Below are 72,089 nucleotides of genomic sequence, written 5' to 3'. Positions count from 1 at the left end.
ATATATTTGTAATACAAAGTTGTGGCATGCAGAACATAACAGATAATAATGGAGGTAGAAGGGAAAATCATATTTTATTTGTGAAGTGTTTCTAGGGTGCTTTGTGATTTGTTGATACCAGACGGGTGAAGAGCGTTGAACTTGTATATGAGATAAGACTCCCTATTACGTCTGTCACGTGTGGATCTAAACCCGGTTTCTAGAATACACAGTTTAATGTTGTCAAAACTGTGACCAGGAACGTTAAAGTGTTCGGCGACTGCTTTGGGGAGTTTGTTGGACGTGTCGGTTCTGTGTCCGGTAAGGCGGTTGTTCATTTGTTGGCCGGTTTCACCAATGTATTGAACCGACACGTCCAACAAACTCCCCAAAGCAGTCGCCGAACACTTTAACGTTCCTGGTCACAATTTTGACAACATTAAACTTATATATTCTAGAAACCGGGTTTAGATCCACACGTGACAGACGTGATAGGGAGTCTTATCTCATATACAAGTTCATATCTCTTCGCCCGTCTGGTATCAACAAATCACAAGGAACCCTAGAAACACTTCACAAATAAAATATGCTTTTCCCTTCTACCTCCATTATCACCTGTTATGTTCTGCATGACCACTGCTTTCTGCTTTCTTTATTGCATGCCACAACTTTGTATTACAAATATATATATATATATATATATATATATATATATATATTTGTGCTTTTTTTGTCCTGACGAAGACAGTGCCACTGTCGAAACGTCGACCCCTTGCCCATTTTACTTTTTAACGTCTCCCCATGTAATAAACTAGTGTTTTTAACTTCCCTAAAATCTGTTTCCGCGTCTTTTTTTGAACTTCTATATATATATATATATATATAAAACTTTGCTCGTTCTGGAATTTTCCCCACGTAACCACTAGCCTCCTTATCTTTCACTATGCTTCCCAATTCTTGTCTGTTGTCCCGTTTCGTCCACGTGTTCTTGAACCTTCCATTTTTCTGTAACCGGTCTGTAGCCTAGATCACTACGTTCACATAATCCCCTCCATACTCTAACAAAGCAGCCATTTACTCCGGCCGTAGAAGCCCGTACGGAACCTTTCTTCCCTCCGGGCTGTTGACCCACAGTTCGCATGAACCTTTAAACACGTTACACCTAACCCTTTAAATACCATGCCAATGATGAGGACGGTGCCCAGAAGAAGAACAGTCTCTGTTCGAAATATCGGCGGCTTCTGTCCTGAGGCAACTCCCTTCCTACTGGAGAGGCGTGTTAGCTTAGCTCGGTTGGTAAGAGTCCTGGATCAGTAATACAGAAGATGTGGGTTCAAGTCTTACTACTGGCTAACCTTTCCAGTAACTGTCTTCTTTCATCATTCATTTCTTACGCACTTGATGCTTTGTATGTATCTGTCCTTTTTATGTGTTCCAGTCTCAGAACATCAACTGCCATGTTCGAAAGAACTGGGATATGCCTCTGCAATCTGGAACGCATCCCAACATCTCTTAATCGACAAAGTAGAATTTGTACAGAACCGCACGGTTTGTTGCTCGTGATTATCATACTTTTTCCAGCGTGTTAGCCATTAAATCCCCAACCCTTTCTTACTCCTTTGATTACCAGATCAGGTATCGGGCCCTGCATTCTTTCGTAAGTTATATTACGGTCACCCTCCTCCCCACCCCACTTACTGTCAATCACCTCACAAGTTACTTCCAAGACTTGATGGCCCGCACAAAGTACTTGCTCCACCTACACAAACAAAAAAATTCCTCTTCTCTCCGCACCAGCTGATGGTGTCAAACTGGAATGACCCTCCTGTCCACATAGCATCAGAACAAAATATATTGTCATTTATTTCCAAGTACTATGATCATTTGCAGGTCGAATGAATTTCTTTGTGGTGAGTGAACGAATTTTGTGTATTTTTGTGTTCATTTTGGTATTTGTCTTTTTTGGATACAAACCTCCCCCCTTTATTTAAATCCCTTCACAAGAGTCTTAAAGTAAACAAATGAAATGAAGAACTTCGTGATACTTTCATAGTTGGAGCATTTTTAATGCATATTTTGAAACAGTGGCTTCACAAAATGTGTCAGACAGCGTTACAAAGGCTGCCGTCTGTATCAGGTGAATCATGATTTTTTCCAGAAGCCCAATAATGTATGACGCTGCATCACATATGCTATTTTGGAACAATCTCTGCAGATATATTATGAAGATATTATCTGAGTGCCACAATAAACTATATGAATCACATTTCATGTTACATCATCTTTGACTGCAACATGCCAATTTGAGCAGCCCAAGATACAAAGCTTGGTTCCTCAAGGTCTACATCCTACTCTAACTGGGTGCGCACTTTGCACACAAAAGGAAGACTGAGGTTTTCGATAGTTAACTTGTGTAGTGAGCACTTCTGGAGGACTGAGAGCAGGAAGCGGATGTCACACACAGGTTAACCTGCATAACAGTCTGATTTGCTTCCACATAACGATCATTAAAATACCTGAGTACCGACGTACTGACTGAACGGGTGGACAAAAGGACGCGTCAGAACAGGATTGGATTTGTGTCTGGTGGAATTAAGAGCCCAATGTAATTCTTACCAGGCGGAGCAGGCTGATGAGATGGTGCTTCGTGCCAGGGATCAGCACAATGGTTTATCCAGAATCCCAAGCATGGAGGGGTGTTGAAAAAAGTTGGGGGAGGGGGGGTCATTATTATAGTTACATCATTACCGACATGTGTCTACAGCTGAAATTGCAAGGGCACCCCCTGCAGGGGGTACTTCCACTTAGTATCTGGGGTATTTAAAGCATGTAGCAGTTAGTATGGGAAAGGCTTTGCGTATCCTGTTCACCGCGCAGACTGGTATAACGATTCTCTTGTTTGTGCAACACCCATCTCACGAACTGTTGGTATGTAGTGTATCTATTTCCTGTATGAGACACGCAAGCTTTGAACAAATCTAAAGCTAGTAGGACGCCGACTATTAATTCAGCTGCACTCTTTCTGAATAATTGACAAACAATAACGAAAAGTTCAGAATAACTATTTTGTATTGAAATCAACCAGCATGATTGTGCGTGAGACACGCTTCTTACTTGTGAAGATGATCGCTAGGTTCGTGCTGCCCTCGAAGTTCTAAATATGCTACTCTAAGAGCAGCTCCTTGCAACATAAGCACTCGACTTCTTTCGGCATTATTATGCATGAACCACTCCTGCCCCTTTACACGGCGCCGTCAAACACGAAATTTACACAAACTGTGCATGGGCTTCATCATGATGGATGCTAAAAGCTCATCTAGCAGTCTGTCGTTGGAACTTCCTCTTCATGGTGAAGTCAATTCGCGGCTCAACGTTTCAAAAGCAAGGCCTCCAAACTGTGCTGCACGTAGCAGGTCCCTCTCAGCTGCTGAAAGGCAGCTGAAAAGCTGACTTGTCGACTCGGCTGTGCTTCCACGTCCATATTGAAAAAGCGCCCAGCAATACGGAAGTTGCGGAAACCACCCGAACTTCCGGTGTGGACTTTCCACCAATAAACGTTGCGGGCGTTTGACGTCATACACATGGAAAAACCACTGCATAATAGCTAGAGCTTTGCGCTGATCGCACGAGTTGAGGGCGGAAATCGAGACGGCTTTTCGGCTCCTTGTTTGGAATAGTTCGTGGTTCCGCAGAGACGAAACGTTTCAGTTGTAACTTGGAGGCACCATGTAGGTTCGTTATCCATACAAACAACGACATTGACCAGGTTCTGGTCAGAGACCCTTTAAGATCGTGCCTCCGAGTCCGCACGTGGTCTCAGAGTTTGCTTGAAGAATTATATATTTTTGTCCGATATCTCTAGGTGACGAAGCCGTTTCTTTCAATTCTCTATGTCCATTCTTTACTGAGATAGACATTCCTTTGCGCTGACACGACGTCAGGAAGAAACCTTTGTGATCTTTCGCTTGTTTTTTTTTTTTTTTCACATAGACGACAGTGGACGGGACTGTAGAAAAATGATTTAGTAAGTCCCACCTGTATGTAAAAATATTGTCACACGTGGCTGGTCGTTCACTTTATTATTGCATTCAGGGCCCTCCCGCGTAGCCTCTGCCAAGTACTTTATGATGGGCAATATATCATTTCGTTCATCGTGAAATGTGGTTTCCGGTGATATATTCTTAGTACCTGTTGTTGCCGTGTGCACGCATTGCGTCCTCGCAAAATTTGAGTAAAAAAATTGGAAAGCAAGTCATGCATTCGAACCAACTTCCAAAAGGCACATCATTTATCGCCTTAAAGCTTTTCTCGTGAAAGGCTAAAGATTTGCTGTTGCCGAACATACAAAAACGCGTTTAATGATTTGCGTCATGTCGGCACTGCAAGGCTCTAAGGTGACCCCTCCGTGTAACATCCAGGTTAAAACCAGTCTCTTGATCACCACTTAACAGAGATCCGTGCACGTTTGACCAGAAGTGATAATGATGTTGAAAGCTCCACGCCACCAGGGTGGCATCCAAAGTATTGCTCCGTAGACGAAAGCGTGCTCGGCGAACGCAATGCATCCTGGACAGTCCTGGTCGCACGTCACAGCAAACGTCAAGGCACACGTGTCCTTAAAGATAGCGACGCCCCTGATTGGCGGCTAAACCGTTTGTAAACAACTAGGTTGTTGTTCTTGCGCGACGTTTCGGATGTCTTTTGATCACTGTAATTATTTCTGTTCAATAATCCCGCAGTAAGACGCGCAGTTGTGAACATAAGGCCTCGTATTGTCACTGCGAACGAGGCTAAGGAGCGCACGGAGAGTAGTGGTTTGAGAGTAACGTGACAAGGTCTGTAGTTATCAGGTATGAGACTACTAGTTGAAGGACGCGTCCGATCCATTTTTACAATGACACAAGCACCCATAACATGCAGTTTATCGCAGACCAGGAGCGAACTGTGCTGCGTCATTAATTATTCACTTTCCCATTCTCCACAATGTTAATCCTGCGTCAGAACCCCTTGGACATCGCAAATGTTATTTACGGGTAGACAAATACATGAAAGAAACAAAATTAATCACGGGGTATCAGAACAAACCACGATAAACAAACCACAATCCGATACAATTCATTACAGTTTCTTACATGCCTGTTTAATCCTTACTACCTATATTTAAGCAATCTATTTCATATTTTTATGTACAGATATTCTGAGGCATGTTTTCTATACATATATATGCTGACCACAACGATGAACATTTGAAGGGTTCCCATTTCCCAATATGGCTAACATCTTTCATGATGGCCAGACCGGCTCTGTACCAGTTTGCACTACCTACACGGTAATACACCTGTGTCGCCTCCGATCTCATCGGCTTCTATGGCCTGCCGTACCATTCTCCACAGTGCTGTGTTCTGTTGGATATTGGATAGATTGATCTTGACTGGAAGGGTGTGCGTTTACCTGTGACAACACGAGGATCTGTGTACATGTGTAGTGTTAGGCAATGCAGGTATTTTGTGAAAGCGCTTTGTCTGTGACTGGACAGAGGTCTCGTAGCGTTCCTGCATCTTCTAATGGTTCCCAGATCAAGCGTCATCGGTGTGAGATCGTGCACTACGTGACACTTAGCGTAGCGTAGAAAAGTATTTGACGTTTTCAGAGATAGCGGCCGAACAATGTGCTTCCACTGTGACTAGAAACTTTGTAACTGAGAAGCGACTGACGACCCATGCAGAGAGCAGAAGAAGAGATGATATCCAAGCTGCAAATACACCTAGTGGGAATTAAATAAGGACACAGCGTCCTCTTTCTGCTGTCTTTAACTAGTTCTCTATAAGAAATTGTGCGAGTAAAATATATTATGTAAGAAAAAAATAGTGCCATATCCATTACAAACCCCTGTCCTCTCTCTCATACGGCCCTGGACGTCAATGCACTCAGGAACCATTTGGTAGGCGTGTCTCTGCCTGCTGTTGTTTTGCACGGCCTTCCACCCCTAGTGATCGGTTTATGGCAACGGATGTCAGATGTCTGGAAGTGATATGGTCAGCATTGTGCCCTAGAATACTGCACGCAGAAGTTTATAGTGGTCGTATCGTGTCCACAATATGACAATGTTGACGATAGGACGATGTTGGAGTCGGCCCGGATTGGCGGACAAACATCACGTGATATCGAAGTATAACGTAACGCACTTGAGACAGGCTACTAATTACCATTAGACGGTTTCTGAAGAATAAGAGCAGTTATTGAGAAGAAAAAAATCGCTTTAAACTGTTAACGGTTGTAATGTCCGAGTTTGGTGCCTGTGTGGTGGTCCGCGCCATGTGTTGGCTTTTCTCTTTCTCCGTGCCTCTGTCGTCTGCTTGCTGTATTCCTGCTGTTCAACCTAGCATCCAGGTGGTTTAAACAAACGTGCGTTTTCCGTTCTTGTTGTGCAGAATACACAAACCGTGCACCTTCGCAATGAAATGCTTGCGACACTTGCGAGAAGCGCACGATCTCGTCTGATGTATCTTATAGTTTGCGTTCTCAATAGATGACACGCGAGTCGCCTCAGCGTTGGGGCGATTTTGGGGTCGCCATGCTTACTTATAAGCGTGTCAATCTTTGATATTCGATTGCTGAAAAAAAAGCTCAATATACAGCAGACGCGTCCAAATTATAGGCTTTCAGAAACCTGTACGATTTCTACAGATTTGCCATTCACCTTACAGTTCCTTTAAGGAATGAAGAGACACATAAGTTACGGCCAACACAGGAAAATCAAAGTTTTTAGTTGGATCGAGCGGGCCCAAGAGAAAATTTGAGCGGCAAAGTGATATTCACACTAGGTATATTACTTGACTGCACCTAGTTTGAACTAAAAATCTTAAAAGTACAGTCTAAGAAACCATACAGTATACCCAGCTCTTATGCAGTGTAAAATCGTTTTCACTGAGAGTGCTCCTTTTTAATGTAAGGTTCATTTCTTTTTTTCGAAAGCGTGTTACACTGTCGCCCAGGAGTGTAACTTAACAGTACTAGGGGTTAAAACTATTGTGCATGGTTGTGGGGTAAAATTATGTTACTGCCCTTCACTTACGTTACTCTCTTGCTGCATTTTCTTTATTGATGAACAGTACCCCTTTAACGTTCAGGCCATGTATCGAACGTCGCCCTTGGCGTATACACACGGTGAGGGGTTATATGGACTGACGTATAGTCGTCTAGCCTTGGACTGACAAAGGATGGCTCACTAACACGCACATAATTTTGTCGATCACTCACAAGTCGTGATTTCTGTGTACACGTAGTCAGCTGACGAAAATATGCGTGTTCAGCGTGGTATGGCAACGTCATAGTCGTCATAGCAGGGCAAAGAGAGTGTCGAAAGCGTAAGGCGGGGTGATCACAGTAAAGATGGCAAAAAAGTATATACAAAGATAATAAAAGTGATAGTTCCACTCCGTTTCCTCTTCTTTACTGTTTTTTTTTTCTTAAAGTGTACAATAGAGCAGTGGTCGTGGAACAACAGTCTATTCGTCTATTCCATAGCCTAAGCTCTGATTACCCTTACGTCACAATTTGATCACAATGGCACTCCTGAGTTTTTAGAAAATTAAAATAGAAAATTACGTGCAGCACTGTGTTGAACTGGTCAATAACTGTGCATTGCTCGTCAAGTGCTGCCACAAACTTGCATTCCATATGAACAGCATTGGCTCCAAAACGAAATAAGTTGGATACGTGGTCGGCTGCCTAACCATCACAAGCAAGAAGGCAGTCGAATACATAAATCACCGTTGCTTGACGAATTGTGGATTATTTGCCGCGCGATATCGCACCAAGCCATTTTCCATAAATTTTGCTGTTAAATTAACAATGTTAACAACTGACACACTTGCTGCTCGTTGCGTTGGCTCTGCGGGTAAAAGCCTTTTAAACGACGCCTGTCCACGCAACGTGTCTCTCAGCGGTTTTACAGCGCATTTAAATTCTGTACTTCTACAAATTTCAATACTTGACTGCTAAAGAACTACAGAGTTGTAGATTTTCGTACGACTTGATCGAACAGCTCATTTCACCCTTAAAGGCGGAAGACTGATTGCCCGCTTTTCATCAGCTCATGCTATGGATAGAAGCGAGCCCATGGAGGAAGCGTCTCAAGGTACGTGGTATCTTCTTAATCCCTACGATGTAGGCCAACCATGGATCTTAATTAGCTGTGTGTCCAGATAATGCGCATAACAAGATCCCTTACATAAACATTTTTTTTAACTTTCGTGTTAGCGCCGCGAAGCAACTGTATCTATGAGCGGCGTACAGATGAGGACAGATGGAGAGAGGACAGCAGGAAGGAGTGGGGGAGAGGGGGGTTAGAATGCGTCCTGGGCCGACATAAACAAAAAAGACAGAGAAAAAACATGTACGATGGCGATGAGATGCTGGTCCGCCGCCAGTTATTTACGTTCGCCTTTGTTTATTGCGCGAAGCTCTTACTACACCACGCCTTATGACGTAGTGATATGATTTTTACTACGTATTTTAATTACCTAAGGATGTGCTTTCTTGTAGGTAAGACTCTGCTATGCTAGAACTGTAACATTCAACATCGAAATATTGTTCCCCATAGCCTGTAAACACAAGATACCATTGACAAAGTTTAAAGGGACTACCGCGTACGAAAACGTGTGTACGTGAACTATACGGTAATCTTCTACGGCATATCAGAAGAAGGAATGCCGACTTCCAGAAGACTGAGTTACATAAACCTGTAAAATATACCTGTACATAAACCTGAGTTATATATACCTGCAGCCTGGCAAGGAATTTCTTGCGGTGTCCCCCGCCTTTCCATTGTTGCAATGGCCAGCTGGATCAGCCATTCTGTGCTCACATTGGCCGTTCATTGTAGTTCATCACAGTCTGAAGGCTGACTCACGTTACGTGTCTTACGTGTACATTCGTTCCATCGGGAACTATGTTCCACTGCCACGATTCGCTGACAGCGGACGTAACAGGCAACCACAACCGTTTCCGCAGGATTGTGAATCAGCCTTAAATAGGAAACATGCATAGCCATCCAGAGTACTCGCTAGTGTCTGCGAGGGCAACGGTTGGAGACGACACAAGCAAAGGCAAGGAGGCGCGTACATGCGCGACTGGAGACGTCTCTCAGCAATGAAATGAGTCTCACCCAATCAGCGCGTTTTCTGAACAAAAATCGGTTCGATGGATTGTGCGCAAAAATCCGTGAAGGTGCTCCTTTTCTTCCTTATTTTGATCATGGTGCATCTTCGCAGACGCGTGTTTCTTCACCCCCAATGTGATGTGATCTGAGAAGTCTGAAGAAAGGCGAAACAGCATATTGTCGCCTCTTGCGTCCAAAAGATGAAAACAGAAAAAGGCAAAAGATGAAAACACAGCAGAAAACGCAACCCAAGATAAGAGCAGTTTCGATAGCATCGCCCGATACATTTGTGACGCATGAGGGGCACTGTGCTCCACCACCTTCTGACACTGGGAGGGAAGGGAAGGGTATGGCTGTAAACGCGCACTGAACAAAATAAAGAAAAAAAAGTGCTCCTTCACGAATTTTCGCGGACGATCTCTCGAACGGATTTTTATTGTGAAAATGGCTACGGTACCAAGTGACCGAAAGGCACCAGATGTTCTCATTGGGACAACTTCGTAGCTTTTATAATTAAAACACACATTAAAACACACAATTAAAAATCACAGGTGTCCTAAGACACCTGTGAAAGCCCAGTGCAAAGCCAGTCAAGTGTATAACAAAAAAAATTAGCAGGAGCTCTTTGGCTGCATATATGGCTGCGTATAGCATATGTTTGTAACTCAAACGACGCCATTCCAGTACTGGACAGCTGTTTCGGCCTTCTTGGGCCTCATCAGCAGTACGCAGTCGGGCAACGTTTGAGCGGATGGCATCAGAAGGTCACGTGGCACGTGATGGCTCCCGTCAGGGTGTCCCAAGACACCTCTGAAAACCAAAACATATATATATATATATATATATATATATATATGGACCATTAGCATCAATGGACCATTAGCAACAACGCTCCTGCAACATCACCAACTTCGCTCCACGTGCACTGTTCCCCTCTCATTCTCCCCCTTTCCCTTGTATATAAGCCCTTGTCACCTATTTCCAAGTTTAGTTCTGTTGAAGGCAGCGCTGACTGCCGAAACGTCGACCCCTAACTGTAAATCTATTCCTAGCGCCCCCTTAATTATTAATGTAATAAAAGTAGCAAGTGTTTTTAACCCTTATACGGCCTCCCAAGTCTCTTCATTACTTGTAGTCTATATATATATATATATATATAAAGGAAACATAGCTAATCCTCTATGGCTGCACGTCGAGCACATGTTTACATTTTGATCGTGCACTCCCGGCCGGGTACAGCTGTTTCGTCCTACTTGGGACTCGTCAGACTGGCGTAGGGAAGTGACACGATCTTGGGTCGGCTCTGACAGTGCGTCTCGGCGAGACGTCAATGTTCCACGGTGACGGCGTCACCTGTGGAGGCCGCAGTGCAAGCCAGCAAGTACATATACAAAGGAAACATAGCTAATGCTCTATGACTGCACGTCGAGCACATGTATACAATTTGATCGTGCACTCCCAGCCGAGTACAGCTGTTTCGTCCTACTTGGGACTCGTCAGTCCGGCGTAGGGAGGTGACAGGATCTTGGGTCGGCTCTGACAGTGCGTCTCGACGAGACGTCAATGTTCCACGGTGACGGCGCCACCTGTGGAGGCCGCAGTGCAAGCCAGCAAGTACACATACAGAGGAAACATAGTTAATGCTCTGTGACTGCACGTCGAGCACATGTTTACAATTTGATCATGCACTCCCAGCCGAGTATAGCTGTTTCGTCCTACTTGGGACTCGTCAGCCCGGCGTAGGGAAGTGACACGATCTTGGGTCGGCTCTGACAGTGCGTCTCGGCGAGACGTCAATGTTCCACGGTGACGGCGCCATCTGTGGAGGCCGCAGTGCAAGCCAGCAAGTACATATACAAAGGAAACATAGCTAATGCTCTATCGGTGCACGTCGAGCACATGTTTACAATTTGATCGTGCACTCCCAGTCGAGTACAGTTGTTTCGTCCTACTTCGGACTCGTCAGTCCGGCGTAGGGAGGTGACACGATCTTGGGTCGGCTCTGACAGTGCGTCTCGGCGAGACGTCAATGTTCCACGGTGACGGCGCCACCTGTGGAGGCCGCAGTGCAAGCCAGCAAGTACACATACAAAGGAAACATAGCTAATGTTCTATGGCTGCACGTCGAGCACATGTTTACAATTTGATCGTGCACTCCCAGCCGAGTACAGCTGTTTCGTCCTACTTGGGACTCGTCAGCCCGGCGTAGGGAGGTGACACGATCTTGGGTCGGCTCTGGCAGTGCGTCTAGGCGAGACGTCAATGTTCCACGGTGACGGCGCCACCTGTGGAGGCCGCAGTGCAAGCCAGCAAGTACACATACAAAGGAAACATAGCTAATGCTCTATGGCTGCACGTCGAGCACATGTTTACAATTTGATCATGCACTCCCAGCCGAGTACAGGTGTTTCGTCCTACTTGGGACTCGTCAGCCCGGCGTAGGGAGGTGACACGATCTTGGGTCGGCTCTGACAGTGCGTCTCGGCGAGACGTCAATGTTCCACGGTGACGGCGCCACCTATGGAGGCCGCAGTGCAAGCCAGCAAGTACACATACAAAGGAAACATAGCTAATGCTCTATGGCTGCACGTCGAGCACATGTTTACAATTTGATCGTGCACTCCCAGCCGAGTACAGCTGTTTCGTCCTACTTGGGACTCGTCAGTCCGGCGTAGGGAGGTGACAGGATCTTGGGTCGGCTCTGACAGTGCGTCTCGACGAGACGTCAATGTTCCACGGTGACGGCGCCACCTGTGGAGGCCGCAGTGCAAGCCAGCAAGTACACATACAAAGGAAACATAGTTAATGCTCTATGACTGCACGTCGAGCACATGTTTACAATTTGATCGTGCACTCCCAGCCGAGTTTAGCTGTTTCGTCCTACTTGGGACTTCTCAGCCCGGCGTAGGGAAGTGACACGATCTTGGGTCGGCTCTGACACTGCGTCTAGGCGAGACGTCAATGTTCCACGGTGACGGCGCCACCTGTGGAGGCCGCAGTGCAAGCCAATATGTACATATACAAAGGAAACATAGCTAGTGCTCTATGGCTGCACGTCGAGCACATGTTTACATTTTGATCGTGCACTCCCGGCCGGGTACAGCTGTTTCGTCCTACTTGGGACTCGTCAGACTGGCGTAGGGAAGTGACACGATCTTGGGTCGGCTCTGACAGTGCGTCTCGGCGAGACGTCAATGTTCCACGGTGACGGCGTCACCTGTGGAGGCCGCAGTGCAAGCCAGCAAGTACATATACAAAGGAAACATAGCTAATGCTCTATGGCTGCACATCGAGCACATGTTTACAATTTGGTCGTGCACTCCCAGCCGAGTACAGCTGTTTCGTCCTACTCGGGATTCGTCAGCCCGGCGTAGGGAAGTGACACGATCTTGGGTCGGCTCTGACAGTGCGTCTCGGCGAGACGTCAATGTTCCACGGTGACGGCGCCACCTGTGGAGGCCGCAGTGCAAGCCAGCAAGTACATATACAAAGGAAACATAGTGAATGCTCTATGACTGCACGTCGAGCACATGTATACAATTTGATCGTGCACTCCCAGCCAAGTACAGCTGTTTCGTCCTACTTGGGACTCGTCAGTCCGGCGTAGGGAGGTGACAGGATCTTGGGTCGGCTCTGACAGTGCGTCTCGACGAGACGTCAATGTTCCACGGTGACGGCGCCACCTGTGGAGGCCGCAGTGCAAGCCAGCAAGTACACATACAAAGGAAACATAGTTAATGCTCTATGACTGCACGTCGAGCACATGTTTACAATTTGATCGTGCACTCCCAGCCGAGTTTAGCTGTTTCGTCCTACTTGGGACTTCTCAGCCCGGCGTAGGGAAGTGACACGATCTTGGGTCGGCTCTGACACTGCGTCTAGGCGAGACGTCAATGTTCCACGGTGACGGCGCCACCTGTGGAGGCCGCAGTGCAAGCCAATATGTACATATACAAAGGAAACATAGCTAGTGCTCTATGGCTGCACGTCGAGCACATGTTTACATTTTGATCGTGCACTCCCGGCCGGGTACAGCTGTTTCGTCCTACTTGGGACTCGTCAGACTGGCGTAGGGAAGTGACACGATCTTGGGTCGGCTCTGACAGTGCGTCTCGGCGAGACGTCAATGTTCCACGGTGACGGCGTCACCTGTGGAGGCCGCAGTGCAAGCCAGCAAGTACATATACAAAGGAAACATAGCTAATGCTCTATGGCTGCACATCGAGCACATGTTTACAATTTGGTCGTGCACTCCCAGCCGAGTACAGCTGTTTCGTCCTACTCGGGATTCGTCAGCCCGGCGTAGGGAAGTGACATGATCTTGGGTCGGCTCTGACAGTGCGTCTCGGCGAGACGTCAATGTTCCACGGTGACGGCGCCACCTGTGGAGGCCGCAGTGCAAGCCAGCAAGTACATATACAAAGGAAACATAGTGAATGCTCTATGACTGCACGTCGAGCACATGTATACAATTTGATCGTGCACTCCCAGCCGAGTACAGCTGTTTCGTCCTACTTGGGACTCGTCAGTCCGGCGTAGGGAGGTGACAGGATCTTGGGTCGGCTCTGACAGTGCGTCTCGACGAGACGTCAATGTTCCACGGTGACGGCGCCACCTGTGGAGGCCGCAGTGCAAGCCAGCAAGTACACATACAAAGGAAACATAGTTAATGCTCTATGACTGCACGTCGAGCACATGTTTACAATTTGGTCGTGCACTCCCAGCCGAGTATAGCTGTTTCGTCCTACTTGGGACTCGTCAGCCCGGCGTAGGGAAGTGACACGATCTTGGGTCGGCTCTGACAGTGCGTCTCGGGGAGACGTCAATGTTCCACGGTGACGGCGCCACCTGTGGAGGCCGCGGTGCAAGCCAGCAAGTACATATACAAAGGAAACATAGCTAATGCTCTATGGCTGCACGTCGAGCACATGTTTACAATTTGATCGTGCACTCCCAGCCGAGTTTAGCTGTTTCGTTCTACTTGGGACTCATCAGCCAGGCGTAGGGAAGCGACACGATCTTGGGTAGGCTCTGACAGTGCGTCTCGGGGAGACGTCAATGTTCCACGGTGACGGCGCCACCTGTGGAGGCCGCAGTGCAAGCCTGCAAGTACATATACAAAGGAAACATAGCTAATGCTCTATGGCTGCACGTCGAGCACATGTTGATCGTGCACTCCCAGCCGAGTACAGGTGTTTCGTCCTACTTGGGACTCGTCAGCCCGACGTAGGGAAGTGACACGATCTTGGGTCGGCTCTGACAGTGCGTCTCGGCGAGACGTCAATGTTCCACGGTGACGGCGCCACCTGTGGAGCCCGCAGTGCAAGCCAGCAAGTACATACACAAAGGAAACATAGCTAATGCTCTATGGCTGCACGTCCAGCACATGTTTACAATTTGATCGTGCACTCCCGGCCGAGTACAGCTGTTTCGTCCTACTTGGGACTCGTCAGCACGGCGTAGGGAAGTGACACGATCTTGGGTCGGCTCTGACAGTGCGTCTTGGCCACACGTCAATGTTCCGCGGTGACGGCGCCACCTGTGGAGGCCGCACTGCAAGCCAGCAAGTACATATACAAAGGAAACATAGCTAATGCTCTATGGCTGCACGTCGAGCACATGTTTACAATTTGATCGTGCACTCCCAGTCGAGTGCAGTTGTTTCGTCCTACTTCGGACTCGTCAGTCCGGCGTAGGGAGGTGACACGATCTTGGGTCGGCTCTGACAGTGCGTCTCGGCGAGACGTCAATGTTCCACGATGACGGCGCCACCTGTGGAGGCCGCAGTGCAAGCCAGCAAGTACACATACAAAGGAAACATAGCTAATGCTCTATGGCTGCACGTCGAGCACATGTTTACAATTTGATCGTGCACTCCCAGCCGAGTTTAGCTGTTTCGTCCTACTTGGGACTTGTCAGCCCGGCGTAGGGAAGTGACACGATCTTGGGTCGGCTCTGACAGTGCGTCTAGGCGAGACGTCAATGTTCCACGGTGACGGCGCCACCTGTGGAGGCCGCAGTGCAAGCCAATATGTACATATACAAAGGAAACATAGCTAGTGCTCTATGGCTGCACATCGAGCACATGTTTACATTTTGATCGTGCACTCCCAGCCGAGTACAGCTGTTTCGTCCGTCTTGGGACTCGTCAGCCCGGCGTAGGGAAGTGACACGATCTTGGGTCGGCTCTGACAGTGCGTCTCGGCGAGACGTCAATGTTCCACGGTGACGGCGCCACCTGTGGAGGCCGCAGTGCAAGCCAGCAAGTACACATACAAAGGAAACATAGCTAATGCTCTATGGCTGCACGTCGAGCACATGTTTACAATTTGATCGTGCACTCCCAGCCGAGTACAGCTCTTTCGTCCTACTTGGGACTCGTCAGCCCGGCGTAGGGAGGTGACACGATCTTGGGTCGGCTCTGGCAGTGCGTCTAGGCGAGACGTCAATGTTCCACGGTGACGGCGCCACCTGTGGAGGCCGCAGTGCAAGCCAGCAAGTACACATACAAAGGAAACATAGCTAATGCTCTATGGCTGCACGTCGAGCACATGTTTACAATTTGATCGTGCACTCCCAGCCGAGTACAGCTGTTTCGTCCTACTTGGGACTCGTCAGCCCGGCGTAGGGAGGTGACACGATCTTGGGTCGGCTCTGACAGTGCGTCTCGGCGAGACGTCAATGTTCCACGGTGACGGCGCCACCTGTGGAGGGCGCAGTGCAAGCCAGCAAGTACATATGCAAAAGAAACATAGGTAATGCTCTATGGCTACACATCGAGCACATGTTTACAATTTGGTCGTGCACTCCCAGTCGAGTACAGCTGTTTCGTCCTACTCGGGACTCCTCAGCCCGGCGTAGGGAAGTGACACGATCTTGGGTTGCCTCTGACAGTGCGTCTAGGCGAGACGTCAATGTTCCACGGTGACGGCGCCATCTGTGGAGGCCGCAGTGCAAGCCAGCAACTACACATACAAAGGAAACATAGTTAATGCTCTATGACTGCACGTCGAGCACATGTTTACAATTTGATCGCGCACTCCCAGCCGAGTTTAGCTGTTTCGTTCTACTTGGGACTCGTCAGCCAGGCGTAGGGAAGCGACACGATCTTGGGTAGGCTCTGACAGTGCGTCTCGGCGAGACGTCAATGTTCCACGGTGACGGCGCCACCTGTGGAGGCCGCAGTGCAAGCCTGCAAGTACATATACAAAGGAAACAGTTAATGCTCTATGACTGCACGTCGAGCACATGTTTACAGTTTGATCGTGCACTCCCTGCCGAGTATAGCTGTTTTGTCCTACTTGGGACTCGTCAGCCCGGCGTAGGGAAGTGACACGATCTTGGGTCGGCTCTGACAGTGTGTTTTGGCGAGACGTCAATGTTCCACGGTGACGGCGCCACCTGTGGAGGCCGCAGTGCAAGCCAGCAAGTACATATACAAAGGAAACATAGCTAATGCTCTATGGCTGTATGTCGAGCGCATGTTTACAATTTGATCGTGCACTACCAGCCGACTACAGCTGTTTCGTCCTACTTGGGACTCGTCAGCCCGGCGTAGGGAAGTGACACGATCTTCGGTCGGGTCTGACAGTGCCTCTCGGCGAGACGTCAATGTTCCACGATGACGGCGTCACCTGTGGAGGCCGCAGTGCAAGCCAGCAAGTACATATACAAAGGAAACATAGCTAATGCTCTATGGCTGCACATCGAGCACATGTTTACAATTTCGTCGTGCACTCCCAGCCGAGTACAGCTGTTTCGTCCTACTTGGGACTCGTCAGCCCGGCGTAGGGAAGTGACACGATCTTGGGTCGGCTCTGACAGTGCGTCTCGGGGAGACGTCAATGTTCCACGGTGACGGCGCCACCTGTGGAGGCCGCGGTGCAAGCCAGCAAGTACATATACAAAGGAAACATAGCTAATGCTCTATGGCTGCACGTCGAGCACATGTTTACAATTTGATCGTGCACTCCCAGCCGAGTTTAGCTGTTTCGTTCTACTTGGGACTCATCAGCCAGGCGTAGGGAAGCGACACGATCTTGGGTAGGCTCTGACAGTGCGTCTCGGCGAGACGTCAATGTTCCACGGTGACGGCGCCACCTGTGGAGGCCGCAGTGCAAGCCTGCAAGTACATATACAAAGGAAACATAGCTAATGCTCTATGGCTGCACGTCGAGCACATGTTGATCGTGCACTCCCAGCCGAGTACAGGTGTTTCGTCCTACTTGGGACTCGTCAGCCCGACGTAGGGAAGTGACACGATCTTGGGTCGGCTCTGACAGTGCGTCTCGGCGAGACGTCAATGTTCCACGGTGACGGCGCCACCTGTGGAGCCCGCAGTGCAAGCCAGCAAGTACATACACAAAGGAAACATAGCTAATGCTCTATGGCTGCACGTCCAGCACATGTTTACAATTTGATCGTGCACTCCCAGCCGAGTACAGCTGTTTCGTCCTACTTGGGACTCGTCAGCACGGCGTAGGGAAGTGACACGATCTTGAGTCGGCTCTGACAGTGCGTCTTGGCCACACGTCAATGTTCCGCGGTGACGGCGCCACCTGTGGAGGCCGCAATGCAAGCCAGCAGGTACATATACAAAGGAAACATAGCCAATGCTCTATGGCTGCACGTCGAGCACATGTTTACAATTTGATCGTGCACTCCCAGCCGAGTACAGCTGTTTCGTCGTACTTGGGACTCGTCAGCCCGGTGTAGGGAAGTGACACGATCTTGGGTCGGCTCTGACAGTGCGTCTCGGCGAGATGTCAATGTTCCACGGTGACGGCGCCACCTGTGGAGGGCGCAGTGCAAGCCAGCAAGTACACATACAAAGGAAACATAGCTAATGCTCTATGGCTGCACGTCGAGCACATGTTTACAATTTGATCGTGCACTCCCAGCCGAGTACAGCTGTTTCGTCCTACTTGGGACTCGTCAGTCCGGCGTAGGGAGGTGACAGGATCTTGGGTCGGCTCTGACAGTGCGTCTCGACGAGACGTCAATGTTCCACGGTGACGGCGCCACCTGTGGAGGCCGCAGTGCAAGCCAGCAAGTACACATACAAAGGAAACATAGTTAATGCTCTATGACTGCACGTCGAGCACATGTTTACAATTTGGTCGTGCACTGCCAGTCGAGTACAGCTGTTTCGTCCTACTCGGGACTCCTCAGCCCGGCGTAGGGAAGTGACACGATCTTGGGTTGCCTCTGACAGTGCGTCTAGGCGAGACGTCAATGTTCCACGGTGACGGCGCCATCTGTGGAGGCCGCAGTGCAAGCCAGCAACTACACATACAAAGGAAACATAGTTAATGCTCTATGACTGCACGTCGAGCACATGTTTACAATTTGATCGTGCACTCCCAGCCGAGTTTAGCTGTTTCGTTCTACTTGGGACTCGTCAGCCAGGCGTAGGGAAGCGACACGATCTTGGGTAGGCTCTGACAGTGCGTCTCGGCGAGACGTCAATGTTCCACGGTGACGGCGCCACCTGTGGAGGCCGCAGTGCAAGCCTGCAAGTACATATACAAAGGAAACATAGCCAATGCTCTATGGCTGCACGTCGAGCACATGTTGATCGTGCACTCCCAGCCGAGTACAGGTGTTTCGTCCTACTTGGGACTCGTCAGCCCGACGTAGGGAAGTGACACGCTCTTGGGTCGGCTCTGACAGTGCGTCTCGGCGAGACGTCAATGTTCCACGGTGAGGGCGCCATCTGTGGAGGCCGCAGTGCAAGCCAGCAACTACACATACAAAGGAAACGGTTAATGCTCTATGACTGCACGTCGAGCACATGTTTACAGTTTGATCGTGCACTCCCTGCCGAGTATAGCTGTTTTGTCCTACTTGGGACTCGTCAGCCCGGCGTAGGGAAGTGACACGATCTTGGGTCGGCTCTGACAGTGTGTTTTGGCGAGACGTCAATGTTCCACGGTGACGGCGCCACCTGTGGAGGCCGCAGTGCAAGCGAGCAAGTACATATACAAAGGAAACATAGCTAATGCTCTATGGCTGTACGTCGAGCGCATGTTTACAATTTGATCGTGCACTACCAGCCGACTACAGCTGTTTCGTCCTACTTGGGACTCGTCAGCCCGGCGTACGGAAGTGACACGATCTTCGGTCGGGTCTGACAGTGCCTCTCGGCGAGACGTCAATGTTCCACGATGACGGCGTCACCTGTGGAGGCCGCAGTGCAAGCCAGCAAGTACATATACAAAGGAAACATAGCTAATGTTCTATGGCTGCACATCGAGCACATGTTTACAATTTCGTCGTGCACTCCCAGCCGAGTACAGCTGTTTCGTCCTACTTGGGACTCGTCAGCCCGGCGTAGGGAAGTGACACGATCTTGGGTCGGCTCTGACAGTGCGTCTCGGGGAGACGTCAATGTTCCACGGTGACGGCGCCACCTGTGGAGGCCGCGGTGCAAGCCAGCAAGTACATATACAAAGGAAACATAGCTAATGCTCTATGGCTGCACGTCGAGCACATGTTTACAATTTGATCGTGCACTCCCAGCCGAGTTTAGCTGTTTCGTTCTACTTGGGACTCATCAGCCAGGCGTAGGGAAGCGACACGATCTTGGGTAGGCTCTGACAGTGCCTCTCGGCGAGACGTCAATGTTCCACGGTGACGGCGCCACCTGTGGAGGCCGCAGTGCAAGCCTGCAAGTACATATACAAAGGAAACATAGCTAATGCTCTATGGCTGCACGTCGAGCACATGTTGATCGTGCACTCCCAGCCGAGTACAGGTGTTTCGTCCTACTTGGGACTCGTCAGCCCGACGTAGGGAAGTGACACGATCTTGGGTCGGCTCTGACAGTGCGTCTCGGCGAGACGTCAATGTTCCACGGTGACGACGCCACCTGTGGAGCCCGCAGTGCAAGCCAGCAAGTACATACACAAAGGAAACATAGCTAATGCTCTATGGCTGCACGTCCAGCACATGTTTACAATTTGATCGTGCACTCCCAGCCGAGTACAGCTGTTTCGTCCTACTTGGGACTCGTCAGCACGGCGTAGGGAAGTGACACGATCTTGGGTCGGCTCTGACAGTGCGTCTTGGCCACACGTCAATGTTCCGCGGTGACGGCGCCACCTGTGGAGGCCGCAATGCAAGCCAGCAGGTACATATACAAAGGAAACATAGCCAATGCTCTATGGCTGCACGTCGAGCACATGTTTACAATTTGATCGTGCACTCCCAGCCGAGTACAGCTGTTTCGTCGTACTTGGGACTCGTCAGCCCGGTGTAGGGAAGTGACACGATCTTGGGTCGGCTCTGACAGTGCGTCTCGGCGAGACGTCACTGTTCCACGGTGACGGCGCCACCTGTGGAGGCCGCAGTGCAAGCTAGCAAGTACGTATACAAAGTGTAAATAGCCGAAGCTCTGTAGCTGCACGTTGAGCATATGTTTACAATTTGATCGTGCACTCCCAGCCAAGTACAGCTGTTTCGTCCTACTTGGGACTCGTCAGCATGGCGTAGGGAGGTGACACGATATTTGATCGGCTCTGATAGTGCGTCTCGCCGAGACATCAATGTTCCACGGTGACGGCGCCCCCTGTGGAGGCCGCAGTGCAAGCCAGCAAGTACATATACAAAGGAAACATAGCTAATGCTCTATGGCTGCACGTCGAGCACATGTTTACAATTTGATCGTGCACTCCCAGCCGAGTACAGCTGTTTCGTCCTACTTGGGATTCGTCAGCCCGGCGTAGGGAAGTGACACGATCTTGGGTCGGCTCTGACAGTGCGTCTCGGCGAGACGTCAATGTTCCACGGTGAGGGCGCCATCTGTGGAGGCCGCAGTGCAAGCCAGCAACTACACATACAAAGGAAACATAGTTAATGCTCTATGACTGCACGTCGAGCACATGTTTACAGTTTGATCGTGCACTCCCTGCCGAGTATAGCTGTTTCGTCCTACTTGGGACTCGTCAGCCCGGCGTAGGGAAGTGACACGATCTTGGGTCGGCTCTGACAGTGTGTTTTGGCGAGACGTCAATGTTCCACGGTGACGGCGCCACCTGTGGAGGCCGCAGTGCAAGCCAGCAAGTACATACACAAAGGAAACATAGCTAATGCTCTATGGCTGCACGTCCAGCACATGTTTACAATTTGATCGTGCACTCCCAGCCGAGTACAGCTGTTTCGTCCTACTTGGGACTCGTCAGGCCGGCGTAGGGAGGTGACACGATCTTTGGTCGGCTCTGACAGTGTGTCTCGGCGAGACGTCAATGTTCCACGGTGACGGCGCCACCTGTGGAGGCCGCAGTGCAAGCCAGCAAGTACATACACAAAGGAAACATAGCTAATGCTCTATGGCTGCACGTCCAGCACATGTTTACAATTTGATCGTGCACTCCCAGCCGAGTACAGCTGTTTCGTCCTACTTGGGACTCGTCAGCCCGGCCTAGGGAAGTGACACGATCTTGGGTCGGCTCTGACAGTGCGTCTCGGGGAGACGTCAATGTTCCACGGTGACGGCGCCACCTGTGGAGGCCGCGGTGCAAGCCAGCAGGTACATATACAAAGGAAACATAGCTAATGCTCTATGGCTGCACGTCGAGCACATGTTTACAATTTGATCGTGCACTCCCAGCCGAGTTTGGGTGTTTCGTTCTACTTGGGACTCGTCAGCCAGGCGTAGGCAAGCGACACGATCTTGCGTAGGCTCTGACTGTGCGTCTAGGCGGCACGTCAATGTTCCACGGTGACGGCGCCATCTGTGAAGGCCGCAGTGCAAGCCAGCAACTACACATACAAAGGAAACGTAGTTAATGCTCTATGACTGCACGTCGAGCACATGTTTACAGTTTGATCGTGCACTCCCAGCCGAGTATAGCTGTTTCGTCCTACTTGGGACTCGTCAGCCCGGCGTTGGGAGGTGACACGATCTTGGGTCGGCCCTGACAGTGCGTCTCGGCGAGACGTCAATGTTCCACGGTGACGGCGCCACCTTAGGAGGCCGCAGTGCAAGCCAGCAAGTACATATACAAAGGAAACATAGCTAATGCTCTATGGCTGCACGTCGAGCGCATGTTTACAATTTGATCGTGCACTACCAGCCGACTACAGCTGTTTCGTCCTACTTGGGACTCGTCAGCCCGGCGTTGGGAGGTGACACGATCTTGGGTCGGCTCTGACAGTGCGTCTAGGCGAGACGTCAATATTCCACGGTGACGGCGCCACCTGTGGAGGCCGCAGTGCAAGCCAGCAAGTACATATACAAAGGAAACATAGCTAATGCTCTATGGCTGCACGTCGAGCGCATGTTTACAATTTGATCGTGCATTACCAGCCGACTACAGCTGTTTCGTCCTACTTGGGACTCGTCAGCCCGGCGTTGGGAGGGGACACGATCTTGGATCGGCTATGACAGTGCGTCTAGGCGAGACGTCAATGTTCCACGGTGACGGCGCCATCTGTGGAGGCCGCAGTGCAAGCCAGCAAGTACATATACAAAGGAAACATAGCTAATGCTCTATGGCTGCACGTCGAGCACATGTTTACAATTTGATCGTGCACTCCCAGCCGAGTACAGCTGTTTCGTCCTACTTGGGACTCGTCAGCCCGGCGTAGGGAAGTGACACGATCTTGGGTCGGCTCTGACAGTGCGTCTCGTCGAGACGTCAATGTTCCACGGTGACGGCGCCACCTGTGGAGGCAGCAGTGCAAGCTAGCAAGTACGTATACAAAGTGTAAATAGCCGAAGCTCTGTAGCTGCACGTTGAGCATATGTTTACAATTTGATCGTGCACTCCCAGCCAAGTACAGCTGTTTCGTCCTACTTGGGACTCGTCAGCATGGCGTAGGGAAGTGACACGAGCTGGGGTCGGCGCAAACAGTGCGTCTCGGCGAGACGTCAATGCAAGGTATATCTAAACTCGTAGCGAAAACTAGCGAAAATACCAAATCAGACCCATCGGCAAGGCCACCAGCAAGAGGTGCGGGCGATATATATATATATATATATATATAAAATCTGTTCGCATTTGGCTGGGACACCTTGTATATCGTGTATACGAGGGTTTCACAATTGTTCATCATCATTAAAAAGTTCATCGCCCACCAAAAGATGAGCTGCATAGTGTTACCAGTGAAGTGATGATATTTAAGGTATTTTTGTTTTGTAATTATATAAGTGAAAATTTTGAGGAAGTTTTTAATGACAAGGACTAGAGCCAAAATATAAATGAGAAATTCGTGCTACAACGACACGAAACCCGTTGACTGAAAATTGTAGCTTCCCCTAACGGATCCTTTTTTCCCGGCTTGAAAGGCTAACTTTAAGGTTTGCAAAAACAACGCGGGACCTGTCGTAAACGCTCGAGGAGCGCTGGATCACAGCAGTCTCGAGCGTTCTGTTATCAAACGAAGGCTAGTCACCGTTCTCATCGCCGTACCAACATTTTGACTTGATATTGATCGCTCGCGCGTCTGCGACAGGCCTCGCGTCGGTTTATTGCAAATTCGAAAGTTAGACTTTGGAACCAGAACCATACAAACAAAAAAAGGGTATCCGGTAGAGGTGCAATGTTGCAATCAACGGGTTCCATATCGTTTTATCGCCCTCTACAACTTTCTCATTGACACTTTGGCTCTAGTCATTATGACTAAAAAATGGCTAATAAATTTTACTTAATTAATTCTGTACAAAACAGAAATGGTTTGAGTATCCTCACACCGATGGTAACACCATGCAGTCCGTCTTTTTGACGTGCGATGTGCCGACTTTGGTTCATTTTCCCTGATAGAGCCTGTATATTATGTGTAATCGACAATCTATGTTGTCCATGATATGTTGCTCTTGCGAATATTTGGGAGTACGATATACTAACTGGCCCTTCATTCTTTCTCAAGAAGACAGTTGTGACTCTGTGTCATCGAGCAATTCTGCCGGAAGCTCCACATTCAGTAAGATATCTTTTCTACTCCGACAAACATAACACGAGCATTCTGGCGTTGTTGGTAAGGAGTTGCCTCAGGGCAGGAGCCGCCGATATTTCGAAGAGAGGGTGTTCTTCTGGGCACCGTCCTCATCATTGGCATGGTATTTAAAGAGTTATGTGTGACGCGTTAAAGGTTCATGCGAACTGTGGGTCAGCCCGGAGGGAAGAAAGGGTCCGTATGGGCCTCTACGGCCGGAGTGAATGGCCGCTTTGTTAGACTGTGGAGGGGATTATGTGAACGGAGTGATCTTGGGTCCAGACCGGTTACAGAAGCAAGGGGGTGTTCACGAACACGTGGACGAAACGGGACAACAGGGAAGAATTGGCAAACATAGCGAAATATAAGGAGGTTAGTGGTTACGTGAGGAAAATTTCAGAGTATTTTTTTTAATATTTGTAATACAAAGTTGTGGCATGCAATGAAGAAAGCAAAAAGCAGTGGCCATGCAGAGCATAACAGATGATAAGGGGGATAGAAGGGAAAATCATATTCTATTTGTTAAGTTCTAGGGTGCCTTGTGATTTATTGATACTCGGCGGGTGAAGAGCGTTGAACTTGTATATGAGATAAGACCCCCTATCAAGTCTGTCACGTGTAGATCTAAACGCGGTTTCTAGAATATATAGTTTAATGTTCTCAAAATTCTGACCAGGAACGTTAAAGTGTTCGACGACTGGTTCGGGGAGTTTGTTGGACGTGTCGGTTCTGTGTCCGGTAAGGCGGTTGTTCATTTGCTGGCTGGTTTCACCAACGTATTGCATAGAGCAGTTGCCGCATCCAATGCAGTACATGACATTGGAGCTTGTGCATGTAAATGCGTGATTAACGGGGTGGGTGTAATTGCTCGTAGTGCTTTGGATGGAGTTAGCGTGTTGAACGAGATTGCATGTGTTGCAGCGCTGGAGGTTGCAGGGTCGTGCTCCAGTGTACTGGGTGCTCGTTTTGCTGACTTTGGCATTGACCAAGGGGTCTCCTAGGTTTTTTTGCGCGTCGGTATGTCACCTGTATTGGATGGGTGAATATACTTCTAAGTCGGTCACTGCTTTGGAGGAGGGGCTCGTGCTTCTGTATAGAATGGCTTTGATGTTTGGAAGTGCGTTGGAATATCTTGTGATGAAGCTTATTTGGCACGCCTCAGGACCTTTTCGATTTTTCCAGAACCTCATTTCGACAGAGTGTGAGTGCCTTGCGACGGAATTCGGTTAGGAGGGAGTCTGGATAGAGCCTTTCGGCAAGCGTACTGTAGAGTTATTCAAGCTTCTCAGCGTAATATGTGTCGTTTGAACAAATTCTGCGCAGTCTTACACTCTGCGTAGACTCTTCAAGTGAAGGTATTGTTGTTTGTCAGTTGGCTTCTTGTACACGGTTGTGGTGAGGTTGCTGTTGTCTAGTGATATTGTGGTGTCGAGAAAGTTGATTAGTCAGTTGAGTGGTGCGATGTGAACTTTATTTTGCTATGCGCGGTGTTCAGTAGTTGTACGAACTTTTGAAATTCATCTTCCCCGTGTTCCCATATTATCAGTATATCATCGATGTATCCAACGTACACAGTGCATTTAATGAGAGGGCGCTAAGAACGCTCTTTTCTAGGAACTCCATGAAGATGTTTGCGCACGTGGGTGCACCAGGTGTGCCTGTACTTGTACCGTGTACTTGTAAGTACCGCACTCGCCATTGTACTAAAAGTATTTCAGTTTAAGGACCAAGTCCATTAGAGCGAGTATGGTTTCCGTGTCCTTTCTGGTGTTTGTTGTAGAAAGGGTATTGCAGGGTGCTGTGATTCCGTCGTTGTGTGGGATGTTAGTATACAGTGATGTCACATCTAGAATGGCTAGTATTGTGTCCCTACCAAATGTACGAGTGTTGTTTATATCTGATTATTTATTTATTTGAGTACCCTCAGGGCTTTACAGCATTAAAGAGGGGAGCAGGATAATACAAAGCTGGTAAACACTAGTGGAACAGAAACAAGTTCAATAAAAGAAAAAAAGGAGAAAAAATAATTAACAATAATACTGAATGAACAAATATCACCACTACTCTACTGGAAACCCGGTATGCAGGTTATGTTACATTAAAGTGATCAAACAGCGATTTTCTAAACTGTGCGCTATCAGTGATGGAGGTGATATGACTAGGAAGATGGTTCCATTGTTGTGATGTCTTTGGTACAAATGAGTCAAAATAGGTTTTCTTAGCGCAAAAGGGGACGCCGACCTTTTGTCGATGATCCACTCTCGATGATGTGTACGATGGACTTGTAAGTAATAAACGTTTTAAAGCTTGATTGTGGTAATATATTTTGTGGAACAAGCACAGACGCGCTGTTTGACGGCGATGTGATAAGGGGGATAGATTAAGAGTTGACTTCATCAGGGTCACACTGGCTGTGCGAGTATAGTTACCGAGAATAAAACGAGCAGCACGGCTTTGCAGTCTTTCCAGTTGATCAATGAGCTATGATTGTCCAGGGTCCGACACAGTGGCGGCATATTCCAGTTTCGGAAGTACTAATGTTCGATAAAGTGTGAGTTTTATATTAATTGGTGCGAGGCTGAAATTACGTCTAATGTAGCCCAAAGTGCGTGTGGCATTATTAGTAATGTATTCGATGTAGTGGCCCCATGACAGGTTAGTTGTTACATACACACCTAGGTATTTGTAAGAGGAAACCCTTTCTACTTCGATGTTATCGATTGTGTACGACGGACAAGTGTTGTTACTACGAGCCACCCTGAGGTGCTTACATTTTTCTAAATTTATTTCCATGTGCCAAGTAGAACACCAGCTTGATAATTTATGAAGATCGGATTGTAGGCAGAGAGAGTCAGAGGCGCTAGTTATTTCCTGGTATATTACACAGTCATCGGCGTAGAGGCGAACGGAGCAGGAAAACGATTTAGGAAGGTCGTTAATGTAGATAAGAAAGAGCAAAGGACCAAGTACAGACCCTTGTGGTACACCAGATAAAACAGGAACGTGGTTAGATGTGGCATTGTTAGCGATAACGTACTGGTGGCGGTTCGTTAGGAAACCCCGAATCCAGGCCAGGACATTGCTATCAATGTTGAGTGTGCTTAGCTTGTGGAGGAGATGCAAGTGGTTGACCTTGTCGAAGGCTTTCGACATATCGATGAATATGCAGTCTGTTATAGACCCACGGTCCAAGACAAAATGAAGGTCGTTGAGAAAAGAAACCAGTTGCGTTTCGCATGAATAATGCTTTCTAAATCCGTGTTGCCCTTGGTGGAAAAAACAATTGGATTCGAGGTGCTGAGCAACGTGGGAGTAAATTATGTGCTCCATGACCTTGCATGGAATACTTGTTAATGAGATAGGACGGTAATTTATAGGACAGTGTCTATCACCAGACTTGAACAAAGGGACGATTTTTCCAATTTTCCAATCGCCAGGAAGGGAACCCGTCTCTAATGATTGCATGAAAATACGAGTAAGAAATAGTGAGGAGTAAGTTGCTGTGTTTTTTAAGAACTTCGAGTTAATGTTGTCTTGGCCACAACTTCATTACACCACAAGCGTCGATGGTTATGGGATCCATGACAACGTAGTTTAGTGAATTTAGCCGTGGCAAAACTCCGGATGGTATAGATGAGAATGTGTTTAAGAACACATGATTCAATGTGTCAGCACACATTATTCTGAGGAGGTGTGGTGTGTCTTGTACATGAAATGGCAGTGTTGTCGGAATATGGTTTAAATAGTGATTCAGGAATTTCGAGAGTCTTTCTGTTGGTGTGTTGTTAGTGAGTTTTAGTATACCGTTGATACGGTTATCGTGCCTATCGGAACCAATCGCACTGGTGCGTGACTCAGAATCTTATCCACTGATTGGTTCCGGTTGATACCGGACGCAAGCCACGTTATCAACGGTCTGCTAAAACTCTCTATTAGTAGATACAATTGGCCTGCCGGGGATGTCAGCCGTATAGACCTCGTTGGCGTGTACTTATCTTGGGGAGTAAATAGAAACGGCCTGCGCCTGTGTTTGATGGGGTGAGATATCTGAGGTCATCACATGTGATGAGCTTTCGTTCGTGGAGGTTCCGTATGGATATGGGTTATTAGCGCAGTGTACTCCTTTGTTGGGTCATGGTCCAGTTTGAGGTAGCGTTGCGTATTGGTGAGTTGTCTACGAGCCTCAGAAATATGTGTATCTGACGGCCAGATGACGATCCTCCCACGCGCTTGATAATGATAACATATCTGTCAGCTGGCGCTCTGATGATGTGTTTTAGTGAGGTTGTAACCACGCGAGCTTTGGGAAATACCGCGAAGGATGTCGTTGCTTACTTGTTTAATGTACAGGTCTAATGCGGGTTCTCGGCGTGATTTGCTCTCCAGGTTGATGGTAGCTGGAGGTCGTTCTTGTTTTCTTGTGCTGTGTCAGCGAAAAATTCTCTCAGGCGTAGTCGTCTCGCAAAGTCTGATATGTCTACTGGGGCAGCGGTAGAGAGCTCTACCACTGCAAAGCTAACACCTCTCCCAAAAATTTCCAAGACTGCGCCATTTCCAGGGACAAACACATCCACTCGCTCATTTCACCTTCACTCTTACATGTTTTGTCGCTTACGCACCCATTCATACGTTTATTTCACCACGTTTCATACATCAATTTCCATCGTTTTCAACAGATGCCGCTGGCGTCGTCGCGTCGTATGAATGTATGCGTGTCTGAGGAAACATGCAAGAGTGAAAATGGAATGAGCGAGTGAGTGAGTTGATGTGTTTGCCCTTGCAAATGACGCAACCTTGGAAGGGGTTTGGAAGTTGTGTTAGCTTAGCTCAATTGGTAGAGCCCTGGACCAATGCAGCCCTCCACGTCAATATAGAAGATGTGCGTCCGAGTCCTACAACTGGCTAAGCTTCCTCCTTTCATTTTATAAAGTGCTTGGTGACTGCTTTTTTATATTAACACATATAGCCTACTGCTAAAGGAATTATCAAACGACTTATTTTCGCTTCGCATTTTTTTTTATTTTTCTTTTTGCACCGAAAAGATGTTTGTGAAAGCACGACCGATGCTTTACATTCGGCAAGCCATTTTTTTTGTGACAAAGTATAGACGACGTACAAAACCTATACCGACGTTGTTCACGTGCCGACGCGGCACAGTGGGCCCCTATTGAAAAACTCGACATCGGTTCTGATGTGATTTGGGACGCTGTCTTTGTGCTAACACCAGTTGATGTCAACATCACAACTGCTCTGATGATGATGTTAACATCAGAACTGTCCAGGCTGATGTTAACATCAGAGCTCTCTTGATGCTGATGTTGACATAAGAGCTGCATTGATGCTGGTTATAGCAATCTTGAAAATGCTGTAGTCTGTTTTCTTTTTAATGTTCTGCAAAGGAAGCCCCTCATGCCTGCGGTTGATGAGTACTGACATGAACCCTCACGAAACAGTAGACAGCAGCAACTAATTACTTTATTCACCACTCCGGAGTACGTACCGTTCAACGCATATCCATTTATCATATCTGAGCGTTGAACTCACGGGGGGCACAAAACTGGTAACGGTCCAACGGTGAACAACAGCGAAAAGGGGCACACCTATGTCCTCATTTCCGGTCCAACTTGTCCTTCTTCCGAAAAATAACTTGGAAGCATTGTCATGTAGAGCAGTAGAGTCCCCGCCAGATTGAACACAGTGCTTGCGTTTCTCTTGCTGGAGGCTGCTGGGTCATACACGCTCAATCTGCAAGAAATAGCGTTGCAGAAAACACGATGGCAGGATACCTATGTAGAGTACTGTAGAGACATATGACATATCGTCTGCAAAAAGCACAGTCGATTTCACCTAGCGTTCTATCTCCCTGTCTTTGTGCAGATCGCCTGCAAATAGAGTACAACGGACAATGAGAATGCATGGCGCAGTCGAACATATTACTTCACAGTTATACTCTCCGCAAGTACGTTTCTGCGCAGAAGAAGAGGGCGAGGGTGTAAAATGACGTGCACGGCGGCGTGCCGCGCTCCCATTCGCCAAGGCCCCTGTCGCCTCCACGTGCGAACCAGAGAAAGGTAAACAGCAGGGAACCCGCCATACGTTTTGTGTGTTTTCCGCTTTGCTAAGTGATACGGTGTTAAACACCTGCTGCATTTATGACTGTACTTCGTCGCATTTGGATGTAGTGTCACTTATTTATTTCCAAAGCGCATACGGATTCGCTGACGGTGGGAGAACGCGATTAACTGTTGCTGCTGCTGTCGAGTTCAAACGGCATTCTACGACCGAGGGCGTGTTTGTGTGCGTGTGTGTTGTGCAGTGATTTACATTGACTACAGAAAGTGTTCAAACACAGTGCACTCCCAAGGCTCTGCTTTCGTGACAGTGACGAAGAGCGCCGCGGCAGGTCACAGTTTAATGTGCTGTTTTGAGTGGTCTCATAGCAATTCTAACGTCTAATAACAGTGGAACGAACCAGGAACGAGCATGATCATTGTCTGTTCGGGTGCAACTGCACAAGGCTCCAGTTGCTTCACAGTGGAGGACGGAAGTTCGTACGCGTGCTGAGGCACGGTTGTCGTCGTCCTGTCGTTCACGGTAGTTTAGACCATTGCAGCTGCCATGTGACTGAATTTTCCATGTTTACGAGGACACTCGCTGTTCGCCCTAGACAGCTGTCAACTCCGTGAGACCGTAATTTGAATAAAATGGGGAAAATGTTTGCAGGGTGCTCGCACGAGCGAACTTAAACGAGAGTCGAATAGTTGAAACTTCAGCAAATATATTGCGTTAACCTTTCGTTTGTCTTTCGTCGATAAACCAGGATCATTCCCAACGAAAAGTGGGACCTCTAATACAGAAACCAGAGCTGTTTTGGCCCTCCCTGGGGCACTCCGTGCATCGGATGTCCCTTTGTGTACCTTCTTGAAGCGCGCACATGGTTCCCTCGGCCAATCGGGAGCGTCCTAGAATCGTCACCGTGACGTCATGCGCACTAAACTCGCGGGCTTGCGGAGCGTATACTAAATACACACCTGAAACGGAAAGAATTCTGAAGGCGAAGAGTGATTTCGCCTTAAATCCAGGGCAGCGTCTTACATTTCAAACGAGACTGACTGGTCTGCTCGCGGTTTGAAGAAACGCTTCCACTTACGGACCGTTGCAATGTCACACAGGTTGCAAGAACGCCAGCATCAAGTGAGAACAACAATACAAAGCCTCTAAAACACTTTCGTCTTGCTGGAACGCTCGAAATTACGCGAACTACACACGGCGACGAGAGACGTCTGTTAGAGCAGCCAAAACGAATCCAACAAAACCGCGCATGCGCGATAGACAGCACTGGCTGGTGGCACGGGTGGAATGGAGAACAAGCAAGGACGCGCAATCGCGGGGGAGCCTGTGTTGAAATGGGCATGAAGCCAACATCTCCGCGCAATGGCTTTGCGGACGAAATGTGACGATGGCTGAATCGTAATGCCTCTTCAGATTGTGACCGCTCCAGGATGTTTCTGGAAATGCTGCTGTTTTCATAAGAGCCATGGAATGTTGTGTTTGAAGCAAAATTGCAACTTGAGATTGCCGAAGGCTAAGCTATTAGTTAGTTATGATTGTCAATAGAGCGACAGTGGAATCTGACAGCGAGAGATCGAGTGAATAAAAAAAAAGTGCACTCACTGTGGTTAAGACCTTTCCTCTATCGTTCTTTCGTTTGTTATGATCAAAGAAGGCAAGGTTAAATGCTACATTTTCTTCTTTTCTTTTTTACTGTTTGCGATCGTTTACATCACATGTTCTTAATGTGCCATGAAACTACTTAGAATCTGCTGATGCTGTCAGGGCACAGGGCATCACATCTTCTTGATGTGACATCATGCGAGATGGTGTTTGCCTGTTGCTGGCATCAAAGCATATCTGAGACACCTGATGCTAGCACTAAGAACATGAAGAAATCTTGATGTGACACGAGAAAGTTCTGATGTTTCTTGATGTCACACGAGTAAATTCTCTTGCTTCTTGATGTCACATCAAAAACAAAAAAAAAATTGATGTGACATCAAGAATCATCAGGAAACACCATAATTTTCTGATGTTCATTTTCAATAAGGCGATTGCACATGGAGTTGGCTGTGTTAGTACCCACTCACTATTTTCCCAAGGTGCCTTCACCGCATACAGTAGACCGACAAATGTTGCACACAGAAAGCATGCTTGTCAAACTACCCACAACTTTACTGCTTCGGAATAGAAGAATACGCGCTAAGCGCCTCATGTGACACTCACCCTGTTTGAAGAATTGTACGCTTGCACATTTCTTCGTCCTGGCTCCTTCAGCCCTACGTAAAGGAGCATCATTGGAAAACCTCGAGCATGCCATCGCTTGAGCCTTATGACACCACCGTGAACCGCAGTGCTACCATGATTGGTATACGCTCCTTGGTGAAAGACGCTTGCAAACTCAATGTAGGGAGGCACCGGTAACACGCGTCAATACCGTTAACAGAAGAAAAGAATTGGGAGGAGCAAGGAGGAGGAGAGGAGAGGGGGAACGTGAATGTGCAATGAGGAGGGAGTTTGAACCGTGCGTGGTTGCAAAATCGCGCACTTTAACCCCGAAGAATTTATGGTATAAAAATTCCCTAAGGTCATGTATTGTGTTCAGCAAGCCTTTAACAATGTGTTCGGAATAGTTTACGGCCCATTAAATATTTGAGCTGTGCCAACACATTTGGCGATGCTGCTGCAACGTAACGTGACAAAGGGAATGTCCGTTGCCTGACGACTGTGTGACACACATGCCTAACATGGGTGTCGGACTCGAAACTCCGGTGTGAGCCCGTGGTAGTTGGCTCGCGACTAAAGCCTCGAATGATGAATTATGGGAGAAATTTCGTAGAGCAATTATCAATGGTGCGTGTTTATACCTGCGTCGATACTCAGTCTACAACGTACCCCCCCCCCCCCCCATCAATATATCGAGCGATCCGATGTTATGCCGATGGTGCAAATAATTTTTTGCGGTAGTTCTGGAGTACCATGCACTCACATATCTTTCGTTTTGGGACAGGCACTGTCATGGTGGATGCTGCCTCTGAGTTCAGACCTGAACTAGCCTACCGTTCAGAAGACGTCTGTGGAGAGAAGTGCTCATACCTCGCACGTCCAGGATCGTATGAAAATCGCATGAAGGAGCATGCTGTGCTCCACACCAGGCCCATACATGAAACGTACGCGTCGTTCGCTAGCAGAAAATCATCGTTCGACCTTTATCCTACAACTGCGAAGGGAAAGACAGAAAAAATGGCAAAAGCTGGATTCTTCTACACTGGTAATTAACCTTTTTTGTTTCGTCAACCGATGCCTCCATGTACCATTTGAGAATTTCACGGTTCGAAATTCCTGCATATAGTTGAAAGTACATGCAACATTCAGATGCTTAGGAAACACTTTGTGGAAGTAAGGTAAAACCACAACGTTACTTCCACAAAGTGACTCACCACTTGTTGGCCGTTACGAAGAAATTTATAACCTCTTGTGGGAACAGTGCCAGCAACCCATCCGTAATCCTCGGTCCGGCCTTGAACTGACTGCTCTTTCTCCCGAACTGACCCCTTTTTGTCCTCATCTGGTTGTTTCTCTTCCCCTGTTGTGTATATATTTCCTGTATGTGAAGTAAAATTTTTATCTGTGTTTGAGACTTCGTGTTTGTGTCTGTCCCTTCCTGTTCCCTAGTCTCGGGGTTTTACGTCATGCATCATCTCTGCCAGCTCTGGTGCTTCCTCCAATGTTTCGTTGTCATATCGTTTTTAGTTCACCGCCTTGTGCCACTGCAGTACTAACACTGCCACTTTTGCATTGTATCTGCGAAATTTTTACATATGAAAATTACCGCTTGAGTAAGTGCCGCACGCACGTTGCACTTCACTTTCGCCTGAAGTGAATGCATTGTGGAAGGACTGATTTATTTTTCTATTTTTCTAGCTCAGTTAATCGCATTCGTTCAATTAATGCGTGACATTAGAACAATCTGCCGTAGGGTATCTAAATGGCGTTTTGAGCATATAACTCAACAGTCTCACATTCTTGTGTGATCTACACTATTATTAATTTTTAAACTACCCCCTCTAGACACAAGTGCGGTCCTCCTTTTTCACAGATCCAGTCAAGTTCGGGCGCCATCCAATCATTTTTTTGTTGTAAATACATCGTTTCTACTTTATCAGTATCAATCGGAAGGGAAACTAAAGAGCCTTTTACCTTTTGTAATAATATTGGGCACCCCAACGAGTGTGCCCACAAATCTGCAAATAACTAAAATAAACACATCAATCGCGATATGCGCGAAAGCCGAGGATTCTTGTATGAAAAATAAACAATTTCTCACGAGTTGAGGAATTTTGTCAAATTACATAGGGAGAGCTACAATACGCTGCATGCCATGCTGTTGAGGCGGTATGCCTGAATGCCAACAACGACACGTGAGTTATGTGATAAAGATTACTGACGTTATATCTAATATGAAGGAATCCTGCGAGAGCGTTGCAAGAATCATGGATGGAAACGGGCGCAGGGTCGTCTGCTAGTGCTGGATATCTACCGAAGCATTTGCGCAATTTCGCCGGCAAGGGAACGAGAAGCAGCGCCTTGTGGGCGCGGCACACCGCCTATTTCGAAGGCATGGTCGCATTTTATTGCTCCTCGGCCACAGGGCATAGTACCAAAAAGTTCCGTGCGAATTACTAGAATAGCTTTTGTGCGATTTTATTAACTTCGCTGCAAGAAGAGACGTTGTATTGTGACAACTTTGCGGCATTTCCTCCCTAGAAAAGTCATACGATAGCGACAAATGATTGCACGCCTCCAACAAAGATGAGCTCCCTGAGCGGCGGCCGCCTTGCAGCTGCGTATCACTTAAGCTCGGAAGAAACAAAACAATAAGAAAGAAAACAAACGCAGTTGCCAAGCAGTGGAGTTGTGACGTTTAAGCGTTCCGCACCTTTATCAGGGTGGAACACTTAGAAACAGTGAAGCGTAAGCGAATTGTGGAGGCAGAGATCTGGTCCTCACGCAACACGCTCAGGGTAGCCTTAATGGATGCAAAGTCATTGTATCAATGCTTATGGTCAGGTCTGTATATTCAAATTCCATTCTCTCAGTCTCTCAGAATACACGTCACTAGCGATTCTGACCATAGGGCACAAAGGGCTAATCGTGAATAGTCTGTTGCTTTTCGGCAATGTTACTCAGTGTCGAACTACGAACGAATTGTTCGAAACAATTTATCATAACCACGAGAAACCTGCATTTCAAACCGACAAACAGACAGGAGGAATCTTGACACTGGAAGCGATTCCACATGACCTGATTAAAATGCTGCTTACGTGGTTCTTATACTTTGCGTGATCACGTTCTTCTCTCCGCGCAGGTGCTCAAGATCGCACAACCTGCTTTCAGTGCGGCAACTCTCTTTGCAGTTGGAGCGATGAGGACGACCCATTATCTGAACACGCCAGGTGGTACAGAGACTGTCCTTACGTCATTCTGCAGCTTGGTGATGAGGCTATCGAGAACATTAGACGGGAACACAGCAATACACTCGCAGAGGTAATTTACCCTCCGCCCGTAATAAGGCTGCCCAACCTAGAGGTATCTAGTGAATCAAGCGCTTGTGCAACCGCGGCGTGTACCGTGCTAATAGCATGAGGCGCAAATTGTACGTAGTAGCTGAGTTGGGGCAGGTTGCTTTGGGGTGTTCGTTTACATCCTTCTGTTCCTGTATTTGGTGGACATTTCCCCCTGCAAGCGCTCCTCCTTCACTGTGCATACTGAACATCCTAAGTTATTTTGTTCTAAATTTGCTAAATTTTGTTCGAATGCTTTACTTCGTTGTACACTGCACTGCACCTTCACGTTGTTGTTTTGTCGTACGCATTTTCTGCATGCTTTCCTGTTGTGCATAGTGTCCGTTCCTGGTGGTTTCGTTATAAAGATCTCACCGAATGCTTTGCGGTTGGAACAACAACTTTATTTTGTCTTCGAAGAGTGGGGAGGTTCATCGCCAAAGGCGATACTCTACCCCATTGCTGGTGGGGACGCAGGGAATAAAATAACGAGCCCCTTCACAATAACGACCGAAGTCCGATGGTGTCCAGAAATGTAAAAAGAGCTTTGAGCGCAGATCGTTGCTGGGCTGGATTGGGCCAGGGCCCAAGCAATTTCGATAGGGAGAAGGGGCGAGAGTCAAGCTGACGAAGAGACTCGGAGAGTGCGGTTCGGTAAGGTTGGTAGTGGGGGAAATGAAGAAGAATATGCTCCAGATCCTCAAGAGCCCCACAGTGGCAGCAGGAAGGAGAGTCAACTTGTCTCAAGCGGTAACGCCACTGAGCTGTAAAGGCCACATCGAGGCGCGAGGGCTGTCACCAGGCGTCGCAGAATGGAATTGCGGTCTCCTGTCAGCAGAACAACACTGGTCCGTTTCCGATACGAGAGTGCTGCTCAGTGTTGTACCCGCTACCCGAAAAAGGTAGCGCAATACCGATACGCGCTACCTGAGCAAAAAGTAACGAAATCCCGATATCGTTACACGTACCTAAAAGTAGCAGAATACCGCTACCGTTACCCGTAAAAAATAACGCGATACTTCATGCGCTACTTTTTAGGAAAGAAACAAACAGTATCGTTGATGATGTACTTCAAACGTCTTAGAATAATAAATAATAAAATAAAACAATAGCTCAAAATAATAACTAATAATAAAATAAAATAATATCCCAAAATAATAAATCGACTTCCAATGGAGGTTGCACGTAGGTCGCCTGAAGGCTAAAATTTGGAAAACCGTTTTTTACAGATTTTTACTAAAGCCTACTCGATATCCTGCATATCTTTTTCTCTTCCTCTAAAGCAAATAAAGGACAAAGCAAGTCTACCGATAAAAGGCTCAACAGCTTTGTCACAAAAAGAACTCAGATTGCCCGGAACGCGAAGTTAGTAAACATACCATGGTGTGTTTTTTTTTTTTTTTTTCAAATTGGACGTTGACTTCCTTGACGCACAGATAAAGCTTTCCCACCTAGGCGCATAGTAGACATCTGAACACCACGCTACTGTTTTCTTTCTCCTCCTTATAGTCAAAGATGCTTGCTGTAGTAGGCCATGGTCATTCCATTGCAGCGGACAAGAAATGGCAACGGTCAAGCCCTAAGCGTACGTGGTGCAATGTCATGTGGAATGTCATGAGTGACTCATAGCTAGCGAAGACGGCACCAGAATGCAGTAGGAGTGACGTCAGTTTGCAGACAACTCCGACAATACACCAAATCTTCAAGAAGGCTAATCCAAAATAGGGAACACGTGGAGGACACAGCCTCTTTGTAAGATAACGGCCTCTGTGCCCTCCGTTCGGCTATTTGCCCGGTCTTCGCAGAATGAGTTGTGATATCGGGCAGCTTGTTGGAAGGCAGGCAGTGGAGGATTGATGATAGGTCGAAGTCGAGTTGTCGCGAACCCTAGCTTGGAAAGTAGCGGTAGCGGTAGCGCTCAAAGATTGCGCTACCGCAAATTTGTAACGGAAGTACTTCTTTCGTTAGCAGTTCAAAAAAGTAGCGCGATCTCTACTCCGCTACCGAAGAAAGTAAAGGATACGGTAGCGCCGCTACTAGTAACGGCGCTACGTACAACACTGGTGCTGCTTCTGCAGCGCTGTCGGTCTGCTCGTTCCCCACGACACCACAATGGGCTGGAACCCACTGGAGAACTAGCCTGTGGCCTGCTGCATAGAGAGTGTGGTAAGCCATTAACACATCTGTGACTAGGGGCGCAGAGGGCCCTCGTATGCCGGAATTTTCAATTGCTTGAAGTGCAGATTTCGAGTCCGTGAAGACTGCCCATTCTCGCAGTGTAAAATCGGTGTTGTATTGTAAAAAGAAAAGGATGGCATAGAGTTCCGCAGCTGTGGAGGAGGTTGGATGTGAAAGGCGTCCCGCGTGCACTACGCCTTCGGATGGTATGACGAATGCGGAGGCGGACTTGTTGTTTCGGGATGCGCCACCGCTATATGCTGTCGTAAACGTACAGAACTTCTCATCTACCAGAGCATGAAAATGGGCTCGGAGGACTTGAGGGGGGATCTGATCTCTTCTTTCCAGAAGGTGTGGAAGGGGTACAAAAGTGGGCGGTACCGGCAGAGACCAAAGGGCTTCCGGCGGTATAATGTCCTTAGCTATGAAGCCAGCAAGAGTCTGGCGTGTCCTTTGCGCTACTCGATAGAAGTCGCTTTCAGGGCGGTATCTAATTTTTCTGAGGAGCGGGCGACGGGGAATGTGAGCACGCAAACGGAGGAAGTACCAAACCGTTTCACGTTGACGTAGAACCTCAATCAGCAGTTCACCAGCTTCAGCCAGTACGTGCCGGGGTTCAGACATTCTTGGAACTCCGAGGAAGTGACGAAGGCTTCGAGCAAACAGGGACCGAAGAGTATTTAATGATGTTGTTGATATCCTGCGCAGTATAGGAAGGCTGTAAAGCACAGTCGCCCTCACCAACGCCGCGTGAACTGCGAGCAGGGAACGCTGATCACAGCCCCATCCTGAGCCAGAAAGATGTTGGATTGCGGGGTGCAATCTCTGCACTTTAGTTTCAAGGTGCTTGATGTGCCGAGACCAGCGCAAGTCCGAGTCGATTACCGCGCAAAGGAAGCGGTGAAAGCGTACCGGCTTAAGCTTCTTTGCACCAACCCAAAGACGGAAATTGCGCGTTTAATTGCGCGGAAATTGACTTCGCCCGTGAGAGGGAGCTCGACACACTTTTCAGGTGAAAGGTCCATCCCATGCGCGAGGTACGTATGGATATATATTTAAAGCGAGCTGCAGACGGCGCTGTTTATGGCTGGGCGCGATTTTCCAACTGTCCAAAGGGCGACGTCATCTGCATACACGGAAAACGACACTTTGCGAGGAATTACTCATTTTAGGCCGGTCATCACCACGTTAAAAGAGTGTCGGGCTGAGAGTACTTCCTTGGGGGACTCCTTGAGGAACAGGATACTGATGGCCTTGGCCTTGGGACGTACGGAAAGCGACAGTTCGGTCCGTAAGGAAGTCTTGGAGCAAGATGAAGAGCCGACCGGATACCCCAAAGGAGCGCAAGGCGTGCAGCACACAAATGTGCGATACTGTATCATATGCACGCTTGATGTCGAGGAAAACCGATACGACGATCCGTCGATGGGCACGAGCATGTTGGACTGTAGAGACTAGGTCGAGAACTGAATCCATGGAGCATCGGTGGCGACGAAATCCAACCCATTTCGTGAGGAAACCCACGTTGTTTTTCGAGCCACCAGTCGAGGCGATGCAAAACCATTCTCTCCATCAGTTTCCCCGTACAGCTTGTCAGGCTCACAGGGCGAAAGGAGGACAGGGAATTTGGGGGCTTGCCTCGTTTCAGGATGGGAACAACCAATGCCTCCTTCCATGTATATCGTAAAAATCTTGCCAAGACCTATTATACACATGAAGGAGAGCTCATTCGGTTTCAGTGGATATCTCATTCAGAATTCTCATTGAAGGTGACCAAAATTTCTCAATCCGACTCGACAATTTTGGACAAATAGCATATTGAAAAGAACATCATCAAAGATGGTGGCAAAACTTACGCCAACGCTTCCTGTCCTCTTTCTTGAGTTTTCGTGTTACTTTAGCTTTCATCCGGCGGCATTCCACAATGTCCGTAAGTTGCCCTGTCCGACGAGCCGTTCTTTCTGCTCGGCGACGTAATGCTCTAAGGTGGTTAATTGCTGGCGAATGACCGACATGGCCTGTTACCCTTTTAGACATGACCACCGCGTCCTGAATACCGCGGGTAATTGCTTGCGAGAGAGCCTCTGGGGACATACCGGTGTGCACAGATGTTCTGAGGCCCGCACGAAAAAGTCTCCTGTTTGTGAAAGAAATCAGTCCAGTATGAGTAGTATCAGTCCAGACTGAGAGGGGCAGTCTGTCGTGCGAAATATATAGAGAAAAATGATCGCTACCTCTAGTGTCGATGTCCGTAGCGCACTACAAATGGCGAATTATGTCGGTTTCCTCAGCGAAGTGGTTACATGCCCAGAACTGCGCATAGTCTGATTCGTACTGGATGTCTCTGTTGTCGCTGCCGTGTGTACGGTAAAAACACATCATGTTAAATTTGCCTCTAACAACAATACACCCGGCTATTTGTGAATCACATCACAGAGAGGACAGTAGTAACGAGTAAGACGAGTAAGAGAAGTTAGTACAGAGACTTTAGGAGGAACCGTGTGGGGCATCGATCTGCGCAATCTGATCTCAGATTCTCCATTATCATGTGTCAATAGGCACAAACGCCGTTCCAGTAGGGGTCCCCCTCTGGAAGAGCAGTAATGCTACCCGTGTATCAAGCGTATCAAAGTGGTTCTAACCTGAGCAACATTTTGCCTTCCAGAGAAGCCTTGCAGAAAGGAACAAGTCTGACAAAGCAACAGAGTTGTTGGTAGTGAACCTAAAATCATCATATCTTGTCCGCCGCCTGATTTTGCAAGGCATCAACCCGGACATCGTGGAGTTAGCGATACGCGCAAGACTTAACAGCACGGGGTTGGTAGACGTGCTCGACGAGCAAGACCTACGCAGGGCGCTAGGTGAAGTCGTGTCTTTACCACAAAACGTCAGAACAAGGGAAGTTCCAAGTGAGTACCGCGTCTATTTGCAAAGCGTAAAAGACACCATGATAACTTGCGGATGTAACTCTGCTGCACCAAACGTGGAAATACATAGAAAGAATGAATGAAGGATGTCACTGAAAAGGTTAGCCAGCTGCAGGACTGGAACCATCATGTTCTGGATTGGCGGTCCAAGGCTATACCAATTGTGCTAAGCCTACACATCTTCCCAAGGACTCCCAAGGGTGCGTCATTTGAACGGACATCACATACACTCACTCATTCATTTCACTTTCACTCTTACATGTTTTTCTCACCCGCACACACATTGATACGACGGCGCTACACAAGCGGTATCTGTTGGACACAATAGTAATTGATGTTCTGAGTGTTGTGTTGTCCTTTATTATGTGTTCCAGCCTTAGAACATCAATTTCCGTCGTCCACATGGGAGGAACATGACTGTCGATATCTTCAGCATATAAACATTGCAGAGACGGGCCGCAAGCGCAGTACAAGACTAAAAGAGCACGAACGAGATGTTCGCAACTCAACAAACGCAACGCGATCTAAGACAGAGCTCACCGAGCATTGTTGGAACACAGATCACTCTTTTGACTACGCGAATGCTGTGACCTTAGCCAGGGAACAAAGGTGGGGCCCCAGGAAACTGCTTGAATCATGGCACCTGCGAGGAGAACCTTCAGTGTGTAATACCAATCGCGGCCCCCTCCCCGAAGTGTTCGCCGACCTGGTTAAGTAATCCGCTGGTTGCGGTCGCCTCTCATTTTGCTTTCACTGATGATGTCCCCCGCACGAAACGTCTGCATTAAAAAGGTCGTATTACAGAGCGGGTTTCTCTTGAAACACGAAAGGTTTTCCGGGAATATCGGTAAATTGTTCTTCCATATTCCTCAGTGCAGAAAAAATCTGCGAGTCCGAGAATTAAGTATACAATATATAGAACTGTATACAATAAGATGATAAGTCGACTTATCCCTTTTGTGTATTTTTGTTGCAATGACATGTGCATAACAGTGTGTAGCTGCAAAATCAAATTTAGGGTAGTGTTACAATTGATTGAGCCGCTACGGGAGGGCAAGGGATGAGAAATGTATGTGGGTCACTGGGACAGACGGTGAGATCCCTCCGCTTTTCTACCCATATATTCAAACGGTGCACCTGAAATTTTGCTACGATGCGGACAGGAACTTTTGACTTCCACTTGGAACAATACAGTCCTCCTACCTCACGTGACCGTGTCAGCAGTGTTACCGAGCGTTGTAGTCGAGGAAAAAAGTCGGGTGCACTAAGCTAATAAGTCATATTATGCTGGTCGTCGAGTACGTAAGTTTCAGATTTGTGGTCGTTTAGGAGTACGAAAAAGTCGAATAAACTACTCCAGTACAAACAGGTAACTTGGCGTCGCCGTGGTCCTAACAAGGGAAGGATAACAGACATGTTTTCGTTACCTTTCCATTTTCATTTCTGCTATATTTTCGTTTCCGTTACTGTTTCCGGTAATGAAGCGGCTGTTACAGAGCTGCGGGAGGACAGCCCACCCGGATGTTCTAGCACCTTGTTTTGTCCAAGTGCTGCTTCGGTGTATTGAAAAATCCCGTATGAGACTCATATGGTTCTATATCAGTTTGTATGGTTCCCATACATATTCGTATGGGTCCTACGATAATACATATGGGCCGCGTATGAAGTCGTATGTACGCAACATGGTATTCTTATGGGTACCATACGGAGACATATGGAGTCAATATGATACTTATGTGGGCCTTGTATGAAGTGATGTAGGACCGTGTACCACATATACAGGGTGTCCACGCTAACTGTGAACATATTATTTAAAAATATGTATGACACTTTTTTCCAAGATGAAATCATTGCAATATAGCATATGCTGAAGGGCACTCCCTAGCAGGGCATTAGCAAAGTCCAAAGGCAATGTCTTAATTAACTTTCATTAATTAAGTTTTTAATTATAAAAGCTACAAAGTTGTCCCAATGAGAACATCTATTCCTTTCGGTCACCTGATATCGTAGCCGTTTTCAGAACAAAAATCCGTTCGATAGATCGCCCGCAAAAAAATCCTGAAGGAATGCCATTTTTTTCTTTATTTTGTTCATTGCGCTTCTTAGAAGACGCGTCTTTCTTGCACCCCCAATGTGAGAGGGAGAAAGAGCACACTATCGCCTCTCGCGTCCTGGAAAAAGATTAAAAGCAAATAGAAAATGCAACCCAAGATAAGGCCAGTTCCGATAGAGTCACCCGATACATTTGTTTTTGTTTTGTTTCCGCAAGTTAAAGCTCATCTTCGACGCATGAGGCGGCACTGTACTCCTTCCCACTCTTCCGTTGGGGATGAAGGAAATACGCGTCTCCGAAGATGCGCAATGAACAAAATAAAGAAAAAAATGGCGTTCCTTTACGAATTTTGTGCGGGCGATCTATCGAACGGATTTTTGTTCTGAAAACGGCTACGATATCAGGTGACCGAAAGGAACATATGTTCTCATTGGGGCAACTTTGTAGCTTTTATAATTAAAAACTTAATTAATGAAAGTTAATTAAGACATTGCCTTTGGACTTTGCTAATGCCCTGCTAGGGAGTGCCCTTCAGCATATGCTATATTGCAATGATTCCATCTTGGAAAAAAGTGTCATACATATTTTAAAAAAATATGTTCACAGTTAGCGTGGACACCCTTTATTTCCACCCGTATGAAGTGATACGGCAGTAATATGGGTTCCGTACGACATCGTGCGTGACATTAATAGGACACACATGGGGCCGTATGATGCATATTAGGATAGTGTGGGGGACATAAGAATCACATACGATACATAATCCGAAACATTGATTCTGCCACATAAATAAGATTACAATTACGCCAAACTCATTTCTGAAATGGGCCATTGCCGTTGAGTTTTCTATCCAGCAGAGATTATCTTCGTCGAGATTACACTTCTGTAGTATATTTTGAACTTGTTCTCTTGGCGTTATACAACTATAAAGTTCGCATGTCGTCTTATTTTCTACTTCTAACGGAACAATAGCGTCACATTAGTATTGAGTGGCAGAAGGCACTGGGGGAGCGTCGGGTGACATTAGAAAGAAAGAACATAAAATTGAAATGTATCATTTACGTTAGAAGATTGTAGTAGGGTCGGTAGATATCGCATAGTCGAGACAAATCAGTCTTTATTTTCCCATCGAGTCGCTGGTCGCACGATCTATTGTTCTCTGTTCGACGCCCACTCCCAAGCGGAGTGCAACGTTAGCACGTAGGGTGCATTTTCCGCACCCTTATCGCCTGATTAGATGGAGTTGGATGGGAGAAGCATCCTGACTTTCTGTGCCATGAAACTTCCGGTATAGACCAAGGAGTACAGTCTCAAACGGTATCTCAGCGTTACTTGCGCTCGACTGGAAGGAACGTTTCATATTGCCGATGCTCGTGGCAGTTGCTTATTTTATTGTAAATAAATGTTGCCACAACTTGATGTCTGGGATTGAACCGGTGCTCCGGACACGAAGAAGTGCACCGTAGGTTCCAATTTGCAGTTGCCCCGTAACCGATATACACAGCGATTGTTGTACATTCGTCTCTAATGTCATTGCATTGATGAACCACACTTACAGACGCACTCAAGATGCGACGCTTTAAACAAAAATAATTGTATCTTCCCAAACAATCGTTGCATATCTGCTGTGAAGATATCATTTTCATTTAAATCAAAGACACACCGTGACAGTGCGTGAAGCAACGTGTTGTTCTTGAGCAATCGTCCCGTCTTCGTGACTTTGTAAGGACGTCTTCGTGGTGTTGATGCTTTGCCGTTTGCAGAAAAGACTGTAAGGGAGGAGCCAACGCGGTATCCTGAGGACCCCAAGGTTTCAGAAAGTGCTCTCCTCTCTCTCCGAGTCACACTCCTTCTGAAATCACTCATAGTTTGAAAAATACCCTTTCATTTGAAATGTAGAAGAGTAGTATGTTCGTGCAATATTCAGCGGACTGAATGAGGATTCTCAACCGGAGTTAGTAGGATCGTCGTAGACTCAGAGCCGTACAGTTTAACCTTTAATATTCGAACTTCTCTTACAGAAGCTGATACAGGTGACTTGAGCAAGTGCATCATCTGCAACACGGGAGAGAGACACATGATATTCCTTCCATGCAGTCATCTTGTCTCCTGCACTGGATGTGCCACATCCAGCACCGTCTGTCCCTCATGCAAGCGCAAGATCGCAACCATGAGGGAGGTTTTCTTTGCCTGAAAACATGGGAAAGCGATGGATACGTAAAAAGCCGGCTGTCACGCGGCGTTACACCTCTCAACAACCAACACATGCCGGCGATGTCCCGACATTGTAGAAACACATCAAGAAAGCTGACAGAGCTATAAGACAGGTTTATACTCCGACGTGCGACTGGCAACGCGAACGGTGGATGAAAGACGCTCTCCGTTGGACTGCAACTAATTATCAGCAAAAAATGCGACGAGTACGTCAGGGCACACCGGCGTACTCGTCTGCTAAGCCGGATGGTTGACGCCGTGCGAAGTGTGTTGAGCGAGAAGTGTTGAACACGCGGCACGCACCACTTGACGTCGACTGCCTCACGACGTAAAGCCAAGAAACCATTATTACTACTGTTACTACTACTGTTACTACTACTATTACTACTACTACTATTATTATTACTATTACTACTACTATTACTACTACCGGTGTAAACTCTCTTCGTGACTTTGCCGATTTCATGTCTCTCTCCCAAGTTAACACTGTTCCCAACCATAGGGGGCAATTCCTTGATCTTTGTTTCGTCCGCTCGGCCAACTTTACGTCTGTTAGGCCTGCTTTCTTTTGATTCCGCCAGACAAATATCACCCCCCTTTTGCAGTGTCCATGCCTACTTCTTTCCGTAACCATCATGTAGCATCCGATATTTTCGATCTTCGTCGAGGTGATTACGTTGGTCTATATCTTCATCTCGCAGCTGCTAATTTTGAACCCGTATTCAATGCCACTGATGCAAACAGCCCAGCTGTTTTATTTATAGATATCTTTCATTCAGGTGTAAGTTCTTTAGTCCCCACTCGGACCATACATAAAATTCATAGACACCTTGCTAGACACCTTACTTGAAAAAATGGCTAGGAAGCAAGCGAGCTGGTGAAGATGATGCATAATGTAAAAACCCCGAGACTAGGGAACACGAAGGGACAGACACAACACGACGTCTCAAACACAGCTGAAAATTTTACTTCACAAAACAAGAAACATATACAAACAGAAGGGAAGGGAACACAAGTTGAGAACAAAATAGGATGTCATTTCTGGGGAACGAGCAGTCTGTTCAAGGCCGGACCGAGGATTACGGAAGGTTTGCTGACACAGTTCCCACAAGAAGTTATGAAAAGGGTCTATCTCAAAAGTCTTCTGTGAGGGTCCACTTCGGATGCCTTGACAATTGTTTCATCCCATAGAGGGAAGCAATCTGAGCATTCTTCCAAATGTTTTGCAATTTCAGAGTTTGAAGCTTTATTTTTTACTTTTAAAGAATGCTCTCTCAAACGATCATTTAAGCAACGTTTTGCCTGGCCAATATAACAGAAACCACAAGCTAAGGGGATTTGGTAAACAACGTTTGAAGAACAGAGGACAAATTTATTCCGGTGATTCTTGCAAAAAACTTTAGGTTTGGCGAAAGGCGTGAGGCGGTCAAGACGGAAGTTGTTCTTGAAAACGATGTTGATTTGAAACTTCTTCGCAACGGCTAACAAGTTGTGAGACACTTTGTGAAAGAAGGGTAAAACCACCCGTTTGGGGACAGAGGACTTAGTTTCAGGTGAACCAGGAAGCAAGGTGTTTAACAAAACATTTAAAGCACCAAGTAACATGTGATGGGGATAACCAGCATCATTCAAACGGAGAAGCTGGCTTTCCACAGAGGGAATGATATGATGACAACAAGATTTTTTACGGCATTTGATAGGATACCTGTGATCAAACCCCGTTTTACAGTTTTAGAATGAATACTTGAAGCGGGCAAAATGGGTTTAGCTTGAGATTTCCCGTAAGACCAACAAAGAACGGGTTGTAACAAGAGTCTGATGTCAAGAAACTGAAGCACGCCAACAGTGGGGAACTCACTGGTAAATACAAGCTCTGGGGCTGCAGACCCTACTTGGTTCTCGAAGGAGACCAGGTCTTACCTAAAGAAGAAAAAATTCCACCACCGGCAATTCAACAAGCATAACTCCATAACACACTACATACTATTTGCTCACTACCGGACACTCTTTAAGCAGGCACAGTCACGTGACTATGCTAATCGCCTCAAATTCATTTAAATGGATCTCAATAGTAATCCTAAACAATTTTGGAAACACGTGCGTTTTTCTAAAAACGAAAACAGTCTATGCGCTTTGAACACTAATGGTGGGGTATCTTCTAACCCAACCTCGATGTCTGAGCTCTTCGCTACACATTTTTCTTCAATATATAAACGCGGTAATGCACAGCCAATTGCGAATTCGAGCTCCGTGTCGAGCGCATCTTATCGCCTTCCTTGTATAGCAGTGTCCCACGAGGAGGTCATCGCAGCTATTCGGAAGCTAAAACGTACTTTGAACCCAGAGGCCGACAAAATTCCTGCAGTATTCGTTAAAGCCTACGGTGACCTCCTTGCACCCGTCCACCATCATGTATTCAACCTGTCTCTACGAGACTCTGTGTTCCTCACCTGCTGGAAAACTTCGGTTGTCGTACCAGTCCACATGTTCGGCAATACTTTAAATGTGTCAAACTATCGTCCTGTCAGTCTACTGTGCGCGTTTTTAAAGGTGTTTGAGCAGGTAATCTATGATCGCACGTTTTCTTTTCTCAAATCGCAGATATGTGAGCAACAACATGGTTTTATGCCAGGCAGATCTATTGTCACCAACCTTGTATCGTTTATGACCGTTTTGGCTCCTTGTGTCTCAGCACGAGGGCAAGTAGATTCAATTTATTTCGACATTTCAAAAGCATTTGACATGATGGACCATACTATTTTACTTCACAAACTTCATATGACTGGTTTCGGAAACGCCCCCATTGCTTTCTTCCTTTCGTTTCTGAGTAACAGATGCTGTGTCGTAAAGGTGCACTGTGCCTTTTCTTCTCCTTACGTTCCCCCTTCAGGTGTTCCTCAAGGTTCAATTTTGGGGCCGCTCCTTTTCAATGTCTTTATTAATGTCTTAGCTGGGCATATTCGTGATTCTCATGTTCTTCAGTACGCCGATGATGTGAAGATATTTAAAGTTATCCACGACCCAAATAACGTTCATAAGCTACAAACTGACGTTTCTTCTGTGGTTGAATGGTGCTCTAAAAATGGGATGACTATTAATCCATTGAAGACGAAACATGTGACTTACTCAAGACAAGCTAACATAATATGCAATACATACATCTGTTCCGATGCCATCACGCGTGTCGATGTACTAAAGGATTTGGGTGTCGTTTTCGACTCCCAGTTGCGTCTTCATGATCACGTCTCTTACGTACGCTCTTCAGCTCTCAAAATTTTTGGCTTGCTCACATATACATGCAAAATCTTTTCCACACACTCTGTATTTATTCATTTTTTTAGCGACGAAAAATAGGGACACTCGGTTAGACACAGAGTAGGAAAGAGCAGGCCGCAACTTTCAACCGATTTACTAGAATGAGAACAAAATACAGGCCTATCATCCATACCCTCCCCCTCTTCTTCCAAACTTGAGCGCCGCATACTGCTTCAGCCTCCAAAATATTGTCTGTTCTGTTCTGTATTTATTGTTTTTCATTGTATTTCTTTCACACACCTGTATAGTTCCTTAATTTTACTGCGACTGGAATACGCGTCTCCAGTGTGGAACTCTCTTTCCTGCACTGACTCGTCACGGATTATGTCCAGAAGAAATTTCTACACATTGTACATAGCGTATATATTTGTAAGAAAAAGCCCTCACTTTAGAATGTATGTCTATAGAGAGATAATGTCATCTCTTACCCTCCCTCCAACAACACTCCACGCGACGCCGTTTTTATGATACTATGCTCTGTTATAAGATATTACATAGTTTTCTCGATACACCATCTGTATTACATGAGCTTCATGTCGCCGTACCTGTCAATGTAACCCGACACACGAATATATTGTAGTTATCCCCTCACATGCCTGCAAGTCCAATCATGCGCATTCAACAAATGACAAACGGAATTCACCCCTCTGTTGATATCTTTAATTCCCATGCAAAAGATTTTAAAACTCTCCTCTTGCGTTCACTCAGCAACACGTGAAGTGTACAGTTTTTTTTTCGTTTAGTGCTATATACTGTATATCTTTAAGTCTGTACTGTATGTATCAGTGTGTATGTATGTATTACGTTCCTCTTCCTGAATATGTTATGTTATCCCCAGTGAAAAGACCCCTCAGGTCTAATGTGTTATGGGACTGAGAGGGCCTCTCAGGCTGGTGGACCTCTCAGGTTGAGAGGACCTTTCAGATTGACGGGACCTCTCAGAAGCTAATGCCCAGGTCTGACATCGGAACATCAATCTTCAATTTCGCCGTCTACGCTGCACCTGTCGTCGGAGCCGTACAATCATAAACTGCTGTGATACAGCAGAGATAGATACAGACAAGTGCATGTCACAGAACTCCACATATATTGAGTTCCTTCGACTGTACGGATACAGTCAAGGCATTCACACTGCTGTCAGATTATCTAACAGTTATTTCAAATGTCTTGCAGAATTGTGAATATCTAATATTTGTTGAAGGATCGCACGCAAGAAACCACACGAAACGGTAAATAGCAGCATCATAAACTAGATTTAGCGCTCATATGTCTACGAAAGCATACAGTCATCATGAACACATACTGTCGTATTCCACAAAACGTGAACTCATGGGAATATATTCGCAATGTCCGTGCAGCGGCGATGAAAAATATTATTGAGGAACTCTGCCTCTCGGTGATCAAGTTCGTCTGTTTTACGTATACGTGGGGACTCGCGATGCACCGTCTAGTTTCCCTTGATTGCGTAAGACGCCAACTAACTGGCGAGATTGGGTTCTCACCACCTGTCGCTTCGTACGAGATTCATCTGTAAGAAATACAATTTCAAAATGTCAGTGTAAGTCAGTGCGTAGGCATCAAAATATATAACATACCGTTTGGTAACCTAACGTGGTTGGTAATCTTCCTATCGGCGCACATAATGCGTGTCTGCGAACAGTGGTAAAAGCGTAAAGTGAACTGGAATGCCTGTCACTCACAAAAGCATATTTGACACATCGTCTACATACCTCAAAAACAGTTAGAATCCCGAAGAGAAAACGCAAATTAGTTTAGATCCGCGGCCGACGTCCTCACACTTCAACGTTTCAAAACAGACTGATTGATCCGCTGGCGACTGGCCGAAACGCTTCCACTTACGTGCAGTGCAATAATGCACGGATTGCAAGAACAATAGCTCCAAGGGGGAACGGCAATACACGGTTATCACGGCACGTGTTCCTTGGAGGAATAATGCCCAAACATGTGAAATCTAGCGAGCTATTTTCCAAAGCGGAAGATGTAGCATGTCCCGCGGCACGGAAAACATGTAGCAACTTGTTCTGCGAGGTGTTGCACGGCGCACTGTCCTAAAGCTATCTGAGAGGTCCCCCAAACGCCCTCAGGGCTACATGAATGGTTGTACAACGTCTTCCAGATTTTCTCTACAAGGTCCTCTCAGACCCCTCTGTGCTGCCTGAAAGGTCCTACCAGACCCTACCCTCTCAGACCCTTCAGAAGTGCTAAAGGGTCCTACCAGACCTTTCAAGATTTTTTGAAAGGTCCTCTCAGACCTCTCAGGAAATTTTGAGAGGTCTCTTAGACACATTTCCGATAGGGTATGTTTCGCCTAATCTGTATATGTATGTATATATAGGGTGTCCACGCTAACTGTGAACATATTTTTTAAAAATATGTATAACACTTGAACAGATGAAATCATTGCAATATAGCATATGCTGAAGGGCACTCCTTAGCAGGGCATTAGAAAAGTCCAAAGACAATTTCTTAATTAACTTTCATTCATTAAGTTTTTAATTATAAAAGCTACAAAGTTGTCCCAATGAGAACATCTGTTCCTTTCGGTCACCTGATATCGTAGCCGTTTTCAGAACAAAAATCCGTTCGATAGATCGCCCGCAAAAAATTCGTGAAGGAACGCCATTTTTTTCTTGATTTTGTTCATTGCGCATCTTCGGAGACGCGTATTTCCTTCATCCCCAACGGAAGAGTGTGAAGGAGCACAGTGCCGCCTCATGCGTCGAAGATGAGCTTTAACTTGCGGAAACAAAACAAAAACAAATGTATCGGGTGACTCTATCGGAACTGGCCTTATCTTGGGTTGCATTTTCTGTTTCCTTTTAATCTTTTTCCAGGACGCGAGAGGCGATAGTGTGCTCTTTCTCCCTCTCACATTGGGGGTGAAAGAAAGACGCGTCTTCTAAGAAGCGCAATGAACAAAATAAACAAAAAAATGGCGTTCCTTCACGAATTTTTTGAACTAATTATCGAACGAATTTTTGTTCTGAATACGGCTACGATATCAGGTGACCGAAAGGAACAGATGTTCTCACTGGGACAACTTTGTAGTTGTTATAATTAAAAACTTAATTAATGAAAATTAATCAAGACATTGCCTTTGGACTTTGCTAATGCCCTGCTAGGGAGTGCCCTTCAGCATATGCTATATTGCAACGATTTCATCTTGGAAAAAAGTGTTATACATATTTTTAAAAAATATGTTCACAGTTAGCGTGGACACCCTGTATCTATGTGTGTGTATATATTTGTAAGTACTGCATTGTCTGCGTGCGCCAACACCAAGGCTACGGCTGTTCGTGGGCACACTAATAAAGGCATTATTATTATTACTATTATTATTATTATTGTTACTATTACTACTACTATTAATACTATTATTAATTGGAGAACACGTTATGCCGGCGCGGGTAGGCTTTTATAGGGTAAGACCTTGTATACAGGATGTCCCAGCTAAATGCGATTATATAAATATATATGATCTAGATACTCATGGAACGATGCGACAACACCAGAGGACACGTGTTTCACCGTGTTTGCGGCTCGTCAGCTCTGTGTAGCTGCGCATCGTTCGGGATTGGAAAACCAGGGGTCACTCAGCGAGTGATCTGTTGGTTGACGATGTTCAACACAGCTGACACTTGGTTTCGTTTCTGCCTCTAAAGAGGACGAAATAAACGGCTGACTGACCAAATGCAACGGTATGTGCAACGAGTCGAATCACTTGGAGAGCAGCTTCGAGTCCTCGGAGACGGGATTGAAGACTCTGAGATCGCTTCAATCGCTATACAGGGATTGCCCAAGTCCTACCACGGCGTGGCACAAACCTTTGATGTTTGTTCGGCCTCTGACCTTGCCCCAGAGAAGGTAAGGTACGCCCTCCTACGCGAGGAACAACGACAAATCGGCAATGAGGTCACTGATGAAGCTGCCTTTAAGGTGCAAGGTTATCGCAAGCGGAAAGAGGAAGCCCGACCAAAATGTTACCACTGTGGTAAACCAGGGCATATAGCAAGGAACTGCTACTCCAACGGAGGTGCATCGTCTAGGACCCCAACGCAAGGCGGAAACTTCAGAGGGCGAGCCCGTCCGTGGACACGAGGAACCCAACAAAGGGCAAGATTTGCAAGGACTGATGACGACGAGTTGGTCAACGATGAGCGAGACTTCGGCTTGCGGACCACGTCGCATGAAAACCCCGAGCCGGGCACCGGGTGGTCAATTGGTTCAGGGGCGAGCAGCCACATGACCATGTGCATCCTACGAGACTTCAGAGAAGGCAGTACCAAGACAATAGCTCTTGCCGATGGTACAGAGATTGATGCCATGGGAATTGGTACAGTGGTATCCAACGTCACAAAAGAGAATATTGATGGGAATACTGAAGAGAAAAAAAGAATATTGACAAAATTCGGCATGGGTACCTGCAAACCGGCTAAAACGCCAATCGAAAGAGCACCTCCTCCGCAAGAAAGACGGGGCGAAAAGCAAAGCAGTGTTAGCACGAATGAGGGGCTAAAGGACCTACCCTATCAAAACCTCATCGGTAGCCTCATGTATTTGGCACAAGCAACCAGACCAGACATCGCCTATGCCACCAACTACTTAAGCCAATTAAACAACTGCTTTGATGAGTCGCATTGGAACAGGGGAACAGGGCGAAGTGCGTTCTCCGCTACCTGTCTGGAACGAAGACAGCCGGGATAACTTACACTGCCTGTGGACAGCCACTCGTCGGGTACACTGATGCAAGTTTGAACGAAGACTCTACAGGAAGGTCTAGGAGCGGATACGTCTTTACTCTATCCCAAGGGGCTGTCAGTTGGAAGTCTACTCGGCAGCAGGTCGTCGCGCTTTCTACTTGCGAAGCCGAATATCTCACTCTAACGGAGTGCATGAAAGAAGGGAAGTGGTTGAAGATGTTCGTAGGCGAACTGGCCCTACAAAGGTACTTTTGGGAGTAGAGATGCAACTTTTCTGCGACAACCAGTCCGCCATCAAAGTGGCAGAGAATCCCGTATATCACCAGAGGACCAATCACATATAGTTGAAGCACATCTACGGCTGGAACGAGATCGACAGCAAGGAGTTCAGTTTGTCATTCATCCCAACCGACGTCGTGATCGCAGACTCCCTCACTAAACCTGTACTGCGCGCCAAAAATGCCTTATGCGCCCCAGGTTTCGGACTTTACCTCACATGAATATTACCTCCCAGACTATTCCTTTTTTCCTTCCGTGTTTTTCGGTTTTTCTGGTATTACTAGTGTTTCTTTAACGTCCTGTCAGCCAGTTTGAGGGAGAGTATGTTGGTTGACGATGTTCAACCCAGCTGACGCTCGGTTTCGTTTTTGCCTCTAAAGAGGATGAAAGAAACGGCTGACTGACCGAATGCGCGAGCCTGCCCATTCGGCTTCTGCCACTCGGTCCGCAGTCAGTGAACAGAACAGTAGGGTTCACTGGTCCTTGTTCAACATGATCAGCACCTGGGAGGGTGATTGAACACTCCTCAACGCCACAGTGCAAGCCAGTGAATTATAATGCAGGGGGAAAAAGCCATTAAATAAACCAGCAGATGACACTAAGCGTGTTTGTTATTCAAAATTACATATTAAGATGGCTTCTATGCCTGCACGCTGTGAAACAGATATTCATGGAACGATGCGACAGCACCACAGGACACGTGTTTCGCCGTGTTTGCGGCTCGTCAGCTCTGGGTAGCTGTGCATCGTCCGGAATTGGCAAACCAGGGGTCACTCAGCGAGTGATCTACACCTGGGAGGGTGATGAACACTCCTCAATGCCACAGTGCAAGCCAGTGAATTATAATGCAGGGGGAAAAAGCCATTAAATAAACCAGTAGATGACACTAGACGTGTTTGTTATTCAAAATTACATATTAAGATGACTTCTATGGCTGCACACAGTGAAACAGATACTCATGGAACGATGCCACAGCCCCACAGGACACGTGTTTCGCCGTGTTTGCGGCTCGTCAGCTCCGGGTAGCTGCGCATCGTTCGGAATTGGCAAACCAGGGGTCACTCAGCGAGTGATCTACACCTGGGAGGGTGACTGAACACTCCTCAATGCCACAGTCGAAGCCAGTGAATTATAATGCAGGGGAAAAAGCCATTAAATAAACCAGTAGATGACACTAGACGTGTTTGTTATTCAAAATTACATATTAAGATGGCTGCTATGGCTGCACACAGTGAAACCGTGTGATATTTTGTAAATTGCCAGATGCCGTCCCACATCCATGTTCGGCACTGTTTTATACCGCGTTTTTAGCAATAATTTCGTCTATGTCGCGCTCGGAACACAGCAAAGCCTCCTGAGCTGACTGATTACTTCGTGATATGGTTCCAGCGACCCAACACCGGCAGGGTGCACTTTAAAGGGCTCGTGTGGACGTTTTTAGCAATTTCGTCTATGTGGCGCTGTGAACACAGCCAAGTGTCCTGGGCTTCGCTGTGTTCCCAGCGCGACATAGACGAAAATTCTAAAAACTGCCACACCTGCCCTTTAAAGTGCACCTTGCCGGTAGTTGGGTCGCTGGGACCATATCACGAAGTAATCAGTCAGCTCAGGAGGCTTTGCTGTGTTCCCAGCACGACGTAGACGAAATTGCTAAAAACGGGCACATCAGCACTTTAAAGTGCACCCTGCCGGTAGTTGCGTCACTGAACCATATCACCAATTAATCAGTAAGCTCAGGACGCTTTGCTGTGTTCCTAGCGAGACGTAGACGAAATTGCTAAAAACCGGCACACCAGCCCTTTAAAGTGCACAACTGCCGGTAGATGGATCACTGGAACCATATCACCAACTAATGCGTCAGTTCAGGACACTTGGCTGTGTTTCCAGCGCGACGTAGACGCAATGGCTAAAAACGGGCACACCAGCCCTTTAAAGTGCACACTGCGTGTAGGTGTGTCGCTGGAACCATATCACGAAGTAATCAGTCAGCTCAGGACGCTTTGCTGTCTTCCCAGCGCGACGTAGACAAAATTGGTACAAACCGGCGCACCAGCCCTCTAAAGTGCACAGTGCGTGTAGTTGTGTCGCTGGAACCATATCACCAAGTAATCCGTCAGCTCAGGACGCTTGGCTGTGTTCCCAGCGCGACGTAGACGAAATTGCTAAAAACAGGCACACCAGCCCTTTAAGGTGCACCCTGCCGATAGATGGTTCACTGGAACCATATCACCAACTAATCCGTCAGTTCAGGACGCTTGGCTGTGTTTCCAGCGCGACGTAGACGCAATGGCTAAAAACGGGCACACCAGCCCTTTAAAGTGCACACTGCGTGTAGGTGTGTCGCTCGAACTATATCACGAAGTAATCAGTCAGCTCAGGACGCTTTGCTGTCTTCCCAGCGCGACGTAGACAAAATTGGTACAAACGGGCGCAGCAGCCCTCTAAAGTGCACAGTGCGTGTAGTTGTGTCGCTGGAACCATATCACCAAGTAATCCGTCAGCTCAGGACGCTTGGCTGTGTTCCCAGCGCGACGTAGACGAAATTGCTAAAAACAGGCACACCAGCCCTTTAAGGTGCACCCTGCCGGTAGATGGTTCACTGGAACCATATCACCAACTAATCCGTCAGTTCAGGACGCTTGGCTGTGTTTCCAGCGCGACGTAGACGAAATGGCTAAAAACGGGCACACCAGCCCTTTAAAGTGCACACTGCGTGTAGTTTGGTCGCTAGAACCATATCACTAGTGCCTTCATAATTTGCCCACGTCTCGTAAGCGTCATTTGACCTCATTTTGCACTCATACTGACCTCACACCCCTCAGGTCTCACCAGTGACTTCACTCACACAGACCTGGCGCCCCTCAGACCTAATGAGTGCACTCACAGGAGATTTCGTGAGGGTAAGACCTCATGAGTGCACTCACGGATGGCCTGATCGCGGGCTTGCCCTCACTCACCCTCACCTCAGAGGCGTGAGGTGAGGGTGAGGGGCACTCATGAGGGCCCTCATGAGTGAGTTCGGCCAGCTATGCTTTTAACAGGACTCACCTCACGACCAGCCTGTTGTCAGCCGGGAGCACCCGCACTGCACTGCCGGCTAAACACTGCACTGCCTGCGAAAGAAATGGAGCATGTTGACTCAGTGCCGCCCACGAAAAATGAAGTTTTTGCGTCTTTCGAAGTTTTTATGCACCTTTTATACCTGTTAACGGCTCCTTTAATGTCCCGAAAGGCCTTGGTGAGCGACTATCTGCACGATCCTTTTTATAGCCCTTGCGCGATCCTTTATCAGGGGTCACCTCACGACGAGCCTGTTGTGAGTCGAAATTGCCGTCTGTATCCCCAATGGCGAGAGGAAAAGTGCCCCCGGCATGGAATGCCTGCCCGTTGAGTTCAACAGGTGCTTCTAGATTGTAATAGGTTTATAGGCTTGTTTAATAGGTCGTACTAGGCTTATCGTCCGATTGCTTTACTGACGAGCGATTATAAGGTCTTAGCTAACACTCCACTGGATCCAGTACCTCTGGACACTGAACACTCCAGCATCCACTGGATTAACAGTGGCCATGCCCCCGCTTTGCTGGCATCCATCGATCAATCCAAGGCATTTGTTCGTGCGCGACACACATACATGTTCTCTCGGCTGAGGGCATATGGGTTCGCCGTCGCTTGTGCCAGATGTGTGGTAACGTTGCATAGAGGCGCTAGAAGCGTTATCTCTGTCGCTGGCGGCCTGTCGTCCCCCGTTGATGTAACTTGTGGGGTCCGTAAAGAAGATCCTCTCTCTTTCTCCCGCCTTGTACGCCATCCCCATCAACCCTCTACTCGATAGACTCCTCTCTTCAAATTACATTGGCACTGCCCAATGGATGCCGTCCACCTCGTTTTGCGTTCGCGGTAGATACCTCTGTGATCCTTCATTGCGAGTGTTCCGTAGGACCTGTTCTAAAACTTTTGAAGAATACGGGGCTGTTTCAGAGGCATGGTTGAATATATAAAAAAAGCGCAGAACAGTTTTTTGAACCTCCTCCCTTCCGGCGGGGCTCCTTACCAGTCAGACCAGACGTCAAAATTCTTAGTGTGACTTTTGATTGCAATAGGGTATCTATTCGCTTGTCGTTACTACGCATTACACTCGCTTGTGGTTCCTGGTTGTCGTTGCCACGCCTCCACCACTAATCCGGACTGCCATCAGTAGGCACTCGTTTCATTTTCTCTTAGATGGTGCGGCGCAATCGGCGCAAAATCTCGCTTGCATCATACACGTGACCAAGGGGGTCAAACTCTGTCGTTCGTGCTCGACGAGCACCTTGCACTTCAGTCGAGCGTTTATTTCAAGGAATCGCACACTCCCGAACGCCTGTCGTGCGCGTTAGTGCAGTACCGTCTGGAATGTGCGGCCAGGTGGTTCATTGTGAGTCCTGGGTTTCGGCCTTCGTTGGAGGTCCTAGATCATCAATACGCCGACTAATGTTAGAAGACGTTTAGGACTCCAGCTTCCTGGCGCTGACATCCAGTTATGGGCTGTCAGCGATTTTTGTGCTGCTATCAAGGAGGAAGTTGCAGTCTGGTTACGCAGTCCCTTCGGTGCAGACGGAGGTGGTCTAGGCGTTAAATAACTGCGGGATGACTAAATGCCCGCCGCGCTAGTCTTCAGCAGAAGCTAGCCCATGGCGTCCATCCTTTTCCTGCGTGATTACGCCGCTTTCATATTTCTCGTTCTGAAGGTAGCTTGTCTTCTTGGACTTGTGAAACAGCTGACCACTGCTTGAGGATTGTCACGTTCCTCTTTTGCCGTGGCGCAGGTCATCGTAAGTATATAAACTCTCGACTGTCTCCTGGGCCGCCGTGCGGTTCCTACAACTGTTGCCGATTCCGCGCACTCGGCGTAAACAATGGACTTTGTAAATTACGGAGACAAACTTTCAAATTTGAAACCGTCGTTGCCGGCTGGCTTTCGGTTGCCGAAGCGTCGGAGACGCAGCTATATTCCAGGCTGTCAGGACAGGTCTTCGCATCCACATCGCCCGTGAGGAAGCAGTGTACGGCCTTCGGGAGTGCTCTCTCCGCTGGCTGACATCTACTCGAACTTCCTGTCACGTTCAGGGTGAGCGGCAAGTCATGTTATAGCCAGCTTCCTAGGACTGTACCATCGTAAGCAGCTACTCTTTCGTGGTTGGATTGATATGGCCGGTACGAAAGGCTCACTCTCCTAGGGAGTTGTTGAGTTTGTGGGATTGTAACGTGCAGGTAGTGTTAGTGCACAGGGGACTGCCTAAAAAGGTAGTTCTCCTGCTTGATGGCAATACACACGGTGCTCCTGGGGACAAAACACACGCCGTAGGCCCAGTATATAGATGTAGCAGACGACGAAGACACGGTTAGGGTACATCTCGTGACGTAGAGCACGGGCACGGGGTTCGAGATTGAAGACGGACTTGGTCGATTGATTGATTAAAAGACTCCTACTGATACCCGTTACAATTTGGTGGCAGCGGTGGGATATGAATACGCCGGCTGCCCAGAGCAATCCCCTTGCTCCCGCCTCGGTCTCCCAGCACCACCCAGTCGTTCTCCCAGCACCGTACGAGGGTTCCACTGACTTCCAGGAATGGATTCTACAATTCGACGCGTGCGCGACTGCGAATGCTTGGACTGACCCTCAGCGAACAGCGTTCCTCCCGACATGTCTTCGTGGTAGGGCCTTCCGTGCTTTTACTCATCTTGCTGCCGAAGACAAACCCGACTACTCTTCTCTGAAGAAATCGCTCGCCGCTAAGTGCACGTCACCGGCGACTCGAGATTTGGCGTCTATTAGCTTCCGCAGCCGAACGTTCCTCCCCGGCGAGCGTTTCGACGCATACGCTTATGATCTGTTGGATCTCTTTGCAAAAGTTTATCTAGATGTGCCCAAAGAGGCCGGAGATGCAATGACGCGGGACCAGTTTGTCATCGGGCTTCCGCCGCCGCTACGAGAGAAGGTACTACTGTCGAAGCCTAAGACGCTTGAAGACGCGCTGGAGCTCGCTGTTCGGGTGTCTTCTCTGTGCCACGCTTCAGTCGCTACTGTTTCGGCCACACATTCTGCACAGTCACTACGCCCTACACCCACACTACATCCACCTGCATCCACACTACAAGCACGTGTGGATGACCAGTCAGACGGCCTGGTAGAAAGACTCAATCGGACCCTCATTAACGTGCTGAGCCTTTACGTTTGTGATGAAGGGACCGACTGGGACGTGCGGCTACCGCTCGCGCTCATGACGTATCGTTCGAGTGTCCACGAGTCGACCGGGGTCACTCCGCACTTTCTTCTCTTCGGCAGGGAAATGACCACCACGCAAGACTTACTTCTAGATACCTTCGAGCACGTTCATCGTAGTGATCCACACACCAGGCATATCCGCAACCTTACCAAGGCACACCGCACCGCGCTAGCCAACGACGAGCGAGCGAAGCAAACCCAGAAATCCTACTCGACCGCCGTGTTTCGGAGTACCTATACGACGTCGGTGACCTGGTCCTACTTCACTCGCCGGCTATTAAGCGGGGTACGTGCCGTAAATTCCACCTGCCGTGGCAGGGACCGTACAAGATCATCGAGAAGCTACCCAATGTAATGTTCCGTGTCCAAGACGAGCGAAACAAGCGGAAGCGGATCGTTGTCCATCACAACCGCTTAAAGCCGTTAAACACCGGCCGCAGGTGGGAGGGACACAGCGCGAACCACGGACATCACAGCGACTACAGCACACCACCTTCCGTGTCGGACGACACGTACGAACACGTCATAAGTTTACCCGCGCACTTGGAGACAGAGGACGACAGTGTCACCCACGGAAGCTCGTCCCCTGAACGTATTTCGTCCCCCGAACGTAGCGTCCAAGTAGCGGACGGACTAGGTCACTGTGTGCAGCCTTTGGACGGCGTTGATGTTTCGCCTACTACGACGTCTGGAGAGGATGGGAAATGCACTAGCCCCGGTGAAACGGCTAGTAGTGAGTCCCCGAGCGGTGACGTCGATGACTCCCCGTCCAACACAACAAGTTCAACTGATGACTCTCCAACTAACACACCCTCCAGCGTCCCGTCACCTTCGCCTCCACCTTCTCCGGATGTACCTCGACGCTATAATCTCCGGCCCCGATCGTTGCTTCGCAAACCTGCGCTTTACCTGGATGATGGCAACACACTGTAATTTTCGTGGAGGAACTATTCCTTTTGTCAAAAGGGGGGATAGTGTAGCAGACGACGAAGAGACGGTTAGGGCACATCTCGTGACGTAGAGCACGGGCACGGGGTTCGACATTGAAGACGGACTTGGTCGGGTGGTTGATTAAAAGACTCCTACTGATACCCGTTACATAGATAATAGTTGTATTACGCGTGTTCCAGGTAAACCACATATGTCTCAATAATATCCACACAATGTTGCACTCAGGTCGATGAAAACATCCTAATGGTATAGGGAAACATTTTTGACATACTTGAGCTATACTCAAAAGTGCGAAGATAACATTCGCGCGCGTCCCGAAGAAATCCCTCGTACACCAGGGCAAACCTTTTGACGAACCTCAAGTCCACCTTTTCCCCGTGGCTGTTCTGCCATACTGGCATTCAATCGTAACACCGCACAACTTTTCAACATTTCATCACCACCGCACAACAGGACATATGAGCAGCGCAAACCAGCAACGTGAGATGAAACACTTGATTTCGTATGAAGCATTACAGCATGGTATCTAGGTACAGAGCATTATATCGCACTGTAACGTGACTGGCATTTTTCTGCAACTGTTTACTGAGCACAGCTCGCTACACAGACAAGCTGTTTTTGTGTTTTATGTGTATTTTTCGCTGAGTGCGCGGAACGGCCAGTGGTCCAAGGAACCGTACGGTTACCCAGACGACAGTCCGCAGCTGAAATATGTACGCCAATCTTCGCCGTAGCAGAAGAAGAACGTGACAACGCCTGAAATAGTGTAGTTGGAGCTCTGCAGTTTCACGCATCCTGCAAGGACCGCAACCGTGAGAGCGAGTGATGTGAAAGCGACATAATAACTCGCAGAGAGGAAGAGCTTCGTGTGCAAGCCACCATTCAAGGCTGGCGCGGCGGGCATCTAGTCATGCCGCAGTGTTTCCACGCCACGACGGCACCAAAGGGACTGCAACTCCCCGATTGTCGTATCAAAATCGCTGAGAGCCCATAAGTGTATGTCTTGCATTCTGGACTGGCTAGATGAGTCATAGAATTAGTGAGCTCATCTTCCTTATCGTTTTAGCCTACCATGCCCCTGTTTCGCTTTATACGCTGACACCCCATAACTATACACAGTGCTTCAGGAAATTGGAGCTGTATCGTCATCAAGCAAGAGAACTACCTATGGACGCGTGTGTGTCGTCATCAAAGAGGAGTGCTACTTTACAAGCGCCGTGTGCATTGGCATCGAGGCGGAAGTCCAGTCACAAGGACTGGCTCACATATAAGTATCTCAATAAACTAGGACCAAAAACTAGCACTAGTGCAATAACAACTCCTGCTTGTGAAATCCCGTCACGTTAAGGATTGCTGTTCGTGCTTGTCGTCACCATGCAACAGACCAAGACTGCGGAGAGTTGCGTACGGGATAACGGCACGAAGAGAAGTAATGCTTAGTAGTGGACAACGTACCTTCCATGCGTTTCTTCGAATTGCACAATTGCTACGAAGTTAGCAGGGAGAGACTGCTCTCTCCCTGTGTAGAACTCTGCGAACACCCGCTCGAACGAGGCTTAGAACGTGCGACGGCCCCCAAGGGCCACCGCCCTGTACCGCTATGTTGTGCGCTATCCACACTTGGTAGTTTATCTCTACGGCTCAGAGAATGAACTGCCGTTTATCCCGGATTGGAACGGGGGTTGAAGGAGCGTTTGAATGGTGGCTTTATAGTGAATCTGCGGAACCCCATACAGCTCCTCAACTCTGTGCCACAAAACGTCGGGAAGAAACACTCATGAAAAGCGTGCTGTGCAGTTTCTTCGCTAGAAGAGAAAGGACATCGAGGCGAGGTGAGACCATAACGATGAAGACGATGCCTGAGTGGCAGGAGATCGTGCTGAAGTCTCCAGTTCAAACTTGCGCGACGTGAGTTCAAGCATCCTGCAGTAGTGTAGCGCCACGCGACCTGACGCGGAACAGTGCAGCGAACACATAGCCTAGCAGGGACACATAGAACCGCCTCAATGACCATGTAGGGAGATTAGCGTTCACGTAACTGTTACGGAGGCGACGGTCTGATGACATGTAATCTTTTGAGTGGGGAGCTGTAAACTATGAGCGCTGCCTATTATGCTCAAAGGAACAAAAGAAACGAGTCTCAGGGCCCAGAAGGTAGTGCAAAAGGTAGTGTACATGATGGTTAGGCTCACTCAGGGAATCGAAATGGCCTTTATACCTAAAGCAAGCAACTTTTACATGCGGCACTTGCAAGCCAGCAACGCGCGCGCGTGACACCCATTCAACACTGTTACCCCATATCAAATGGAAAGCTATACGGGTCCCAGTAAAAAAGCTCTGACGTGTCGGAAGTGATATGGTGCCATGGTACCAGTGTTTGCTTAAGAACCACGACGACGCTAGCCGGGCCTCACAAGTAAGTGGAAGAACCTGACCCTTCAATTCACGAAGAACAGCTATGCTATGTTGGTGAATGCGCATCCACAATGATACTGCCTATGTATCTGTAACATGTAACACGACAATGATCAAGTTTATTGTCATCAAGCAGAAGAGCTACCTATGGAGGTAGGCTCCTTTACGCGAACAGGAACACTTCACTCTAAATCGTTTTACACCATAAAGGGTGTAAACCAAAATGTTCATGGCGCACACCCTTTAAGGTTTATTTTAACACTCTCATGGCAATTGGGGTGCCAAGGGTGTAACGCCGAAGGAAACTGCTGGGTTCGTGGCAATATGCTGGTAACTGTGTATTCACAATTACCAGCATATTGCGTATCATCGCATTGAGGTCCATATATGTATATACATCAAGGTGATTAAATATGTGTGTAAACATGCACAGCCGACATACAGAAAGTCATGTATGGCGTGGCAGCTGTGCATGACAATGAAGCATGGCAGCTGTGTATAGCTTTTCGTGAAATTTTATTCCTTCTCATGAGCAGGCACCTCCCCCATATGCATCTTCATTACTTAGAACGTTGCATTTATTCGTTTCTTCCACGCTTTGCAGTGTTGTACCCACAAATATCTAACCCCTGTAAAATGCATTACATTGTTCGTTATCCGCGTCTCATCAGGATGTTTCGTCCTCTCCTAGCTGTATGGTGTATGCGTTTCGAAGGAAAACACCAGCATTTTAAAGATGTTCCTAGAAAAACTTGACATTTTAAGAGCATAACCCTTTCATTGGCAAGAAGACATCAATTTTAGCAAATGTGTGTGGTTGCAGCCCTTCATCAGAAATGCCACATCACTGATGGTTCCAAGGAGATACTACTTCAACATGCCCCAGAAGCAATTCAGAGTTACATTCATGACGTGATATTCACGCAGAATCTCTAGTCTATGTGAAAAGTGCAGTTGATAATGATAACACATTTGCTGTTGGCTGTGTTGTTGCCAAAGAATCTTCCGAGGAGGACTTACCCGTGTTCGTTGACATTACAGGCATATATGTTACTAACTCTGATACAATTTTTCTCATACAAACATTAACTACAGTTGAGTATGATGAGCACTATCATGTACTTGTGTTTTAAGAAATTTAAGCACTATCTCAACAGATCTTCTAGATCTGCATACATTACTAGATGGTAGACGTGTTTTAAATCCACGCCATGCACTTTTGTAATCTAGCTTCCCATTTCCTGTTATTTACTTTTGTTCATGTGAACGAAAATAAACATACTCCCTTCGCACACCCAGGCGACACACTTATCACCATATTTCACCTGAGGGTGTAGTACACCATTGTTACACCCCAGGAACTTCCAAAACAAAGTTGCAGGGTGTGAAAGGGGTGTGATCTTTGTTAATACACCTATTTTACACCTTTAAAGGTGTGAAACGATTTAGAGTGTGGAGCAAAGCCAGCGACGGGAGCACTCGACAGGCCGAGCACACCGAGCGTGCTCCCTGGTGATCAGCGCCCGCAGTCCAGTACGAACTGCCTGAAACAAACCTAACTCCCGCAGTCGGAGCCACCGAAGGCTAATTGTTGTCGACATCGGCAGAAAAAGAGACTTCCGAAATGACCCTCTGAGCTTGAAAATCACTATGACGGGTGTCTCACGTGTACAAATTTGGAAATTTCTTTCCGTAATCAGACACGCCAAATGTTTCCGATCCCTTGCTGGAACCGGCAACAGTTCCGTGAACCTTACAGTGGCCCATTCGACACTTGGAAGATCGAAAACAACCACCACTCGGCTCCACAGGAGCAGCGGAATCTAGCACTGAAGGAAACAGTGCTTTAACGACTTCGAGATGTCACAAGACGGGCAGTGACCCATGCGACAAATATGGAAGAGGCATAAACGTTCACGGAGCGGCAGGACACCATAAGCCAGCTTCTACTTGAGACTCGCCCGACGAGCATCCAAACCGGCAGCCGTGATACGTAGCCTGGCACTCCCGGAAGGACCACGCACAGCACCAGGAGGGGGGGGGGGGGGGAACCAGCAGCGCCTCTATGAGTGAGGCGTAGAAACCGCTGGCTTCCCAAAGAGAGACGTCGGCGTTTGGGGACATCTCGCTTACGCGTCTGCCGAACGCATCGGTGAACCACCGGACGGCATAACCGAGGAAATAGTGCACCAAAGAAAGCACACGCTGGGTGATCAGGACTGTGAGGAGATATCTGCAATGCACCGATCTGCAGTGCTAGACATCGCTCCGTGATAGCCGGCACACCCACACCGCCCCGATCACGCGTGAGATACAGCTGTGCCCTCTTCACCCATTCAACTGAACCAGCCCACAGGAAACGCTGCGGGTTATGGCGACTCGAATGACCAGAAGTGGCAGACATACAGCAGCGAGGAACCACAGACGGCTGTAGTACCAAGAGGCCACTAAGCGGGCACAGAAAGTGAGGGGCATGTCTACAGATTTGACTGCACGGAGTAGAGCAGATGAACGTTTAAGCAATCTAGGCCAGTTTACACGAGATACCCCACTACCATCGAAGACAACACCGAGGATTTTGACTGGAATTTTTGAGGTACGCCATAAAGGGCAACGAGGAAAGGTTCCGCATTAATGTAGTGGGCACCGCCCTTAGATCGGTTGAGTTTTGTATTGCCAACTGTAGGATGGGACACTGCCCTCACCCTAAAAACGAAGCCACGGCGATCATTAGAACGCCGATCTGAAGGGAGACGGCCGTTTTGTATTGCCAACTGTAGGATGGGACAAGACATGAGACGGCCGTTTCGAGCTAGTTGGCTCTCATCGGTTGAGTTGTGCGCCAGACACTTTACCAAAATCGACGAAAGCCTTCAGCAAATGGTGTATTGTTAATAGCCGCAAATGCGCACTTCGAGCCCGGCAGCTGCGGCTTATCATCAGTTGCAAATACCCAAGTTTGCCGGTGTCGTCGTCAAGAATGATGGTGTACGCGTCTGCCTTACCTTAGCTGTACGCAATGACGACGACGCTTGTTTTGAAATAAATGTCTGAAATATATGCCGACTATGCTATATGCGATAGAGCGAATGGGGATATTGATACGGGTCATTGCCACTGCAGTCATTGACTTTACACGCTTTAATTGTACCCTGTGTCGCTGAAAGCTCCCTGTGCTTGTTTTCCTCTTTAAACAAATGGAAGGCTAGTGTCACAGATAAATTCAGCGTTTTCTTGTATTTTTTGCAAGCCTTTGAATACCATATTTTCCAGTACCATGGAACACAGTATGGAGTGCGTACCTGAAGTACTACAAAACAAAGGTTGCGGTGACGAGATTGCAGCGTCTTTCGTTGAAAATAGGAAGCAGTTAATGGCGGCAACGTGTGGAACGTCATGCGGAACTGTGAAATCAACAAGAGTAAGAGTTCTGACACTAAAGGTACTAGGAAAATAATATAATAATAATAATAACTTTATTTTTGTTTTGGTACCCAAAAAGAACCACAATAGATCCGATATGGACCTTTGCGGCATTCCTCTTTGTAAAGAGCTAGCGGATTAGTTTTCATTCATTCATATTTTCAGTGGTATTTTGATATTTTTAATTGTTGAGCACCTTTGATCTAAAGATGGCATTCTCATATTCATCATAAACGAACTAGACAAGGAATAGACATTTCCTATAGGGCATTTTCTATCCGACGATTGCTCACGGTCAGCAAATCAGTCTGCACGTAATACTTCATTTGATAACACACATTACTTCATTGGCCAATGGGCGTCATAACTACCGGCATTTTAAATGTCGTCTCCGCTATGATCTCGAAATCTGCGGGGGTTGCGTTCAACTGTAAGGGCCAGTTCTCACTTGGCGACGCCCGACGTGGCGTCGTGAGCGGACGGCGGAAGTAGAGGCGCATTTCCGCCGCCCCGTCAACGCGCACGGTTTTTGAGTTCCCACCATAGTGGCATTCCGTCTTCCAAAGCAGACGAAAAATCAGGAGGCGTGGCCTTTCAGTGTCACCTAATTGGTCGCCAGCTGTCGTTCTCGGCAGCTCTCGCTGGCGTCGTGAAAGAAGGTCGGCATGGCAGTTTTTTTGGCTCGACGTCTCTCTTCTCCCGACTCCGGAAATGCGCGTCTATTTCCGCCGCCCGCTCACGATGCCGCGTCGGACGTCCCCAAGTGAGAACTGGCCCTAAATGCGATAGCATCAAGAATTGGAGATACGCGATACGAAGCTCCTTCAATCCTTGGCGGATTGATATTTCAGAGTTTGATTGATCGTCATGGTTTTCATAGAAGAAAGTTTCACAAATTTCGGTAACTGGAACCACGTTATATTCGTTATATTCCCTATCGGATAACATAACTTCACTGTTTCCTTTCAAGTACTCACTAGCGACGATTCAATAACATTTCTAGGAGTTACGCTTCATGGTCATTTTAGCTACCACAAACACGTATTGCTTATATTAAACGGAAAATGTTGCAAGGTCTGTATGCGCCATCCATGCAGCTGTATGCATGCAGCTGTGCAGCTTTTGTGGAGCAGGAAGCGTAACGGAGCCTTATTCAATCAACGCATTTCGTTCATTGCGTTGTTTCACTACTGGTAATAAGTGTGTGCAGCAATACTAGAGGCGAAAAAATGCCACTTTGTAGGCAAATGCAAAGCGCTGATTTCTCTTTCGAAGCGCACAAATACATGCCGATATAATATTTGCAGACCCCATTGCAGCAAAGTGCACAAAAGAAAATATGTTTGAGATAGTTTCTGAAGCCCAAGGCGAGTGCAATGCAAGATACAGACAGGAACACGGCCTTGCTCCGGGAAAACCCGCAGATTTTGTTCCCGATACGACAAAATGCTGGTAAGTGTTATCTCCAGTTGAAACAAGGGTTCCGCAGTAGCATGATACAGAAAACTTTTCCAGCGGCGGCTGTCATGGCTACCTCTCGCTTGGCAACGGCCGACGCGACGTCATGAGCGGGCGGCAGAAACAGACACCATTTCCGCCCTTGGGAGGGGAGCGAAGTCTAGACGCAAAATTTGCCATGGAGACGATGTGGACGACAGGGAAACAGCACGCCTCCTGTCTTTTCGTCTCTTTTGGACGACGCCATATGGCGGGCTAGAAAGACCGGTGTTCCCATTTCGCATGTTGTGATATGCGCCCATCGATGTTCCATTCGCGATATCGCGCCAAGCGTATCTCGGTGCTGTTGCTATCTAATCGCCTCTTGTGGTTGATTTCAGTGCTATTCGTCACGTGATAACTCACCTGCCGTTATCCCATAAGCGTGCCTTTTCTTTGCTGTGCTTAGAAATTGCACCTTGAGTGTCACCTGCAGCAGTAAACCATATTTATCTGTATTTGTCCTGAGATTTTTCGGTGCGTCCTCATGAGCCCTCGGATCTGGGACATGTGTTCTTTGATAACGATAAAGACATGTTCGAGCATCCGGTTTTGCCTCTGTGTAGTGATATTCGTGATGTGCTCCGTCCTTCACTTCATTTGAGTGACCTTTACGTACTAAACTGCGAGGTCCGTCAACGGGGAATTGTGACAGAAATGTTGTGAAAAGTGGATGTTGGGCTATGAGGGTGAGATATGCTAATTGCAACTAAGCAACGCAAGCGATAGCGTTTCTGCTTACAGTCTACATATGTGCAGCGTATAGAAGGAAAATTCTGGAACACAAAAAAGGACGACACGAAAATATAAGCAACAAATTATTTATTTTAGAATACTGCTGCTCCCAGAAGAGACCCCGAATGGAGTAGGGAAGGTAGATTAATTATAACATCCACATATAGCACACCCATATTGTGGCGTCAATTCGAAAGGAATTCGGGAAAGGGTTACGGTAGAAGAGCCCCAAGTTACTTGTCGGTGACGATCGGTAACACGAGTGTTCTCTATACCGGTAGTCTCAGCTAGGGAGTAGCATAGTGCACTGTTCTTCTAAGATAGAAGAGGTTTTCTCTAGAGTGTAATGCCTATTAAGCGGTAATTAGAGGGATGGTGACCCCAAGATATTTGGACTGGTGTATCTCCTGTACTAAGCTCCCTTGCATGTAGGAACAACAACTTTATTTTTGAGACGAGGACTGGGAAGTGCAGGGGGGATGCTCTTCCTCATTGCAGATGGTGATGAAATAATGGGACCTTCGCAATGAGGACCCAAGTCGTATGGTATCCAGAAAGGCCTTGAGAGCTTTGAGGGCAGAACGTAGGTGGACCTGATGTGGTCTGGGACCAAGCAGTTTTGTGAGGGAGATCGCGGGGGGAGAGTCCAGCTCGTTATGGGATTCGGAGAGTACGGTTCGGAAGGTTGGTGGTGTAGGCAGTGGTGAAGAATGTGCTCTAGATCTAATGCGGCTCACCAGTTACATTATTGAGGAGCGTCAACTGGTCGAAAGCGTCAACTCTTCTGCGCTGTAAAAGCCAAATCCAGGCGCATTCGGTGAACCGATGCGGTATCTTGACGAGAGGTTCGGCGAGGCATGCGGAGAGCCAGCTGATCACAGCCCCATCTTAAGTGAGAAAGCTGTTGAATTATAGGAAACCGTCGCTGCACTTTTGTTTTTCAAGGTGCTTAATGTGGCGAGCCAAGCGCAGGTCTCAATCCAGGACCACGCGAAGGAAGCGTTGTAAACTTACAGGCTCGAGCTTCTTTGCCGCAACCCAAAAAGGGAAATTTTCTCATAGCCTTGTGAGTGAAAGGGAGCTCGACGCACTTTTCGAGCGAAAGGTCCTACGCAAGTCTCGTGAGGTACAGATGGACAGCTAACGACTCTGAAGGGCTGGTCGTAAACTTGCCTGCTGTGCAAAGGGCGACCTCATCGGCATACACAGGGAATGCTACTTTGCGAGGAATTATCGATTTCAAGCCCGCCATTACCGCATTAAACAGCGCATAACTCAGAATGTTTCCCTGGGGTATACCTTGGTGGACAGGATGTTTAGGGCTTTGGCAGGGGGAGTGCGGACAGCGCTCGTTGGGTCCCTAAGGAAATCTTGAACACAGCTGAAGGGTGTACCAGGTACACCAAAAAAGTGCGAGAGATGGTATCATAGGCGCGTTTGATGTCTAAGAAAATTGATCCAACGATCCGCTCGCGCGCACGAGCATGTTTGCGTGTAGAAACTAGGTCGAGGTGTAAGCGCGGAAACTCTACAATGTTTCAATGGTCTCCTCTAAAAAAAATATTTTTTTCTGATCGGTACAGCAGGAACTGACACGCATTAAGGTCTGCACGAACATAGTGTCACCGCGAGACATCATGTTCCACTGTGGTAGCAGCATGCAAAGCCAGCGAGTACAATACAAAGCGTGCCAACGTCCCAGTTGTGGACGGTCGTTTCATGCTTGTTGACTCTTGTCGACACAGCGTAGGGATGTGACACGCTTTGACAATCTTTGCATTTACGCTCAGTGGTCATACACGTTGCAGGTCTGTCGTGCGCGTGCTGTGTATTTCAAATAACGCAGGCCGTTGGGCTATTTGGTACTCCATGGCAAAGTGTTGGCAATTGGCAAAGTGTTGCAAACAGTTGGAGGCGCTTGGACAGTCCGAGGGCGCTTGTTCCTGTTTGTCTCCAACTGTCCGTTGTGTAACGCTTTGCAGCGTCTTTTGCACTTTGCCCGTTTATATCTTATACACACCATCTATGGCATCATGGCTGTACGGGTAGAAATAATTGATTGTTTTGTGTACCATCTGTTCCAGTATGTTGATTTACGGCGACCGTTGCATACCCTTACGACTCAGAGAAAAAGGATGCGATTATCTCGTTCTTTTGCATGTTAACGGGCTGTGGAACAAGCAAATAGTGGAATGTAAAACACCGAACCTGAACTGTGAGTATACAACAGTAGTGAGACTGATGGACGCATGCTTCGTCCTCCGTGGTGTCTTCGTGACATTGGTGACGAAGGTATCCACATTTTAGAATCTGTGTACACATGACTGCTGCCATTTCGCATCATCACTCTACTTCACGAGAGAAAAAGGATGGGCTGTTAAGGCAGAACGCAAAAACCTAAGACGGTAGATCCGGATGAAAGATGAAAGTCAGTGAAAAAGTTAGCCAGCTGTAGGACTCGAACCCACTTTTGGATTACCAGTCCTGTACCGAACCCAGTACCGAACATCAATTGTCTCACGGCAGATCCTGTGTGGCGAACGAACTCGTATTTAAGCAGAGAGAGAGAAGAAAAAGAGAGATTACCTGTGCGACTGCTAAAAGTAGTGATCTTTTAGTCAAATGTCCGAGTCAGTTTTGAAGTGAGGTGAAATGCGCGTTACGCCGGGAACGGTACTGAATCATTGTGTATGCGGAGAAATTGTGCGGCGATGCAGTCTGTAGGTTGCACTAAAATGCCGCTAAAAATTAGCTGGCGCGTTTTACTGTAGTGTAAGCAATGCGGCCGGAGTAACGATCAGGCGAGCGTGCGGCATGTTTGTTAGCTTCGCTGGCCTTCCCGTGAGGTCAGAAGAAAGATGCATGACGCTTACCTTACTAAATAAAAATAAACTTTTTTCCCATCCATATATCCTCCAATTATTTCGTCTGATTAATTAGGTACAATGAAAAATAGCCGAGACTACGGTGTAATACTGATACCGATATCTACTTTCTTTCGTGCAAAGCTCGCGATCAATTTTCCTTTCAGGCGATGTTCCACTAGCACCCAAGTGCAACAAGGAAACGGTGTCCGCCGCAGACACTGAATGCGACACAAAATACCGGCAGGAACACAGTGTTGCAACACCAAAGCCTGGTGAAAAGCCAGGACATGCAGATGTGAGCCCCGAGATGAAGGAACAACAGTGCTGGTAAGTGCTTTTCCTCATTCCTTACTTGCGCCACTGCAACACACGAGCAGCCATGCCAATGTGGTCGATATATGGCACTAACGAAATATCCGTTGGCAGTAGAGCCTCAAGACTGGTGAGTATAGAGAAACGGACATAATGTTGTTCTCGTTTTCGTTATCTCCATAGTCTCGGGCATATATACTACCATGTATTATAGCCTGGTTTCATACGAGGGTCCTG

General features: G+C 47.6%; 1 protein-coding gene across 1 annotated transcript; it reads left to right on the top strand.

The window, feature by feature from the left end:
- The first annotated feature begins 32,446 nt into the window (after positions 1-32,446).
- On the top strand, positions 32,447-45,049 carry LOC135374045 (death-associated inhibitor of apoptosis 1-like). The gene is made up of 5 exons (XM_064607051.1): positions 32,447-32,501; positions 33,144-33,404; positions 35,502-35,680; positions 40,541-40,784; positions 44,877-45,049. Exons 1-5 carry the CDS (start codon positions 32,447-32,449, stop codon positions 45,047-45,049), a joined length of 912 nt encoding a protein of 303 aa, XP_064463121.1.
- Positions 45,050-72,089: the final 27,040 nt, after the last annotated feature.

Source organism: Ornithodoros turicata, unplaced genomic scaffold (genome assembly GCF_037126465.1).
Source record: "Ornithodoros turicata isolate Travis unplaced genomic scaffold, ASM3712646v1 Chromosome41, whole genome shotgun sequence".
NCBI classification, from domain to species: Eukaryota; Metazoa; Arthropoda; class Arachnida; order Ixodida; family Argasidae; genus Ornithodoros; species Ornithodoros turicata.
This window is presented reverse-complemented; position numbering and strand designations above follow the sequence as displayed.

Bases quoted from the DNA above. Each gene is read 5' to 3' on its own strand.
- LOC135374045 (XM_064607051.1), top strand. From the start codon at position 32,447: ATGCCATCGCTTGAGCCTTATGACACCACCGTGAACCGCAGTGCTACC. The intron at 33,405-35,501 runs GTAATTAACCTT...CTCTCCGCGCAG, and splicing joins AGCTGGATTCTTCTACACTG to GTGCTCAAGATCGCACAACC. The intron at 40,785-44,876 runs GTGAGTACCGCG...CTTCTCTTACAG, and splicing joins CAGAACAAGGGAAGTTCCAA to AAGCTGATACAGGTGACTTG.